Source organism: Ornithodoros turicata, chromosome 1 (assembly GCF_037126465.1).
Source record: "Ornithodoros turicata isolate Travis chromosome 1, ASM3712646v1, whole genome shotgun sequence".
In the NCBI taxonomy this organism is placed as follows: domain Eukaryota; kingdom Metazoa; phylum Arthropoda; class Arachnida; order Ixodida; family Argasidae; genus Ornithodoros; species Ornithodoros turicata.
The window spans coordinates 29,386,471-29,457,938 of NC_088201.1; the positions used below are offsets into that span (position 1 = coordinate 29,386,471).

Genomic DNA, 71,468 nt, shown 5'->3' on the forward strand with positions numbered 1-71,468 from the left:
GATCATGAAGCGATGTGTGCGTGCTCTGTGGGACTTGTGAATGTACCGTGATAGTGCCCGTTAAATACCCTTGTGAAACGTCGTCACACACTGAATGTGACCACGGCATACTACGACGAGGCGAGGGTCAGCGGATCGCCTGGCGAGTCGTCGGTGGAACGCCGCATCTTACCTTTAGTGATACTCTCGGAGTATGATGAAATTTGGAAGGGCTATGGTAAAAGACCGAATGTCCTAATTTGCCGAATATCCGCACTATGTCTGACGATTCGAAAACTGAGACTCGAAGCATGGGTATCGTGGTCTGAGTGAGCACGCGAGTTTGTTGAACGGGGACCTCTCGAAAAAGTACGGGTTGTCTCGCTTCTGTAGAAGGGTCTATTCGAAGAATACGAGTTCTGCTTGCGTGAGTTTACAATTTTGGTTGCTACAATCCGCCAGAAACTGTACTGGTGGAATGGGCCAATATTCACGGCGAAGTGTATTGTACTATTTTTGACCTCAAGGAGAAACTAAATTCACATCTTTCAGCACCTAAAAAACAAAGTTTGTGAGTTTCCGTTTTGAAATGGCGATATCCATGTTTTGTCGTGACAAAACTCAAAATCCGCATTTTCCGGGTTTTTTCGCGACAAACAGAATCCTAGGTCTCCTGTTCATCAGTATTAAATGATAAAGGGGCAGATGTTCCCGGAAGCACGATAAGGAAAAAAAAGAAAAGAAACATCGATCTGTCTACAGCTTCTGCTTTATTGTTTACATTATTTAGTAACATCTCGTGCTACACCATTAGCTATTAATCAAATTCCTGTATTTGGTTTGGTTGGTTTCGTTTCAAAAGAACATTGTGGCGATGTTGGACCAACTCTAATTGGGCCGGCTACTCCAGCACGCTTCGGGTGGGGGGGTCTTGCTACCAGGATTCTAAAACGATGTTTGTTCCACAAAAGTGGAACAGAGTGGAACACATGTCGATATGCAGTTGGCCTATCACCGAGTACTTTCTTGAGGTCAAAAGAAGGCCGTTGTCGTGTGTCTGCAATGCATTCCGGAGCACTTGCCGCGAATCGCTCGCAGCTGAGCACTATGTGATTTGCCGTTTGTATAGAGCACCTATAGCACGTACATGTGGCTTACGGTGTCGTATACCCGTTTTATGGCCAAGAATACGGCAATTGTGATGTTCCCACAGGCATGCTCCTCTTCAATATGCGACACCAGATCAATGATATAGTCCATATCCATGGTGTTGCGTGCCCGTCTGAAGCATGCTATTGAATGAGGTAGGGGTCGTCTGCTTTCTAGGAAGCACTGCAATCGGTTTAGCACCATCCGTTCCGTGATTTTGCTTATGCAGCTCGTTAAACTTATAGGACAGAAAGATTCAATGCCGTTGTAGATATCCCAGGCTTGAGGACAGGGACAACAACAGTTGACTTCCATGTCGCTGGGACATCCCCGCTGATCTATGATCTGTTGGCGCAGAATGACGCCTGTAACTATGAATGGCTATCTCCAGTTCGGTCGTTGTGAACTCAGCATTCAAGGATTCATTAGCTGGTGCCGATCATAAATCAATCATGTTTGTGGCCGCAGCAACTGCTGGTCTGTATGAATCAGTGGCAGACGCAGCAGAAGGTGTAGACAGAACAAAGCTTCAAAAGGTGTAGACAGAACCCGTCCCCCACACTAGATTCGAGGGTCCCAAGGTATATTGCCAAAGCACGAAATGGACTCTGCATGGCCACAGGTGAGCTAAGGCACTTCACTACTTGCCATATGCGTCCTGTAGGGGTATATGGGGTCAATGACGCACAAAAGGGCGGGCCAGGCGTAGCTGACGGCGGCGAACTCTTCTATCTTCTTCATAGTCAGAAAGGCTACCTGTTCTTCTGAAACGGCGTTCTATTCGTCTTCGAATGGCCCTCAGCTTTTCCTGTTCGATATCTACCGTGTGCATTCCCTATGGGGGTGTAACCACACTCGTTGTAGCGTTGACCTGTTCTGCTATCAGGCCGCCAATGCCATCTTTACATCTGCCACTCTACATGCCTTTTCCTCGACTGCTGTTGTAAACTGTCGCCAGTTCGTCAATACCACTTTTCGCTTTGCGTGTGAATGGCGAAAGAACGCATGACTAATGAGTATGGGGACGTGGTCGCTACCCATAGATTCCAAATCGGTCATTCAAGTTAAGTGTCTTACAATATACGCCAATGAAAATTTAACGTCTATGCAACTGGAATGTTCTTGGCCTCGGAAATATGTAGGAGAACAGTGGTTCAGCGTCAAGGTGCTGAATTCTTCTGCAAGATTGCTAAGAGGCTGACCTCTCATATCAGTGTGCTGACTGCCCCAGCTGACATGGCACCCATTAAAGTCCCAGCGGATTATGAAAGGGCAAGGAACGCAGGCAAACAGCTCTCGCCCCGAACCATTCTTATCAAAGAGGACGCAAGCACTCACGATTGTGAGATCTTGATCCTGGAGGCGGATGCGGCATGCAACAAATTCAAATGATTAGACTATAGAGGAACAGAGCTATACATTGGGCAGGTCTTTTCTCACACACAAGACTTCCAGTCTTGGCTGACGCGGGTTCGAATCCAGGCGCCGGCTGTGCTGTCTGGGTGTTTTCTCTGTCCCCCGAATTTCCTGTTGAGATGACCCAACACTTGCTAGTAGCAAGAATGATAAGGTATTTAATGAAATATAGCAGCAGACAGAGATGAACGGAAGCAGCCGCTTCCGAGGAAGACCAAAAGCAAAAACAGAACTACGTGCACGCACGCACCTCTTCTTCGCGGCTACTACATCCCTCCCTCTTCAGCTGTAGCCATAGCGTTGCGGACTCTTCCGTGTGCGGGTGGGATAACGCCGGACAGCATTGTCTCCGGATCCAGTTACGTACGGTGGTGATCGATGGCCGATGGATGGCACCACCATCCCTCGGGTGGTTCTCGTTCACAGGCTCCCTGGATGCGTGTGCCTCCAGAAAATGTAATGGCGGAGGTAACCGTTCACGCAGTCGATAAACGCCAATGAGAATTGCCTGGCCCTATTAATCGCCGGAAGAGCGATTAATAAGACAATGCTCTTTTCTTAGCTGGGTCTTGTACCTCGTTGGCTTCGAATAAAAATTCCAACCTCTCCCGCCATTAGGTCCAGTTGGAGCCAGGTACAAACTCTCCAAGCGTTGCTGAATTCATGCTTGAATCGGCTGCGTAGGTTTCTCGTCGCCAGTATCACAACTTGGAGTTTATTACAGAAAATGTACCTGACTAGAACATAGCGTGTTCACCCGAACAGCGCTCAACCAACATTACTCACGCGCACAGATGGTTCTCTTCACTGCCCATGACCATGGGTTTGGAGCCTAACATATACTCTGGAGCCAGACGGGACGCGACACGCTAGAGCTCCAGCTTGTGGGGTTGTTGCTGCACTGGCCGTCGTAGAATGCCTCGGTCGGGTAGTTTATGTTGCGAGTTCGTACTAGCCCGTCTCCGCCAGGAGAAAGTGCCACCACAAGCAAGGGCCCAGGTGCCCCTTGATTTACCAGATGATACCAAGAGCACCAGACTGTCGGATGCAGTGCACAGTAGACGATGAGCTGAAGGTACTTCCACAATGTATTCTAGTTGCCACTTCATTTCTGGGATCCTCGTCCGGCTATAGCGTCGTTTCTTGCGAACAGTCTCTTTGGTCTCGACGACCTTTCCTCCCGATGATTGGTTTCTACTGAGAGCATGGTCATTCCTGCCAACGACGGCCCATCCACCTCCCTTCTGCCTCGACAAAACCGACCGAGGTCTTGGACGCGGTCTATATGACGGCCTCCTCAAGGATCCCGTCGTCATATCCTGTAGATGTGGCTCGTTATCCCTATAGCTCTCTATGTCGTCATCTTCGCTCCTTGATCGTCTGGGATGACGCCCCAAGTACTTTCCATAGTACATCCTTGGTGGTCCTCGTTCTATACTTGTTGGTCTCTGATGTCGTCATACTTTTCGTACTCATACGTCCTGCGAAGGTCATCTTGAAGGGTGTTCCGTGGTAGACCTCTAAGACAACGGTAGAACCCATGGTTAGAAGATCTCGGTAAGGATCCTCGACGCTGCGGTAGGAAACGCCTGGTGTCGGGAAGGCATTCCGTCTCCTGTGGGGGTGGCCCTCTGCGGGACATCAAGCGATGTGGTCTGGGGAACCAGCGTCCACCAAAACGACGCCGGCCTGTAGCACACGGATTTCCTGGAACGGCTTCTCTATCAGGCACAGTCACGTTGGCCGCTTCGCGAACTTTCTCTCCAAGAACGACGTTAAGCTTGACCACCCCTCTCTCACCTACGCTGCGCATTACTCTTTGTGGGTTGTTGTGAGTGATGTCCGTCTGATGAACGAAGACGTCATCGTGGGGTGTCATTCCGGTTGATGAATCCATAGCCGTTCTTCACTTGAACCATTTGACAGTTCCGAGCACACGGTCGGCGAGCACAGGCTTCTTGATCGTGTCGCTCATGTCATGTCGTTTCGGGGCTCCACGCTTAAGGCGGTGTCCCATAGTCTCGATTTGAGCAGCAGCAGCAGAGCAACAGCAGCGGAGCAGCAGAGCTGCAGTGACACGAGCGGTCCCATAGCACTGGGCGAGAGCAGCAGCGCTGCCGAGCTGCAGAAATTCCCTGCTGCTCCCGTATCCGAATTTTTGATTACTGTGTTGCCCTGTTGCTCTGCAGCCTGAGCAGCCGGTCTCGCAAGCTAGGTTGGTTGGTATTGTTTTCGTTCGACAGTGTTTAGGGTTAGCAGGGTGGTGAGTGACGGCAGAAGGTTTGTGTCTGGTTGTTCTGTGATTTGTTTCTGAAGACCTGTGCACGCTTGTGATTGCCAGTAGTTTGGAGCGAGTGTTCAATCACTGGACTGCGTGAAGTGCGCTTTCAGGACATAACTCGATCAGTTCATAAAGTTCAATAAAGTGTTCGACCTAACCTACGTTGTGCGTATGTTGTGTACCAGAGTTGTAGCTAACATGTTCGCTTGTTTTCTGGAAAGTACCTGACAACCTGATACCTTGACCTGATAACGTACAAGCAAATTACTTTCACGTCCATGATGTGTGAAAACCATACAGACCACATTTCTTGTGAGGGTCGACGACTTGCGAGCTAGGTTGTTGTAAATTAAACTGACCATTGAAAAGGGTTAGATAGAGAAAGACAATGTTCAGACAACAAAAAAAGTTCGATAGAGATAGATAAGAACCCATTCCTTGTGAAAACAGGCAGAAAGCAGTGAATAGCAGAAGGGGCCTTTGTTTTCGTTAGACAATTTTATTTCACTAAGAGCAACGTACGCATTTGGCAGTCACAGTAAATCAAAATACCAAATATTAGTAACGAGGCGATATTTATACGACAAAATCCCGTAGAAGAATCTCCACACAACACAGCAAGGACTGTTCTGCGCAGCAGCGGGACGAACCTACGTTGAATGTCGCGAAACTGACTACACATCAACGAAGAGTCAATCAGGTAATACGAGGCTCAGACCACCACCACACTCATCTCAAAGTCCACTTATGAGCTACAAATCCACAATATATCTCTCACACAAACGCCTTCCACCTAGCGTTCCTAGGTGTGTGTACTAAAAGGCTTAGCTGCTGCGTACGCCTTCGGAATGTGCGAAATGTAAACAATGCCGCAGTTGCCAACACGTTTTGTGTTTCCTAATCCGCTGCTGCCGCTAATTCAAAACGAAGCTATGGGACGCCTCCAGCAGCAGAGCAGCAGCAGCAGCAGAAAGCTGATCTGCTGCCATGTTGCCGTGTTGCTGTGTGTAGCTATGGGACCCGGCCCTTAGCCCTTTGCTGCTGTCCCTTCTGTACAGCAGCAGGTACTGGGAGGGTCTCAGAAGGAAGCTGATCGAACTTGAGCTTAGCCCTTTGTGCTTCCGACATAACGAGGGACGTGCTATTGACACGTTGAGAGAGGAAGATGTAGAAGGTCGTGAAGAGTCGGTACTCGGAGTCTATGTCAGCTCGGAAGGCGTAGCTTTCAGACTAAGTTTCAGCAGCTTCTCGGCAGGTGACAGCACAGCGGAGCACAGGCCCACAGAGTGCTCCTTCGAGCCACACACAATGCAGCTTATCTCGGACCATCAGTTCCTGCAGAGAGCCACGGCAGAAGGTGTGCGTACAGAAGATTCCTGAAGATGCGCCGAGTGAGCTTGTGCAGATTCTTTGACAGACCGTCCTAGGAGGCGTTCCCTGTAGTCAATTTCCTTCTCAAAAGCTGCAGCTCGCGAGAGTCAGATCCGGTTGGTTGTATGGTATGACCTTTTGCACGATGGACTGCGATGGATGGTCTGCGATGCACTATGGCGGTAAAATTCAAGCTCGAGATCGTGTGGCAGCTTTCTTGAGTAGCGCTGTTTTAAGGACAATGGCGTAAGAGCTTTTAAAGACCGAGAGGCTCTTTGCGACCGACCGAGACCGCGAAAGACCGAGTTGCGCATCCGTACGATAAGGGTATCGTAGAGCTGCCTTAGCTTCCCCACGTTGTCACAAACCGGGTGGTCGGCAATGGTCGGCAAGTGGCTAGATGTTCGGAGACTAATTTATCCCTGTTTCCAAACTGATTCTTGAGAATCTTAAGCGCTGCGGGATAGTTGTCGTTAGTCAGATCCAAGCCCTTGATGGCCAACTCCGCCTTGCCCTTGACCAGCGAGCGGGGATACTGGAACCTCAGTACGTTCGATAGATTCGGGTTATTGTGGACCGCTGCGTTGAACTGGTCCCAAAAGGACTGCCACGAGAACAGGTCTCCGATGGTGGGCTCAATACGTAATTTCGGTAGGCTCGCGGCATATGGCAAGCTGTGTCCCGAGGGTCCTCCACTCCGAGCAGGGGTGGTGGTCGAGCTTTCTCGTGGTCCGTTAAGATACCGCTGAGCGGCCAGTCGAGCCGTTGCAATTTCCTCCAAGTAGCGATCGCATTCAGCAGCCTCTGCTTCTATTTCGGCTTTGAGAACTGAAGCTTTCGTGTTAAGAACGTCAAATTTGACTCCTAGCTCTTCTCTTGATGGAGGGGAGCGCTGAAGAATCGAGCGTATCTCGTCCAGACGCATGGTAATTCTGGCATGAACTGGTGCCCGTTGCATACGAAGTCGGTCCATCGTGCATGCGTCTGATCAGTCTGAATCAGGAACTGAGCAGATTCTTCTTCCCGGGTTTCGGCACCAAGAAAAACTAAGAAATGCTAGCAACACTCTGACTCGCAGACTGGTGATGAAGATGTTTACTGGGCAAGCGATGAACATGGAATGAAAAGAAGCTCATGCGCAGGTGAATGCTTCTTCTTCTTCTTCTTCTTCTTCTTCTTCTTCTTCTTCTTCGTCTTCCTCCGCAGTGGCGCATAGCACGGGGCAATTGGCCACGGATCGTGACATGATGACCCAATTAATGACGGTTATGCGAAGCGATGAGAGGATGAGATGAATGAAATGACTGAATAAAAGATGGGCGGGGGAGCGGAATGTGACCTGACAATCCACCAAAAGACAAAATGGAAGATGCCGACATTGGAATATCCTGGGCACGGAATGGGACGGCTAGGAACATGGCGCGTTGGGATGAGTAGCGTGAACAGTGGAGGAAAAAGTGTTCAATGGTTTCGTCTTGCTGGCAATAAGGGCAAAGAGGAGAGACAGAGCGGCGAATTTTATGGAGGTAATAGTTCAGCTGAATTACGCGACAGCGAAAACGCGTGAGCAGAACCTCCATTCGCCGCGAACCACAAAGGAGAGGGTTCCAGCCAAACTCCAGGTGCGCTAGTTCAGGCCGCGCGCGGAGCTGCTGTTGGAGGGCAGCAGCTCTACGGGGGCTGTCAAACCTTTTGTACATTGCGTATAGAACCGTAGGGGTCAGGGGTAGAACAGTGAGGTGAGTACATGCGACGGCGGCACGCGCAAGAGAATCCGCGACTTCGTTAGCGGAAAGCCCACAGTGGCCGGGAACCCACGTCAGAAGAATTTCATGGATGAAGGAGGGAGAGAATGCGAGAAGCAGGTCACGTTCATGCGAGCTCCGGCCACTGTCTAATTTGGAGACGAGGGACAAAGAGTCGGTGAAGAAGCAGACTAGACTGTGCGAGGACGGCACAGCTTGGAGCGCCATCAGAAGAGCCAATAGCTCTGCAAAGTAGATCGTGATGTAGTCAGGGAGGCGGATGCTCCTGCGCACGCCCATGGATGGTATGAAGAAGCCAATGCCCGCTTTCTCGTTTACGACAGAGCCATCGGTGAAGATCGCAAGGTGAGAGGGGAGTGAACTAACGTGAGTGTCTAGGAGCGCGGAGAGCACTGCGGGGGGAGGTAGGCTGGATAGGCCAGATCGCGTGTTGCTGAAAGAGGCCAAGAAGTATAGGGCTCGCGTGGCCCGGCCCGCGGGGTAGGCAACATGAGCCGATAAGCTGTACGACGCGTCATACCAGATCCCTAAATATTTTAATTTGGGAACTTGAGGAAGAGCAGAGTTGCCGAGCAGCAATTCATACGAGACGGAAACCGGAGTTCGCCAAAGGAAAGAAAGGACTGCCGACTTTCCAGCGTTTATCGAGAGGCCGAGGGATAGAAGCCAAGAATTTAGCGTATCAAGGTACTGCTGGAGCAAGGCTTGCAGCGCGCGCGGAGACGATGACGACGCCAGAAAGGCAATATCATCTGCGTACACGAGGGTCACAATGTCAGGGTGAAGCGGCACGGAGCGTAAGAAGAGATTAAACAAGAGAGGCGAGAGGATACATCCCTGCGGGACGCCCCTGCACTGGCGATGCTGAGACGAGGAGTACGAGCCATCCGAGCAAACGAACATGCGGTTTGACAGAAAGCACTTAATCCAACGGCCGATGTAAGGAGGAAGAGCGAGGGAGTCCAGCGAGGAAAAAAGCAAAGACAGCTCGACAGAGTCGAACGCCTTCGCGACGTCCAGTGTGACTAAAGCAGTATACTCAGAGAGGAGCGTCGCCTTCGAGAGGTGGTTGTTGATGGTCACGTGGGCTATCCAGATAGAGCTCCGCGGACGAAAGCCGATCTGAACCGGCGAAAGCACATCGTGCACAGTCACAAACCGCATGAGGCGATCAAAAACGACGCGCTCAGCCATTTTCGCGAAGAGAGATGTTAGCGCAATAGGTCGCAGGTTGTCCAAGGTGCAGTCTTTCTTGGGATCCTTACGAATGAGCGTAATCCTTGATAGTTTCCATATGGGTGGGATCCAGCACTGACGGAGCGACGTCTCCACCAGAGAGATCAGCAGGGATGGATAGGTGTTCCACAACAGTTTCAACATGCGGACAGAAACCCGGTCTGGACCCGGCGCCGAGGATGCAGGCAGATTGCGAACGTGCGAGTCAAGCTCATCGAAGCTGACTGGGGCAAACTGAGCGTCATCAAAACTGCCACTGGGAGCATCAGGTAGAGGCAAAGCGTTCGTGAAGCGCACTGCGCTGCAGCAGATTAAGAATGTCAGAGGGGATAGACAGACGATGAAACGACTCTGCGGAGGATCTGGTTCTCCGGAGAAGGCGGTATAGGGAGCGCCGGCGAGCGGGCTGCGAAACAGTCGAGTGAAAGGAGGAAAGAAAAGTTTCTTTCGCCATACCAATGACTTGCTTAAAAGACGAACGGCGGGACCGGTACAGAGACCAGTTGCCGGGGCGATCGATTACAGCTGTACTGTTTCCAGGCAGCCTTTCTGAGGCGGAGAGCGCGCGTGCAATCGTCATTCCACCAGCGCGGGAAAGTAGAACGCGGTCTTTTTGGAACAGAGAAAGAGGACATCGCAATGGACTCGTCGATGACCGAGAGAAGTTCTATACCGGAAGGCGGTGAGTCCACGGCGAGATCCTCCAGGTGGGCAGCCAAGAACGTGGCGGCCCTCAGGTGGTTGATAAAGATAGAGGAGGAGAAGCTCGGGCCTGAAAGAGCCAGAGGGGTATGGCAGATGAAGTAGAGCGGAATGTGATCACTGCAGTAGCCGTAGTCGAGAGGGGACCAGGAGGAGACTGAGCATCTCCCCCGACGACAAGGTTAGGTCTATGGCGGACTGATGGCTTCCTCTGAAAAATGTGGGCGAGCCAGAATTTGCTACTGAGAAGCTCCTACGTACGAGCCAGGAGAAGAGACGATTGCCGCGAGAATCGGTACATGCGCCCCAGGACTGGTGATGGGAATTAAGGTCACCAGCAACTAGACAGTCACTGGAGCACCGGAGCAGACAATGATCCAGTACGATCGTTGCTGAAGGCACACATCCTCTGGGCAAGTACACGTTCAACAGGTATGCAGGCGGACCCTGAGAGGCCGCAATGGAAATAACGAGCACCTCTGCTATATGACTGTTATAGGTATAAGCTACCCCACAGCGAATCGGCAGAGAGCTTCGAACGAGCGTTAGCAAACCACCACCTCGAGAGGAGCCGGAACAACGATCCAGACGAAATACACGAAAGCCAGGAATAATAAAATTGTCGTTAGGCCGAAGCCAGGATTCCTGTAGCAGGACAATATCAGGAGAATTGGAGGCAATAAGAAGGTGCAAGTCAACTAGAGACGATAACACGCTACGGCAGTTCCACTGAATAACGCTAAGGCTGAGAGTCATTGACAATTGTTGTTTGGACTAGCTGGGTCAGAATATACTCAGGCTTCCCTGCCTTATCCCTGCGTTTCCGCCTCTTTCGTCTTCTACACGATGGAGAAAGCTGACCTGCAAGACCTTCAGCCGAAGGCGAGGGGCCTGCAAGGTCCATTTCGGAGTCGGTAGAAAGAAGAGATGAAGCATCAGGAAACGGCCTATCCGGCAACTGCACGCTGGTGCAGGCTACACCGGATGCGCCTTCCTGCGGACGAGGTTCGTCAGCAGCCGGCGCCACCGAAGTCGACTGCAAGGCAGTAGCGATGGCAGTGGCGGGTATGAGAGAGCTGAAGAACTTTTCCAGCGCCTGCGTGACACAAGTCTTGATTAGATCAATGAGCAAGGACTGATTAAGGGCTACTGGGACAGTGCCAGCGGTGCTGGCTGCGGACGCGTAGGATGCGCCGCCCCCAGATACCACGCGTATGGCATCCTGCCTTGAGCAATGCCGCTGGTCCATAACAGACAAGAGGCATTGCTCGGACTCTCTAGCCGGGCATGAAGGAGAATCCGCAAAATGTGATTGGTGGCACTGACAGCAGGTGACCGTTGGGGACGTACAGTCGGGTTCACCGTGCTCACCTCCACACTTTCGACACGGAGCCTTGGAGCGACAACTACGAACGCCGTGACCGAAGCGATAGCAATTGGTACACTGACGCGGGCGCGAAGTAAAAGAGAACACGGGAAAGATAAGAGGCCATACTTTGATCTCCGCAGGAAGCGTAAAGCTAGCAAATGAGACGATGACTGTGGGCAAGGAAATGCGCTGCCCCCCGTCTACTTGAGAACAACGCTGCACGGAGATGGCATGCACAGAGGAGAAGGAGTCCAAAAGGTCTCCAACCGCAAGTGAGGTGTCCACGCCGCGAATGACGCCCTTAACCGAGACAAGATGAGAGGGGATGAACGACTTCACCGCAGAGGACCCTAAGTGGGAGCACGACAGGAAGTAGACGGCAACATGAAGGCTTTCTGTACGGATCAAGACGCCGCCCGATGAGTAAGGCTTGACCTCAGTCACATCGCGGTATGATGATGAGATTGCTTCCATTTGCGAGTGCAGAAGCCTAGGGTTTCCCAGTCGGACCCTCGAACCATCGGTGGGGACCAAGGCCACTGGGATAGAGTGGACGCCAGCTGTCTTCAAGATGGCCACATCTTGTTCGGACGCAAAGGTCCGCGATGCTGTCCACGAACCGTCAAGACCGCCCACAAGGGGCGTTGCCATACCTGCAGCCTTCGCTGCTTTCACAGACAACTCCCCGCAAGTCCAAGGGGAGAAGTAGGCACACACAAGAAGAAACGTAGCCCCTGCACACTCCTGCTCCTGCTCCTGCACACGGAGATGAACGTGCAACCTACACTTCGCCCTTTACTTTTCGCAACACCAGTATTCACTTGGAGGAGTACGTTGCTGCCTGCTATTTGACAAGTTACACTCTGACCTTCACATACGCCGGTCATGAAGACATTGGAAATGTGTTCGACGCTGTAGCTTTTCCTCCCACTTGCCGAACGACCTCCACGGCACATTTTGGCGATATGCCCACCCTTACCACAAGCATGGCAGTTTTCATATTTGAACCTACATTTTTGCGGGTCATGATTTAAATTTCCGCAGCGAAAACATTCAGTTCTACTCTCCAGCTTGTGCACCGCTTCGGCAAAGTTTAGGTCTCTTGATTGAGCTTCCGCCGTCAGCTCCTTTTCTAGTACCAATCTGGCACGAACGCGTTGGTCTCGCAGCATCTGTAAGCAAGCACGAACATCCGTTTTAGTTTCATATGCACAGTGAGCGTTGATGGCCGAAAGGCGTTGCACGAAATCCTTTACTGGCTTCGTATCACCTTGATTTGTCGAGAAAAGCTTGAGGCGTACAAACTCCTTAAACCTTTTGGGAATATAGTGAACAGAAAGTCTGCTGGTCAGCTCTGAATATGCAACGGTCAAAACGTCGTGAGGTTGAAGAACGTTGTACAAAGCAGGGTCTCGAACCAAACCGAACCCGAACCCGAACCGAAAACCGTACCCGAACCGTTATTTTTGCTGGAACCGAACCCGAACCCAAACCGAAATTTTCATGACACTGTTGAACCCGAACCGGAACAGAACCGTAAAAAATAATAGCGGTAACCGGTTCGCAACAAAACGGTTCGGACCATGACCTACTACTATACTAGAGACCTGGACAGCCGCAATGCTCCCAGCACCGGGGTAGTAGTTCTGGCAATCGCCGCTTGGCTATGGGATTTGGCGCTAGCTCGCACTATTCGTTACCACGTGACTTGTCGAAACCGCGGCGATGTATGGTAGGCTGTGTTGACAACGACGAAGCAGTATAAGAGAGATAATAGCGCGTGCTTAGCAACAGCCTGTGTATCCATGCGTAGCAGACTAAAGGCGGTGGCAAGGGTGATTCTCTCTCCCCAATAATGCTATGTGGCGCTTGCAGCGGTCACTAACATAACTAACCCGTGACCCGTCTCTCCCATAGGGGATCGCCAGCTGTCCAGGTCTCTAGTATAGAGTAGGTCGTGGTTCGGACATAAAAGAAGTCAGCATAAGAGTTCCTCTCTATCCCCGAACGAAGACACATTGGTATCATCATCACGCGCCTATATCATAAATTTCAGAAATGTTCACCTAGCAGTCAGACGACGACGTATAGTAAGTATACTTTCAGCGTCTTTTTAACATGTTGAAGCGCAGTTGTCCTTGTGAGTGCCGCGGCTAGCGCCCCACGCGCGGTGCGGCGTCTGCTCTTCTGCCACGCGGACGAATGAAACACGAATGGAGTAGGCCAGTTATATAGCTCTACAGGACGAATATGTGATCAAATAAGCGCCCAAGATTTCCCTTTACACGTGAGCAGTACAAATTAAACAAGTCAGAAACATGAGAAGTGGAGAAGGAGCGTACGCAGAACGGTGCCTGTTTGATTGGTCGTGGTCTGAAAAGTAAATGTGGTTCTGCTTATTGGTAGCGCAGTTGTGTCGTGACACATTGGCGTTGTGTTGTGGACTAACTAGTACACTGCTGTGAGCTCGGACAGAGTAAGGCTGGCAGGCTTATTTTCGACATGCTTCAGTACGGTTTCAGATCGATTCACGAAGGCGATTGCGAAGGCAGTGTGCCGGCATGTACTGTCGTCTATGTTACGCTGTCCATCTTATTAGGCTTCTTTCAAGTGTATCTTGCTGGCACTGTGCGTGTGAAAAAAGAGATTTTGGGAACAGAAAGTAGCAGGACTACACCGCTTCAACAGCGTGAACTCTAGTTGCAATAAGTGTTCATCCATTTCTCATTTCTCTCGCTAAAGGGCTACCGCACCGCTAGAGACGTCAATGCAGACAACAGCAGTAAGCTATTAGCCACGCATTTCCTGATAAAAGCAGTTTTAGGGAAAATATAAAACGGAAGCGTTGAACCGGTTCGCGAACCGGTTCGGGGCCTGCGAACCGGTTTGCGAACCGGTTCGATTTCTGGTGTGGCCGAACCGGAACTGAACCGGAACGAAATCAAAACAACGCGAACCCGAACCCGAACCGAACCCGCATTTTTTGCGGTTCGACACCCTGGTACAAAGGTTTGAAAACCTCGGGAGTCAGAGACGTTATTAACAGGCTGCATTTGTCCGCGTCTTCGGTGACCCTAGCCACCCGAAGAGCTGCTTCAAAGCTTACTTGGTACATTCTTCTTTCGAAGGATCGAACACTCCCGGGCTGCGAAACCTCCGAGTGCTGTCTCCAACAGCCACTGTTTGCTGGGTTAGTGCCGGTGGAGTCGTCATCCTCGTCGCCAGTTGAGATGACCCAAGACTTGCTAGTAGCAAGAATGAGAAGGCATTTAATGAAACATAGCATCAGACAGAGGTAAACGGAATCAGCCTCTTCCGAGGAAAACCAAAAGCAAGAACAGAACTACATGCACGCATGCACCTCTTCTTCTTCGCGGCTACTACACCTGTGAAGCCGGCCCAGGACGCACGGTCAAACTTGCGATAGTCGTGACGTCGCCCGTCTGAGCGTGGCCGACTACGGAAAGCAGTTCCATCACCACCACCCGGCTTGGGCCGTGGTCTTTGCGAGTTATATATCACGTAGTTGTACGTTGTACAGTCTAAAAGACATTGCTAGACGAGGCTCACTGAGTGCGAGGACAGGAAATCTATTGGCGCATTCCATTGGCAGAGCTGGGTCAAAGTTTTACCCCGGGATGGGGCAAAAACTGTTCCATTGACAGAACGAGACATGCGTTGAATGTTCCATTGGTAGAGCAGGTGCAAAAAAAATTTGCTCCAACCCAAGCAGCAAAATGTACTGAAAGCCGAGTGCAATAGGGGTGGACGGGTAGGTGGAAGGCCTTGAAGAGACTCGTGAAACTAAAGAACATTGATAAGACACATACCGTCCACCCCTATTGCACTCGACTTTCAGTACATTGTGCTGCTTGGGAAGGAGCAATACTTTTTGACCTAGCGATTGCTTGAGCGCAACACGACAGAGAAGAGGAGGCATGCGCGCGGTAAGATCAAGAAAAGATCTTCCCGGAACAGCACCGCAAGCGCTACTGCCCCGACGACCTTGTTATCGGCCGCGCGTTCAAAGACGCGGCCCACCCAGGGGCGGACCGCGTTATCAAGGGGCCCTTCTCCAAATATGAAGGACCGGCTCCCTTTCGCCTCGTATTGTGAACTGTAGGATGGGACAAGCGCCCTTTCGCCTCCCTCCACCGCGAAAGATCCTGGCCCAAAGGCGAAAGATCAATACGCGGATTTGAAGGGAGACCAGAGTAGAAGTGAAGAGTGAAGAGACCAAGGCCGTGATGTTTGAGCTTTCTTTTCTTTTTCTTTTTACTCGTGTGTCGCGCAGTCTCTTGAACAGTGGAAATAACGGTGCGTCCCGCTGTGTGTCATTATATTGTGCGATTCCAAAGCCGTTTACTGAACTCCACGTGACCAAAGCAAACCCGAGAAAGCACGCGGGTCACGCGCCATGCACGAGCGCGCATCGTACCTTGAGCGCTAGCATTCCATTGACAAAGCAAACCCGTGCGACCCCGCCGGGAGCTTGCACGAAACCCAACCCAGCGCGGGGCAAAAATTGCTCTCCCAATGGAATTCGCCATGTGTCTGTAGGTAGAATTTCTAAAATCACCGAGCTTAGCGTTGAGTCTGTTATATGTTGGCATTTGGGAAGACGACGACGACAATGTAGCAGAGCCGCACGGCTCGTGCATGTTTTCCAGGCGAAGATAGAAATGTTTGGTTGATGCGAGCACGATGCCTTGGCGCTACTAGCGCTACCCCTAAACTTTTACTTCCACCGTGCTTGCTGGGCGGTCTTGTCCCCTGTATGTTCCCATTGTGGCCAGAATGACATACACATTTTGTTCGTGAATGACGCTCCCGCAGAGCGCAGGCGCAACGGCTCGGCCATGCACAGTTTAAGCATATGCTGTCGCCGAGACAAGTGTATGCATGAAGAAAAGAAAAAGAAAAATTGCCTTGCCTTCGCTTCTCCTAAATAGAGGTATATAACGACGCTAGACAAAATATACGATTTTACAGCCATTAAGGTAGCCATCAAATTTCATACTGGTGGCAACCAAGCTTCCCCGTGGTGCTGCGTGGAAAAATTAAGAAAAAATGTGAAACATAAAGGTAAGCATACATTGTATACATACAAAAAACATGACGGTCACAGATAAGGTAAAGATGAAAATGAAATCATCGGCGGGCAGATCACAATGCAATAACGGTACACTACAGCCATAAGAATTTTCGTACATCTTTTTAACGCCATAAGTACAATGTCAGAAAGATTTTAAGAAAGTGATACTAAGAAGGAGAGCGTTCGATTTCCCAAAACGCGAACCTCAGGGGAACGCAGTATCTGCAGCCTTGTCTGTTCTTCAGCCTCTTTGGTCGTGAAAGCACACCTTTATTTTGTATGACCTATACTGGTACCACCGCCGGCTCGAAGCAACGCTGCTTGCTAGCATGCACTTGGACGGGAACCCCTCCCCCCGGGCCAACCACATGTGGCGGCGAGTGGACGAGGCCTAGACGGCAAGGCTCCCGCTCAACGCACTCCAGTGCTCTCACATCGCGATTCCGTTGCTCCATGTCCCGGTTTCATTGGCTATCGTAGAGCAGAGCTTCAGCAAATTCAGAATTTTGTTCCTGTCCCAACGCCAGCTCATCAAAGAGGAGCATGAGCTCGGGTTGCTACAGATCTGCTTTATTAACATTTTTTAGGCTAGTTTTGTTGAACACTACGAGAGCATGACAGCGTAACATTTTTGTGCTTCGTGTGAGATATGTGGCAAATTCAAGTATTGGGTAAAGGTGACCTAGTCAGAATAAAGAAAAGTGCATATTATTGAAGTAAACACCTGTGTAACGCTCTACTGTTAGAGTTTGCGCAGAGGTTTGCGACAGGGTTTCTGTATATGCGCACCTGCGACCATTATTACGTCGAATATTGCACGCGGAAAAACGCGGAATTTATAATATTCTACCACGGAATTTAGATATTTTTACCTTTGTTTGTACCGTCTTTCCGTGCTGGTTATCAGAGGAGAATGCGCGCTGAACTCTGATAATTCCCCTCCCTTTCGAGTTTCATTCCCCCTCCTATTTACACGTGCTCAAATGTACAGTCGGCTTTCCCACATGCGGAAGTGTCGGTAGGCTAAGCCCTCTTTAAATGTGATGTCTCACATTTTAGTCGCACTTTGATGCCCTCGGGAACAAAATTGGCTCGCTACAAAACCAAGACATTCACTTTAGGTTCCAAACATGGTCCCCCTAATTGTGAAACTGCAGTGGAAAATTACCTAAAGCGGGTATATTTTTATCTATAAGACTGTGAAATCACGATGGAGCGCGAATTCTATTTCTGTCCCATTGAGTACAATGTGTAAGATTTCAAACGCCGGGGGAACAAAAGCCTTTATAGATATACGGATAATTCCTTTTCGGCATTATTCCTTGTATATAGATCTCACAGGATCCAGTGGCGAACCAGTGAAAAGTGTCGGCGTTCTCCGTCAAAATGAAATTATACGTTTCTTATGCATTGCGTCTATGGGTGTAATGCAGGCGAAGCACGCTTTAAGTTTTTGTCCGTGAATCTTGGGCATGAAATGTTGTGAATAAAATCCAATTGGCCCCAGGACGAAAGGGCCGTGGAGAACGTGGTTCATCCGCGCTCGCCCCGTAGAAAATACATCGTAAGTGTCTTAGCACACCGCCGAAATATTACGAGCTACGACTTCAATTACTTCGGAAAACACCAGAATGCGAGGCGTATTTTTTCGTATCTATAATTAATTAAGAGATATTTAATGATTTTTGGCAGGCATTAATGCCATTTACCATGGGCAACTGACTCTGAACATGCACCTTTTCATCTTAAGACATGAACCAAGCAGCCAAAATCTGCACGTCTGGTATGGTCGTGTCTGATTCTGCGAACAATGCCCTTGCACTCGTGGATTTTATAAGAAGGAGACATTAATCAAACATCGACGGTTGTGTAGGAACCGTAAAGGAGGAAGGAAGGGCTCGAAAAAACAAAAATATGTCAGGAGGAGTAGAAGTAAGGCCTACAATCCGTGAGATACATATCCGCATAAAAAGTACGAGTGGAGTGCGCAATCCTGGTGCGCAAGAGAGCTTTCAATCCCGCGGGTCAGAAAAGCTGCTTCACCGGCTGCCAGTAGCTCCTGTTCCCACGCTGTTGATGTGAAGCTACTTCCACATTAGGATAGGCATAGGCTACGACCTCGTTACTACTATTGCCCCGAACAACCCCTACGACAGCCTCAAATCCACTCTTCTGAAAAAAACTACATCTTCTGAGCGCTCACGTCTACAGCAACTTCTCTCCGCTCAAGAGCTCGGCGACAGTCGTCCTACCATACTGCTTTTACGGCGTCAGATGAAGCAGCTTCTCGGAGACAGCGCACCAACTGCCGAGACAGTTTCCTCCGAGAGCTGTTTTCTTCAGTGACCTCCACGTAATAGCGTCGAATCTTGCCATCGACGAGCTAGCTGCCCTTGCTGACGCTGGCATGGAAGTTGCCACACCTTCATCCGTGAACGTCAACGCTGTTCATAGGCCTCACGCAGCTGCCATCGATCACCTTGCTGCACCTGAACTGTCGCCTCGACTCGTCTGTGTGGATGACATTGCCCAGTAGGTCAGCAGCCTCACTCACCTTGTGGCGGCCCTTGCCACCCGCAGCCACTCGCCCAGTCCATCTCGTCCTCGTCTAAGATCAAGTTTCCGTTCTGCTCGTCGTCCTCGATCCAGGAGCGCGCCGCGCAGTCTAAGGGGAATGACCTATACTGGTACCACCGCCGGCTCGAAGCAACGCTGCTTGCTAGCATGCACTTGGACGGGAACCCCTCCCCCCGGGCCAACCACATGTGGCGGCGAGTGGACGAGGCCTAGACGGCAAGGCCCCCGCTCAACGCACTCCAGTGCTCTCACATCGCGATTCCGTTGCTCCATGTCCCGGTTTCATTGGCTATCGTAGAGCAGAGCTTCAGCAAATTCAGAATTTTGTTCCTGTCCCAACGCCAGCTCATCAAAGAGGAGCATGAGCTCGGGTTGCTACAGATCTGCTTTATTAACATTCTTTAGGCTAGTTTTGTTGAACACTATGAGAGCATGACAGCGTAACATTTTTGTGCTTCGTGTGAGATATGTGGCAAATTCAAGTATTGGGTAAAGGTGACCTAGTCAGAATAAAGAAAAGTGCATATTATTGAAGTAAACACCTGTGTAACGCTCTACTGTTAGAGTTTGCGCAGAGGTTTGCGACAGGGTTTCTGTATATGCGCACCTGCGACCATTATTACGTCGAATATTGCACGCGGAAAAACGCGGAATTTATAATATTCTACCACGGAATTTAGATATTTTTACAGTGGAAAACTAGAATTCTTGGAATTCCTAGACACTCCATGACGACATTATAGAGGTCTAGTATATTGGTGACACGTGGCACGGAAGCCTCAAAGAAGCCATGAATAGTCCTCCATATACGGAGACCTAGTCGAAGCTTGGTAGGGAAAGCGGACTCTGGATTTTGATAGTTGCCATGCTTTAGCCGTTTGTCATCCAATGCATGCTGGAGGCACCGTAGAGCAGAATGAAACCTCAGGAAGTTCAAATAAGAGTGGCCAGGGAAATAACTGGGGCGAGGTGTTCTGAAGCGATATGGCATCAAATACCTCAGCGCTGATGCTATAGTACACGCTTCACGTGCACTATGTGGAACATGCCTGACGTTATGGTTGTTTCAAAGCGCAGGGCCTCCAAAGCTTTTCTGTTTGTCGCCTTCTGGAAATGTAATGATGCCTGTTTGACTGTTATTGAAAACAGGCCCCTGCCTCTCCAGTTCCGCTACGCTACAACCCGGACCCCGTTACGCAACAGGGTTCCTAAATGGAAATATACTTCACGCCCAGGGCCGGCGAGAGGGGGTGCAGCCGAGGATTGCGCCCTGAGGCCCGCACGTCCCAAGGCACGTCGTAATCATATAAAGAAGAAATACTTAAACTATGTTATCGAGACGTGAGGAGAGGGCCCGGGCATGACCCGTCCGGGGCCCGTAATTTTTCTCGCCGGCCCTGTTCATGCCTCCAAGTCACGAAAGCGAGAGGTCCTAGAAGATCAATGGGCTGTGGCTAAGGGACGGAAATGGTTTTAGGGAACATACATTGCATTAAGAGACTAGCACCTGAAGGAAGACGCCCGAGCTACAAGCAGGTAATTCAGCGTTTTGGAGGCGACATATAGTCCGTGGCATGCATACCAGGGACGCAGGATGCTCCTGCATAAGGGAAGCATTCTGCTGGCTCGCAATATGTCATGTGTGGAGAACGATACATGGTTCAGTATATAATAACCGCATGGCAGGTCTTTGGAATGAGAAGAAGACAAAATAGAGGTTGTTATAGTGTCACGAGGGGCATATTCAGAGTATGAAAACACAACGCAGCAGCAGTCGCGCTCTCTTGGCGTCTTCGGTTTGTTCATGCGACAGCCATTCAGTAACTGGATACTGCCTGGTGCTGTGGTGGAGGCTATCGTAAGGCCCTGGTTTTCGCGTTGTGACTCTGCAGGGAAATTACTGAATCTACAGATATATGCAGTGAATAAGAGCATAATAAATTAAAAAACGAAAAAACTGAGAAATTTGCTCGCTGGGAGGTTCTCGATTGGCCCCTGTTAGCACGGTGCCAAAGGTGCGAACGCTGAAGTAAGCATCTCACAGACAAACTTTTATGCGTGTGAGTAAGCATTAATGCCAGTTCCTTTTATGGATTTCAGTGGAGTCTTCGCAGACTTCGCAGCAATGTGACACCAGGCAGTACGAGCAATTCGGGAAGCACTGCTACTTGGTTGCCAACTATCCCGAAGTGTCCTGGGCCACAGCCCAAAGAGTCTGCAGTGAATCTCAAGCCATGCTTGCAGCTGTACGCACTGCCGATCAGGTGAGTGGCTCCGTCATTACTGTACTCGGTTTCAATGCCGTTTTTACAGCGAGTGTCCTAAGCTGCAGAATGCACTGAAAGTACCAAATGCAAACCAAAGCCCTGCTCTAATCAAACTTCCCAAACCACCACCAGGCAACTTCAGTACATTACGTTGCTTGAGGAACTTTCCTGAAATAGATATATTTTTTGTCAAGCTACAACATAGTAATTGCTCGAAGGTGTTTTAATAAGGCCATTGCCCCAAAGGAATCCTTTCTGCGATCTCTTGTGGTGACGTCGGTAGCTCGCAACGGCTTCACGTCCACGAGTTCGTGGTACTGGGTGGGTGGTTGGAAGAGTGCCACGCATTATTCGGACGCTGGATCTTGGCTGGACGCAGGTGATTCGGAGGAAGCGGACTTGGATTCCAATAGCAGTAAGGCTTCGAGTCATTCCGTGTCTCTCAGAATTTATAATCATTAATCGATTAAAGCACGCGTCAGACGGTGCACCGTTTGAAATAGCGTTAATTCCCCACTCATATGGCTTCTATCCATCAGGAGACCTTCTGGTACAGCGTTACTCGGGCGCGGAAAATTTTAACAAAGCTGCCAAGAGTCTCCTGTGTTTGGCGTTACAGTGGCGGCCTCACAATAACGCTACTGAACTACAGTGGACCTGGAAGCCGTGCGAACATTCAGGCCGTTACATCTGCCAGAAAAGCGCTTTCAGTAAGTCAGCGTCGTTTTTTTTTTTTCTTCTTCTTCTTCTTGTTTTTTTAATAACAAATGTGCAATACAACTATGTTTTTAAAATAAGTGTATTTCATTAGCACAAAGACGTAGAAGGGCAGTCAAGACCTAGTTGAAGAACACAAAGACAAAAAAACACTGAAGACGATCGTAGATTTATTATCATACAAGCTTTCGGAAGGAGTCCGTCCGGAAGCTTGTACCATAATTAATCTACGATCGTCTTCAGTGTTTTTTATCTTTGTAGTTCATTAGATAAGAACCACTCTTTTCTCCTTTGTAAATATTGTGAGAAAGCGATATGTAAAACAAACGTGTCCTTTCAGCACGGTGGCTGCATGCTATATTGGACGAATCCTAACAAGAGAGAAACTGATGATCTGAGGCTGGAACAACATAGAAGGGACAGATACAAACAAAGCCTCAAATTGCCTAAGAAGGCTATTTGGCAATTTCTTAGGCAATTTGAGGCTTTGTTTGTATCTGTCCCTTCCATGTTGTTCCAGCCTCAGTCCATCAGTTTCTCTCTTGTTCAACAGGTGCCGCTTGCGCCGATTTCCGTCGTATGAATGTGTGTATGAGTGAGCAAAAAATGTAGGAGTGAAAGGAGGGTGAGTGAGAGTGAGTGACTGGTTTGTCGTCCCTTCAGATGACGCACCCCGAAAGTCGCTGGAGAGGCGTGTTAGCTTAGCTCAATTGTTAGAGCCCTGGATCGGTAATCCAGAAGATGTGGGTTCGATCTCTACAGCTAGCTAACCTTTTCAGTGACTTTCATCTTTCATCGATGAATCCTAACCCACTTGATTGGATAAATTGGAGACTGCTATAAAATTATTGATGCAGGCTGATGGTAGTGGTGGTTCAGGGAAACATCACCAACTCCATGTCCTTCCCGAGTCAGCGAAGCTTCTTTTTTTTTTTTTTTTAGAGTTGCTGTACTCTTTTGATTGTCAGATTTTTTGCAGTGCTTCCATTTGTTCCTAAAGTTCATTCAGCCATTGTGCATAATACGAGGGGTGTTCAAGTGAAACCGGGTCTTTTCATTTTTCGCAAAAGTAAAATGAACTTACAGGCGAGAAATTAGTTTTATTTTTCAACGTAATCTCCAGCTGCACTAATGCACTTGTCCCAGCGTTTCACGAGGGCTTGGATGCCGGCAGCGTAGAAATCCTTACCGGCGCGTAGCAGCCATGATCGGACCGCATTCTTGACCTCGTCGTCGCAGCTGAAGTGGCGGCCCCAAGGAACGCCTTCAGTGGCCCGAAGAGATGGAAATCGCTGGTGGCGATGTCTGGACTGTAAGGGAGATGTGGCAGCAACTCCCAGCCAAGTTCCTGTAAGATGCGTGTCGTGAGATGGGCGGTATGCGGCCGTGCATTGTCCTGTAGAAGGAGGACTCCTTTGGTGATAAGGCCCGGCCGCTTTTGGTTCAGCGCCTTATGCATGTCCCTGCGAACCTGGAAGTAATATGCACTATTGATGGTGGTACCACTGGGCAGAAAATCAACATGAACAACGCCAGCCTTGTCCCAGAAAACCGTGGCCATGACCTTATCCGCAGACGGGGTGCTTCGGAACTTGTTGGGAGCTGACGAGCCTGGATGTTTCCACTGTTTTGATGCGCGTTTAGACTCAGGAGTGAAATGGTGCGCCCACGTTTCATCGCACGTGATGATCCGATCAAGGAACGGCTGTCCTTCAGTGTCGAAACGGTACCTTAGCTCTTGGGAGATTTCCAGTCTTCTCTGCCGGTCAGACACGGAGAGCTGCCTCGAGACCCAACGGGCACTAACTTTCCGAAACTGGATGTTCATGAATGATAGTATTCAATGTTCCCACAGAAAGGTCTGTCTTTCGAGCCAGTTTGAGACATGTTATCCTTCGGTCCTTGAGGATCAGGCGCTCCACAAGTTGGATGTTCTCAGGAACTCCGACACTGGGCTCTGAGCCGCCCCGGCCGGGATCGTCCTGCACTGATGTACGGCCGTCTCGGAACCGTTTGCACCACCCAAACGCTTTGCTGTGGCTAAGTGTATCGTGGCCATACTGAGCCTGAACTCTTCTGTGAATTTCAGATGACTTTACGCCTCCATTCACGAGAAACTTCATGACAATTCTCTGTTCGATGTGCGCGCTCACCTCGTTGTCGGCCATCTTGTCCAGCACGTGTCTTCTGTTTTGCACAAACTTTGGACCACCACGTGGTGAACGCGGATGCCTGTCGCGTGTGAAAATGACGAAAAAGAAGTAGCGCGAGCGATTTGTACACTCAGGAGACAGAAAGTCCCGGTTTGACTTGAGCACCCCTCGTAGTTTTTGAGGATCAATAACGTAACTGAACAATTGAGATAGCTATACGGTCAGTAAGTGCACTATAACATGTTTCTCGGAAGTAGAAGTCGCATTTTGTTACATATTGATGACATTCTACTCTGGCACCAGTTAGTTGGGGTTCACTCAGAATCGCTCGTTGCTCCGTAATTCACGATTGCACAATTGCACATAATTCACGAAAGGGCCAGTGTTTACCAAGATTTGAAACTGGACCTTCCGTATTTTCGATCAGGGATGGAGTACAGGACATCGGCGCAGCTTTCTCGTGAATCTGGGGACGGCCTCCGCGAGAGGGATAGAGCAGATGTAATTGTGTGAAAAATATCAAAGAGAAAATAGGTAGACCGTAGGATGTGTTGATATTTTTGCAAGTTATTGTAACTACCGGACAACGCTGTCGCAATTACAATTTTTGTAAAATCACCATTATAACTACTGACTGCTTTCCAATACCAGAAGGCAGCGCTTTCTCTCTCTCTCTTTCTCCACCTATAGTTTACTCCCTGCGTTCGGCAACGTGTCGTCTCCTGTGAGAGGTATAGACAGCGGGGAACACTTGTCGTAATTACTTTAATTAATTAACTTTAAAGTCTGATTCACATTACTGCGTCTACGTCTGCTTACAGCGTCTTACGCGTACCTTCGTTCCATCCCGAAGGATGTTCCGTTCCAATGATTCGCTGTCAGCGAACGTAACACGCAAGCGCAACCGTAACCGCAGTGTGAATCAGCCGTAACGGGTTGTTCTTCTACGTTTCTGTTTGTTGTGGCACTGCATGCGATACGGCTGTCACCCGCAGCCTCGCCTTCTCATTTGGTAAGGCGACCCTGCAGAGCGCGCGTTGTCTGATTTATCGTTGGGCTTGGTGTTGTTCTGCACCGGCGTTAGCATTAGGAGTGCCAAAATGGAAAAAGCTGTATGTATGTATGTGTGTGTCCGTGTATGAGATGGTGAAGCCTCACCGAGACAGCGGTATAAATGGACATGTAAAGGGGATATAAGAGGGTAAATGTAAATGGAGGTAAATGATTTCAAATTGAAGTAGTCGAGTAAGAGGTAAGAGTAATTAAAGGCAATTAAAGCAAGACAGTTCAGTTTAAAGGTAATGAGTGTAAGATATATGTAATTAAGAGAAATATGAAAATAAAGATTACCGAAGGTAACCGCAGGGTACCGGAGGTAATTAAATGTAACTAAAGGTAATTAACGTGAATTAAAGGGAACTGAGAGTAATTAAATCAAGTAAACGTAATTAAAGGGAATTTAATGAAGTTCTAGATTACCTTATGTAACCTGGGGCTACCTTCGGTAATTAAAGGGTAATTACAGGGTAATTGAATGAAATTAAGACTAATGAAAGGTTAATTAAATGACCTTACATATAGTAATTGCAAATTCCGAACCGGAAGTAATGTATAGACTGAAGGTGGACAACCGGAAGTGGAGAACCGGAAGTCCAGTTGGACCGGAAGTGTATACCAGAAGTCAAGTATAGACGGGAAGTGGACAACCGGAAGTCGGGTTTAGACCAGAAGTGGATACCCGGAAGTCAAGTATGGACCGGAAAAGCATTTCTAACGCATTTCTCTCGCATTTACTGCTAAATCGCCACTGAATTTTTTTAATTCGGTGTTAGCGCCGCGAAGCAACTGTGGCTATGAGCGGCGTATACAGATGGAGAAGAGACAGCAGGAAAGAGTGGGGGAGGGGGGTTAATGTGCGCCCTCGGCCGGCTTCACGGGGAACTGTTCGTCTGGTAAGTCTGCCGGAAAACCTCAGATAGCAGAGCCGCATTTGAACCCACGAGCTCCCAGTCTTTTGCACGACCTTGGCTAACCAACGAGCGGATGCTTTCACTTACTCGGCCACGCGCCGCTGGTACCGGTGGGTTAAAATGTAATGTAATTGGAGTAGATTTACACCTAAGGTTTGTCAGTCTATTTGTGTGGCTGAAATGCTACACTTGCTTCAGGGTATACAGGACTGCGGCTAATTTGGACCACCTAGACTTCTTTTGACGGGCGCCCGAAATCTCCGACACACGATGCCACTTATCTCCCCCACGTTGCTACCGTACTCGGCTGGGATTGAACGCGCGATCTTGAGCTCAGCAAACCAACACGTTACCGACCGAGCAACCGAGGCCGGTTGGCCGGTTACCGGCGAGTTAATATTGTACAGGCCCGTGTGGCATTCGTGCAATATGCAGGCACGAAGTTCTACGAAGATTATGTCCGAAAGCTTGTTACTCACAGAGTCCAACTGCGTTACTCTGTTATATAGGATTGCACAAAGAACCCATGAAGCGACGGAGCTAGAAATGAGCAATGGTGCGCCAAATATTCGCGCGGAAAAGTTATTCTAGCTGACACGTAGAACACTCCTTCATTAGGCGCTAAAGTATTCTCTGGAAATGCAACCCTCAGTCAAATGCAGTAACTGCGATTATAATAGTTCGATAATAGTTTGAAAGAGGAAATCATAGACAGCGTACTGACACATTTTTAGTGTCTTTCCATAAAGCGTAGCCATAAAGTGTAGGTGAACTTCCGTTTTCACGGGTTCGGACTGCGTTTCTTTCTTTCTTTCTTTCTTTTTTGCATGTGTTTGAGATCATCACGAGATAATTTGTTTTCAAATATTTCGAAACTGCGGTAACAGTACGCAATCGTCAAAATCGTGCTGCAATATCTCACTATGTTGGGAAGATCACAAAATAACGCATTTTGACTTGATACAGCCCAAAACACAATATGATGAATACATAATATAATTTGTGTCTTTACGTCACAAGACAACTTCGATTAATAGAGTAACAAAATAGTTGAACGTGTAGACTCAATGTTCGGCTTCCTATTCAACACGTGGTAGCGTTGGAAAGGACCTTTTTCGTTTGCGAGGAGGTACACGTCCTAAAATGAACATCATACCCGGACTGCTGCAAATGACTGTGGCGCTAAAGCTTGCGTAAACGACTGTGGCGAATGACACGAATGACACTGACCCTCTGCTTTATAGATTGCTATGCTCCCACCAGATCATGGATTATCTGTATACAGTGACTCTTGCAAGTTCTGCAAAGTGAAATCACGTCCGACACCCTTTCTATGCAGTTGTACATGACGTGTTCGTCATATACAACTACTGTGTTCACGATAGGGTCACGATGTGCTATTTGAGTGGGTGCCCTGACACTCTGACATTACAGGAAATACTGCCGAGGGCGTTGCAGCGCTTCGTGCGCGAGCGAGCGCCTATATGGATAGGGTGTATTTCGCGCGTTCCGACGCAAAAAGTATATATGTGGCTTTTCTCCGTACGACAGCGGATCAGCAAGGGTCTTCTGGAAAAGAGCGATTATCTTTGCTTTTTTACCATTGGCCCTGAATTGACCTTGAATTGACCTGAATTGACAATTGAGCTGTCTCGCGACGTAAAGCCACGAGTTGTCTATCTATTATCTGTCTGTCTATGTATTTCATCGGGAAGATTGAAAAAACGGTGTCTCCTACTATTCAGAGTGTGGCACAGTCGAGGGCATAGAACATATTCTTAAGGGCATGGAACATATCACACACACGACATAAAGGTGCATCCTCACTATGCCGATCGTCATAGTGAGCCATAGGCAAAGCACACCGCGAAAGCCGATCGGCATAGTGAGGACGCACCTTTATGTCATGTGTGTGATACTGTTGTCACTCGCCTTTAGTCTTCACTCGCTCCAGTAGATAGTTGTCAATTTAATACCTTGACGGTTTTGGCCGCTTGGCCCCACTCCTCAGGCGGTGTGCACTGGACACTCTCATATCATTTCTTAGAGATATCGGAGCGGACAAGGTGTTCTCACGCTTTGGGTCTGGGATCCTTTTCCTTAAGTACTTTGTCGTTTTTGTTTTCGGTACGTGCAACTGATCAGAGCCCCTGTCTCATACTTGTTTCTTGTTCTCCCTTTTTTACTTGGGTTCTCCCTTGTTCCTCTCCTCCCCTTGTTGTTACCTCTTTTTCTCCCTTAAATACATTGTGATACGTTGCCGACGGTGAACGTTTTCAAAAAATGTTGTCGCAAAAAAGTAAATAATCGCTCCAAACCGACTGAATATTCACTGCACTCTTTCGTCCTCATGCCCCGCCCTGCGATGTCCTGGCGACAATAGCGACACGTCATTTTGACGTCGCCCATCATCAGCCATTTAGAATGCGGGACGCTTATACATTAATTTCTTTGTAATATCGAGAAGTGAGGTCGACTCTAAACATATTCCCACTTGTCCAATCCAAGGTAGCCAGTTCAAACCGTACCGAAAACCCTCAATATCCTATTTCACGTGCGCACTATGTTTTCTGTGCTGTATTGCACCGCGAGGTCATCGCGATATTCCCGCAACCGGTGCCCTCGCGAGCTGCAGCTTGTCTCAGTGGGGTCCGTCATTGGCTAGGAGAGCGAAATCTCCCCCACCTCCAGTGCCTAGAATTCGGTGTTGTTATACGCTGGAATATAGTGACATAACCCGGTTCAAGGATAAGGAGAGACTCGCACGGATTATGCTCTTTGAATGGCATCGTTTCGTGTTAAAGACGCTCGCTAGAAGCAAAAGAATTTCATATTTGGATATCGTGAGCTACGTTCTTTCATTGGGCATAATAATTGGAGAATGTTCGTCGACCTGTTTTGTGCCCCTTTTAGTGCTGTGGAGCAGTCGGTATCCACGTTTCCACGTTTTGCTTTCATTTTTCCCCCCATTTCTATTTTTCTTCGTCGCATCTAATATTTATCGCTCGCTAACTTCGGCATATAAGTAGCACACGTGATCGCACCAAATCATGCTAGTCTGCAGTGAGAAATACCTGAGAGAGAAACGGAGAGAGTGAACTGTGCTATGGCGATATAATCGATAGCATACCGGACCGGAAACCTAAGAGGTGTAGGTACCTACATATTCTGGCACATGTTGGCTTTTTCATGAACTGCTTTAATGTTATTGCCCTGTTTTTTCTCTATATATTATTTTTTTTCCTTTCGTCAGAGCTGTGTGAAATGAAATCATGATAATTTTTATTATTCATAATCCCCACTTCGGTGTCGAGAAGTAACGCTTGGACAAAAATAACTTGGCTCACGATACCCGCGGTGATTTTACCCATTAATTGGTTCATGTGACGAGAGCTGAAAACTTGTTTCAGCCCTGCCTACCGATATGAATTCTACATTCACTGCTCAGAAAGGGACCGTGACGTCTGTCAACTTTCCTGCTCATTACCCAAATGAGTTGCACTACTCCGTGTCTATCGTCGGTCCACCCGGATCCCGAGTCTTCCTCAGTTTTTCCCGCATAGACTTGGAGTGGCAAGCAGGTTGTCTCTACGATTATCTGGAACTTGGAAGCCCCGAGAGCTCTTCTCCACCCGTACGCATCTGTGGACAGCATGAGCTTGATCTCGACAGGTAAGCTTTAAAAAGAAAACAATACAGGTGTTGTGAACCGATGTAGAACAAGCTAAGTTAATTTAATTGATCCACCACGAAAAACTTGAGACTGGGGACAATGCTAAAGGTTTCAGTTTCAGTTTATTTATGACATTTCATGCAATACATGTAACACTGGGACTGCAGGGCAAGCCCTTAGCAAGGTGGCAAACCCTTGGCAAGCCCCAGGGCAAAGGTGCCTTGGCTGTGCTCCCAACTGAATACAGGGTATGCGAAAGATACAATACCATATTTGTATCTGAAAGGAAATAAATGAAAGTCTGCTTAGAAGTCAAGTCATATGCTTGAAGACGCATTAGCTCTCTGTTAAATAAATAGCAACATTGCATTTTGGTGTATATCTAATCCCATAAATCGCGAATTAAAAAAAAAAGAATGCTGATCTCCAATATTCCCAGCGACCAATGCACTTCAGGAACAGGCGGACAGCCAGGAAAGTACATGGAACACTTTTTCCTTATAATACGCAGGTACGACTACTTCTCAGGGTCCAACGAGATGCATCTGACCTTCCACTCAGACTACTCTATTGCTGGTGCGGGCTTCTCTGCTACCTGGGAGGTTCTGGACGCCGCCAGTGCCTGTGGCGAGGAACCGCTGACTCTGACAGCCAGCGCTGTTAACCTTATGTGGCTCTCATCTCCGAGGTTTCCTTCAACTTATCCAACCAATCTGCATTGCCAGTAAGTTTTATATCTGTATTGTTCACTGATTAGGTGAGCAAAAAGAAAAAAAGAAAAAGTCAGCCCATCTTCCTTAACATTCACTTAATCTGTAGACGCAGAAACTTACGTTTCCGAGGCATGTTTCGCAGACAGCCGTTTCACACTGATTGGAGCTGTTCAGCGCAATACGTTCCTGATGGTGCCATGGTTAATGAGAAGTCACTTACACTACAGTCAGCCTTTTCTCTCTCTCTCTCTGTTAAATAAGTTTAAGATGTGGACTGGTTGGTAAGACATTCTTGCTAAAACCATTAAAACTGTTTTAAACTTTAAAACTCTTACATTAGAACCATCTCTCGACTCAGCTTGAAAAACTAATGTGTCAGCAGGGACACAACTGCGCAATGAATTCATGTCACGTCCATGCCTTGTGCTGAAGAGCTCGGATCAGCCATCCGCAACTTTGCATACATTCAGTACAGTTATTCGAGAGTTTTATTTGCAGCGTACGCATTCGCCATCGCCTCTGACAATGAAACACCCCAATCGTCACATACATCAATCGATTTACCGATCAATCGCGGGATATCGTTTGAGGAAACCAATGGGAGGCCGCTCCGCATTGTCGCCCTTCTTGAGAAGGAGAGAAGAGGGAAAGTGTAAATTGGCGGTTTCTTTCGCGCATGATTCACTAACGGCGCAACGGATGAACCCCGTTCCTTTTGTATTGCTGTCAAGGTAACAGCATCTTTCAGTCCGGGAGAAGAAATTTTTGCGCTTTAGTGTCCAAAAGACGTTATTCTTCCATTTTCAACAAATCGGAAGAGAAAACGATGACGTTCTGAATGATGGTTGTTAGGAATGCGTTATGTGCATGGTCAAATTTGGAACCGTGTTTGTTACTTACCTTAGTACGGATCTCCGCAGTTCACCTATTTTTAATTTGTATCAGTTCGTGAGCGTCCGACCTTCACTTTCTATAGCACTATTTTCTATTTATGAATACAAACAAAGTGTCCCACGGTATAAAGGTTTCCAGACGTTGCACATCCACAGGTGGGTTGTCTGGGTGGGACGTGCACGTAGAGGGATTTGAAATTCTAAGTAATTGCTTCAGTGAATTTTTACGGTAACTGTTTTGGGAAAAAAATGCTGTCGTGGCCCCAGTTCCTGAGTCGCCAACGGAATAATTTTGTAATGTAAGTTTGCCGCAAATATCCTGTGCTGCTCTTTTTCTTTTCTTTTCTTTTCTTTTTTGTTAATATGAGCAAGGTGAAGGAGCTGTTTGCTTGTGTGACACACACCCAAAAGAACGCAAATCAGCCTAAAAGAACCGACGTCGTCAAGGAGCGTAATGCACATTGGATTCAGAATGCGCAAAACTCTACACTGTTCAGCTTTTACGTGTTCCTGCAGGTATATTCTGAAATCAGAATCCCCCGAGCTTCGAGTTCTAGTGACAGTCGTCGAGTTCGACGTTGGTGGTCCAACTGGAATTGATGCAGCTGGAAACCGTGGCTGCGCTAACGACTTTCTCAATGCCTCTCTGGGAGCCTCGTCTGGAGAAGGCCGTGTTGTATCGCTGTGCGGCGGGAACCAGACATTGCAACCGGGGTTTCAGTTACTCTCTTATGGAGACATGCTCACACTGGATTTCTCCTCTGCACCTCATCGAACCAGAAGGAATCGGGGCTTCAACATCACGTATCAAGCTTGTAAGTACACATAATGTCTGTTGAACTTTTTCTGGATAACGAAAGCCCTCATAAGTGCGTAAGAGACCTTCGTGGAACCCGTGTCATGACACTTAAGGGGCAGAGGTCGCACAAAGTCCATTATGTGCATTGTACATCGCCATCCGTTTATGCGACCTGAACTAACGTCAGCCTGGCTATGCTGCGCTCTGTTTTATCCGTTTCTGCTACGTTCCGCTGACATGACGCCGATATAGAGAAGGGAATTCTACTACAGAGGACATCGCTGAATGCCTTCGTGAGAAAATTAGAGAATTAAATGCGACGGAAATAGTAAACCAAATACCTTCCTTCTCCCGTGGATTCACAGACGGAACTGTGCATACAAGCCAGGCTTACTCTCGTACAATCCCAACCCTCACTTCCCTACCCGAATAACCCTACTTTAAACCCGACAAAGTCAAGGCTTTTCCTGCTAAGACGGTATAGTATCCACGCCATTCAATTTCATGTGCACTCTTAAGAGCTGCCATTTTTCAGGGAACGAAGCGTCTTTGGAAACGGTGCTGCGCCTTACGGAACGTTCCCGAGGTTTCCTTCGCAGCCTGAACCATCCTCATAGGCCCCCCAAAGGCATCAACTACGCCATTCGCCTTGTGGCCCCTTTGAGGTATCGTATCGAACTTGGTATTCTCAACGGAACAGCTGTCAAGAAAATGGCACCAGAAGCTTTCATCACGGTTAGAGATCCCTATCGTAGACCTGAACGGCCGTTTGAGATCCTTAGCTCGCCTCTCATGCTGGAAGCGGTTAACGTCACAGCGACATCCACACTCCACGTCTTCTGGTTCTCGTACGCCGCAACCGTGGGTCCTTTCGAAGCATCGTACATCGTGCGAAAAGGCAAGCTGCATATAGTTCTCTTTCGGCAGGGTGGTCTTATCACGTCTAATTGTTCTTCCGTAGATTCATCATTTTCGAAGACGACGTCCATTCTCTTGGATGCGTCACTGGACTCCTGCTTTCCCAACTTCTGCTACGATAGCGCTGCTTGCATCAAACACATGGGAAAGATTGTGTGCGACTGTAAGCCCCCAACCGCAGGTGAGATCTTCGTGTTTCAGTTTCTACAAATGCAGAATAAACATTTCACCTGTTTTCTGCAAGCGTGGAGTTAAAAGTCTTGTTGCGACCATACCTGCTAGCGTTCACCACAGTTACGTCGCGCGAAAACTAAAGAGGACTATATGCAACAACGAACCAAACACTAAAAATATTCTGAATGGAAAGCGTCTTCTTGTGATCATACGCGTTCGAGCAACTTTGCAACCCGCTGCTGTTCTGTGGAACGACTAGGTTTCTACAGGGCGGCTTTATTCGGTGCGGTTCACACTTCGCCCTATGCTTCTTAAAGGGCTTTGTATCAGGCTATACGCTCACAATGTATATGTATCTGTCTTCTGAAAAACAACTCCGGTTAGCCTTAGATGGAGCTGAATCCTTCCTGAATGTGCGGATGTCTCCCATGGCCCTCGACTTGGCTCACATGCTTGGCACAAAACAAAACCGAAAGCTGGTGACGTCACTGCAGCGAAACCGCTGTCTATAAGATTCAAGTACGAATAATTGACCGCGAGTTTGCACAGTGACACTGAGCATTACAAGGAAGTATGCGGCAGCGTTTTCTTGGCTTCGGTTTGGTTCCGTCGTTTGGTTTGCTGCGGTATACCATATGCTGCTCACGATGTGAAGTTCTGGGCGTCGATAGTGGGCGTCCACAATGCCTGTATCCGTCAGTCGCATATTACGTAGTGGTAACGCTGGGGCTCTGTTAAGTCTGCGGTCGGTTGCGAATATGGCTCCTTGACGTGAACGAGATCAGTCCCCCTGCCGCATAGGCGGAGAGTTTTCAATTCGCCGGAGAGGGCTACGGCACAATGCCCCCCCCCCTTCCCAGCGCAAACGCTTCAGGCTACCGGGTACTTTGCCCCCGCGTCATGCACTGCGTGAGGCATATTTTTACAAGATTGTCATGTTCATTCGCATGAAACGTTCGATTTTTCGGATATCCCCATAACGTTCATCTTGAGTGTCAGTTGGGTAGACTTCTCGGAGGGGGCCTTGCCCCCTGGGAAAGTTCCGCGAAGTGGGGAGGCACATGCCCCCACGCAGTCGGCGCCTATGCCCGGCCATCACCTCACCGTACTCTCATAGAAAACTCGGCAAATATTTGTCAAAAAACGATGTGGCCCTTCGACGAAACTTTTCTTCTTTACTCCGACGGCGGGGTCCTCAGCAGCATAAGCTGGCCCTTGTCGAACACGACGCCGCGGCGATGCTTGTCGAAGAGGCGCTTCGGTTTTTCTTGGGCCATCTTTATACTGGAAGCCAACTTCCTAGCTTGCGCCAGGTTGGAACGGACGACAGCGGCATAATCGGACGTTTTCTCGGTCGTCTCCGACGAACCCTGTCCTAATAGGCGGTATTGTAGCAGAATACGAAATATGGTAGGACATCAGGCCACTTCTCCGCTGTCTCCGCCTCCGGGCGTGTGGAGAGGGCGACGCGGCGCGGGCAACCGGCAGTGCTGCTGTGGTGGTCGACAGGTCCAGACGTGTCTGCGTGGGCGCGCCATAGGTTATGAAAGCTGTGCGGAGGGGCAGCGGCGAAAGAAGGCTGACTGCGAGACGGTGCCGCCAAGCTGAATCGGAGGAAACCCGAAAGGCTGAGGATGCTGTCTTGCGTCAGCGTTGTGTAGGGTCGTGTGAAGGGTCGTTGAAGGGTTGTGTAGCGTTGTGAAGGGGAGTTCCCAAAGGGTTTTCAAGTTTTAATGTGAACGCATTTCCGTCGGATCCACCAATGGATCGACCATGATTTTTGCATCCCTCGATCCGTTATATGCACCGCTGGGCAGCCGTGCTTCAAGATAATGCGACGCTCGATGAAATTCTAGATAGTCTTCGCTTCAATGTTGATGACTGCATTTGCTTCAATAAACTTTGTGATTCAATCGATGGCGACAATGATGTGTCTGCATTTGACGAGCCAATTGCAGTGGACCTACGATATCAAGCCCAACAGTGTGGAAGGCGATGTTTACTTCCACAGGCTCGAGCAGTTCGAAGAGAGCAGACGCCGTAACCTTCATCCGCTGGCATGGGTCACAGCTCTGAACGGCGTGCTTGATGTCGTTGTACATCTTCGGCCACAAATACTTTTCACAGACACGTTATACCGTGCGGCAGATGCCCATGTGACCACGGAATTTCCTGCTGTGGAAATTGTGTCGGACCTTAGACCGGTTGCTGCTTAGAAGACACAAGAGCTACCGTTGGTGAGGACGGCGTCGGGTTTTACAGAACGCCGTCGGACAGGATTTATCTCTTGCTCACTTGCTTCATCTTCCTTGCTTCATCTCCTTTTCGGTACCAAGCTTCTCTGCAAGTATGTCCTGCAAAAAGGAGTTCAATGTCCGTGGATGTATTCTGCAGTATCTCGCAGGACACAGCAAGGATAACATATTTTGTTTCGGACGCTGGAGGTGGAGTACGTGATAAGCAATCTGGACCTTTGTGAGAGACTGCGGACTTGTAAATGGCTTTGAAGTCCTATTCTTGGAGGTACGTAACTACGTGAAATTTTCTGCCAATGATGAATAGGCGCAACTGGTCGATAGCCCGTTTAAAGACGAAGGCTTCTAGTTCTGTAGATGCTTAGTTTTCCTGAAGTGAAGCTGAGGTAGATGACTGGTTAAAATTATCCACTTTCCGTCTTCTTGCATTCGAATCGCGCCGAGCCATGGGCACGTTCCTCGCCACTTTGTAGCTTCCCAAGTTCGCTTTTGCTCCGCCTTCGCAAGATGGTCAGGGGCGTGTTCACAGCCACGTCGCACAGATTCGCAAGTTTGCGTTGACTCCACCCATCACCATAGCAAGAGTCTTGCCACGTGGTACGCCTCGCGGGGTGAGCGTTAAGGAGCCGTTCCCTGCCAGCCCGTGCGCTTATGGTCGTCGGCGTTGGGAGAGGATATTGAACAACGAAAATATGTTCGATGTGCGACGGATAAGCATAAATAAAAAAACGCATCGCTGATGGCAACCCAGTGTTCAAATACCGCACTCATAGGGATGCCTTCGCTACCATGTGGGGGAAAAAGAACAAAGAGAGCATGGTGACGAAAGTATGTCAAATTAATACTCCTAGCTTTGTGTGTTAGCTGTGTTAATACTAAACTCGTACACAACCCAAGTAAGCTATGTATCGTGCCATATCCTGACAAATGGCGACTTGAATATCAATCTGAACCTGTGTTTGATCTTCCATGCAATATTTTCGTGAAGCTTCAGAGTTCGTGAGTAAAACGCAACTGATTATTTGAGGTCTGCTTTGATAAAGCGGTCGAATACCTCCTGAGGGTATTCGATGTGCTGCCGAAACCTCATACTATGTACCGTACAGTCGTCCATGTATATTAGGGCACTGCGGTACTTAATTCCAGCAATGACGTTGTCCACGGTCCGTTGACAGGCGGACCTTTCAACCCAAAAGGCATGCAAAGATTCTCATACAGGCCCCATTAGGTTACGAAGGCAGTTTTCGGAATATTGTCAGGATTCATCTGGATCTAATGAAATCCTGAGAGCAAATCCAATGTTGAGAAGAATTTGCTTCCGCTCAAAGCAGCCAAGGCGTCGTCAATCTTAAAGTGCCACTACAGGCTAAATCTCGTCTCTTCAGAATCCTACCAAAGTTATGCTACTGAAATATTCTTGTCACACTTTACATTCCTGCAAAATATTTTGGCTCTACGTCACGCGAAAACTAGAGAGATTTAATTTTTACTTTTGAGAACTGACGTCGTGTTGGGCTCCGACGGAGCGCCCGGCTCTCATCTGGCAACATTGTTGCCCTTCGCGTCTTCCGGGGGGCTCACTGTTTGCACACCGTTAGTGGATCCCCACTTGACATATCCTCCGACCGGTCCGACCTTCGAGAAAACACAGAGGGAGAAGACATCTCTCCCGTTTCCCTCTCTTTTTACCAGCGTCACGTGACTTCTCCACCACGTGACCCTTCCCGAACGCCAGCGTCGTTGCTAAGAGACGAGTACCCTCTCCAGAACATGACATCATTGCAATTTGTGGGTTTATGATTACGTCACCCGCTCATGGCGCCATCGAAACTTGTGGAGGCTCAGCAGATCGTCAAGAATTGACAGAAATGCACAGCGTTCGTAAACACGATTGAAATTTCGCGTATAGAATCCTTGAGGCACCTTCTTTTCATGGACTAAATAAAATTAACGCTGTTTTCCGAGTCCGGAGTGGCACTATAAGAAGCGGGTACACGTCGTTCTCTGTCACGGCGTTGAGCTTCTGGTAATCAACGCCCATCCTGCTGGCGCCATCTTTCGTTCTTACCAGGACCACAGGTGATGCCCATTGACCTCTGGAAGGCTCGATAATGTTGGCATCTAGCAAGTCTCTTATCATGGCTTTAACCACGTCTCGCTGCACCGGGGATAACCTCCTGGGACGTTGGAAAACTGAATGGGTAGTCGTAACCGAGCTCACAGAGACCTATGGAATGAACTGCAAAGGCAGGTGCTTTATCGAGTAACAAAGACTTGACTGCCTTTAGTGCCTTGTCTGAGAACGATATGTTCCTACATTGCGGACAGTGTCTTTGATATTGACCTCCTGGTAGGATGAAGAAACAATCGGCTGTCGGCCGCATACGTCTTCAGGAGACTCCAAGTTGCGTGCTCTGTTGATATGCTATATATCCTTGTCGCGCAGCTCAATCGCTTCAGCACATAAAACTGTATCAGCAAGACCCAAGGAGGCTCCCTCGTCCATCCTTGCCCTTTAAATGCAGTGCCTTTAAAGGGACTATCGCATCCGGAAACGCTTGTATGAGACCGATTGGTAATATTCAGCACCGCTTCACAGCAGTAGTAGGGAATAGTGGCTAACAACCAAGAGTTTTCTCTAATCCAACCGAAACCTATTCTAATCCAACACAAGCTAATTCCAAGCCATCTGATTGGTCGCCATTAGCTCCGCCCACTTCACGTTGATTAGCCCATGCTAAGCCTACTGATCGCTCATTGGTGAGCATAGCTCTGTCCATTTATGCTAATTAGCCGGCTCCGCCCCCGCTTCATGCTGATTGGTCCATTCTAAGCCTACCGATCCTGATTGCTCCTCTTCTCCACATTTTCCAGAGTTCTAAGCCCTCTGATTGGTTGAACCCAGCTTCGTCCCCATTCTAAGCCTACCGATTGGCCCTTCGCGTTGAGTGGCCCGTTCTAAGCCCACTGATTGGCTGGCATAGCTCTGCTCCTGATTCCAAGCCCAATGATTGGCCGACTTCATTCTAAGCCTACTGCACATAGCCGTCACTAGCGCTCCGGCCCGCCAGATGGTGTGCGGGTCGCTCGGCAGTGGCTTCAGATATTTCTAACCCAATTGGGCGGCTCTATCTCAGATGTCCAAACTTACCTCGTTAGAGTGCCACCAGATGGCGCAACTTAGGTGCATCAACTCCACGTGGTTCCACTTCGACGTGCCACACGAACGAGAGAACTTCGTCGAGATGTGTTGCCACATATCGCACTCCTGTCACACCACAAACAAGTTGCGGGACATCATAAGCGAAGTCTTGGACGAGTACCTATCGGCTTACAGGGAGCAATCACTGCGCGAGCTTCAGGAAATATGTTGGGAAGAAATAAGAGTCCTGGAGACGATCATCAATCGCGCTACGAGCTATGATGCCGTTGGATGAAAATATAGTTGCATCACAGCTCGCTACACAGTCTCCTCAAGTTAATCCACAATGCGCATGTACTCGTACGAGGGGTGTTCAAGTCAAACCGGGACTTTTCATTTTTCGCAAAAGTAAAATGAACTTACAGGTGAGAAATTAGTTTCATTTTTGAATGTAATCTCCAGCTGCACTGATGCAATCGTCCCAGCGTTTCACGAGGGCTTGGATGCCAGCAGCGTAGAAGTCCTTACCGGCGCGTAGCAGCCATGATCGGACCGCATTCTTGGCCTCGTCGTCGCAGCTGAAGTGGCGGCCCCCAAGGAACGCCTTCAGTGGCCCAAAGAGATGGAAATCGCTGGGGGCGAGGTCTGGACTGTAATGGGGATGGTGCAGCAGCTCCCAGCCAAGTTCCTGTAAGGTGTGTGTCATGAGATGCGAGGTATGCAGGCGTGCATTGTCCTGTAGGAGGAGGACTCCTTTGGTGATGAGGCCCAGCCGCTTTTGCTTCAACGCCTTGTGCACATCCCTGAGAACCTGGCAGTAATATGCACTATTGATGGTGGTACCACTGGGCAGAAAATCAACATGAAAAACACCAGCCTTGTCCCAGAAAACCCTGGCCATGACCTTACCCGCAGACGGGGTGCTTCAGAACTTCGTCGGAGCTGGCGAGCCCGGATGCTTCCACCGTTTTGATGCGCGTTTAGACTCAGGAGTGAAATAATGCACCCACGTTTCACCGCGTGTGATGATCCGATCAAGGAACGGCTGTCCTTCAGTGTCGAAACGGTACCTTAGCTCTTGGGAGATTTCCAGTCTTCTCTGCCGGGCACTAACTTTCCGAAACTGGAGGTGTTCATGAATGATTGTGTTCAACGTTCCCACAGAAAGGTTCGTCTTTCGAGCCAGTTCGAGACATGTTATCCGCCGGTCCTTGAGGATCAGGCGCTCCACAAGTTGGATGTTCTCAGGAACTCTGACACTGGGCTCTGAGCCGCCCTGGCCGGGATCGTCCTGCACTGATGTACGGCCGTCTCGGAGCCATTTGCACCACTCAAACTCTTTGCTGCGGCTAAGTGTACTGTGGCCATAATGAGCCTGAAGTCTTCTGTGAATTTCAGATGACTTTACACCTCCATTCACGAGAAACTTCATGACAATTCGCTGTTCGATGTGCGCGCTCACGTCGTTGTCGGCCATCTTGTCCAGCACTTGTCTTCTGTTTTGCACAAACTTTGGACCAGCACGTGGTGAACGCAGAGGCGTGTCGCATGTGAAAATGACTGAAAAGAAGTAGCGCGAGCCATTTGTACACTCAGGAGACAGAAAGTCCCGGTTTGACTTGAACACCCCTCGTAATTCCAGCACCCCGCTCGAATTCCCATCTCCGGCGCGTCGTTGTGTGGCAAGACAGTGCTCACGCAGAATATAACGACACACCTCGAGTTATTTAGCATTCCACCGCAGAAGATACTCTACGTACGAAAGTATGCAGTTGGATGGGAAAAGGATTTCGACGGCGTGGAGTTTATGGACAGGATACCCACAGATTGGGATGAACAATATCCCACCCTCATAGTTATTCACGATCAAATTACAGAAAAGGGGGTTCTATCGGAGGTAGAGTCACTGTTTGTGCGCGGTAGCCACCATAAGAATGCGTCCACGATCCTGATCACACAAGCCTTGTTCTATCACAATGCCGCTTTTCGAACGATATCCCTGAACTCCAATTATATCATATTGTTTCGGAACGCTCGGTCCGTACAACAGATCGAAACCTTTGGTCGAAATAGCGACGCTTTTTCTGACTGGATATAGAAGCGAGAATGACGTCGCGTTTCTCCTGTTCGCTTCCTGCATACCCGCATTCATCCATAAGTTCGAGCTTCTGTATGGCATAGTCCACGCAGGACTCGCCCTGACGCCGACTTCTGGAGAATATCTTCTGCGCTGTTACCGCGGGCTTGTCACGGTGATGACGCCACCAAACAACCAATTTCAAATCGGTCCATGTAGACAGCTTCTTTAATCCCAGTTTATACCGCACCCATGCGAAATCACTGGATCTCATCTTCGAGATGATTAGCGGCACAGCTACGTCACTGAGAACGTAACATATCTTGATTCAGTATTCCGTTTGATGGATACAAGTAAGAACGTTCTTCGAGAATAGTGATACAGCGCTTACCGCAGCTGTGAAAAGATGTGCGGTAGACGATATCGTCTCCGTATCGCCTTTGGTGTTTGCCCTGGGCGAAAGAGTCAGCGACATCGATGTAGGTACGACATCTTTGAATGAATGTCCTAGTACTGCTCTCTTTCTGGAGGAATGTCCGGAGATTGCTTTGGGCTTTCGCGACCGGACAGCGCCGATTCGAGCCCATCCATGTAGAGCCCTGCGCGGATGAGGTTTTTGGCATCCGCATCCGACCCGCATCCGCGCACACGTTATCCGCATCCGATCCGCATCCGCACCATACACAACAGTTTACATCCGCATCCGATACGCTGAGCAAAACTCACCATCCGCATCCGATCCGCAAAAATCCGCACGTTTCGAAAGACACGTAAAGACCGCCGGAAGCATGTTGGTATAATTTCGGATGCCTCCATGCTGTCACGGAAGCACTCAGTCATGACGACAAGCAAAGGTAAACCTTTAAACAAACGCGATATGGAGAGACTTATGGAACGCGTGGAACGCTACCTCGTCGGCGCTCGCGCGGTTCGAGACGCCTGAATGCTTCCTCTCCCGTCTTGGCGCCGTGCATGGTCAAAGGTGAACCAGAGCATGCGCTCGCTGTCGTCTGTCGGCGCGCAATACAAACAAATTGCGGGTGGAAAAATGACAGCATGCGGTATATCCGCATCCGATCCGCTACCGATCCGCTGCCTTCGTATCCGCATCCGATCCGCATCCGACCTCGAGCCATCCGCATCCGATCCGCACACTGCAGAAAGTGCTAAATTTTCATCCGAATCCGCAAGTATATTGCGGATATCCGCGGATATCCGCTTCCATCCGCGGATGGTGCAGGGCTCTACATCCATGCACTCTACAATGGGTGTCAGGAGTCCACAGATGAGGTCATCTGTAGCGTGTTGCTCCCTGCGCGCATATCAGGGCTGTCGTCATGTACGCTGACGGAGTGCACCGAGGGCTGTCAGGTCTTTCAGCCAGTCGCTGTTCCAGAGTGTTGATTCTCTCTCTCTCTCATTCAACTGAGGTCGCCAGAGCTAACTGATAGGCCTCTGTGTTCGCCTCGTCCTCCAGGTCGTTGAAGTTCAAAATGGAATCCTTGACCACGTTCCATGGTAGGTGGAGAAGAACAAACACGACAGAGAGATGCTAGCGGATGACGCAATGACTGACGACCCCACATTTGAGGTTGCGACCAAGAGGGCTTGAGGTGGTCCTCATTCTGTGCCAAGATGTAACGTAGTCGAAGTTATAAGTGGTTTATTAATCACTTAACATTCCTAAGCCTTCTTAAACGGGGTTGTGACACTTTGATACATGTGGTTCATTGCACCTTGCATTGTACTGCACGGCAGCGTATTGACCAAGCAATAATTATTTTTCTACGTGCTTATAGTTGACGAGATGTAAGTCCTTGAACAAACCCCGGCGTCGAGCTCCAATGTCCGAGAAGTTTTTTAGGAAAAATATTTCGAGGAGCAATATCGCTCCACGACCGTTAGACCGTATTCAAAGAGGCGGTCCAAGCAGTGATTTATCCAGACCCCCATACACACCCTAACACCCCTAACACCCCCCCCCCAAAAAAAAAAACCTGCAGGAGGCCCCCTAAAATTTTGTGAGATTGCGCAATATTTCGTCAAAAGCATGTAAAGACACCCCCTTGCGGAACCCAACACCCCCCAAGAACGAAATTCTGGGTAAACCACTAGGTCCAAGGCCCTAAAACAAGAGGAGTTAGAGAGGCTCCGCCAATCCTACTGGTGTGTATTGTCATCAAGTAGGTGAACTACCTATGGAGGTAGTCCCCTTTACACTGACGGAAACTCATCTTACATACCAGATAACAACACTCCCAAGGGGAGATTGCCGTTCCTACTGGTTCTCGTTTGCAGAGATATACTCTCCCGCGGCCGCCTGACAGGCGGAGATGCCTGCCGTGATATCACGGCTGGATAAGTTCCAGGCCCTCCTCGGTAGCTCAGTCGGTAACGTGTTGGACTGCTGAGCTCGAGATCGCGTGTTCGAACCCGGCCGAGGATGGTAGCAATGTGGTGGAGGTAAACATTGCTTCCAGCACCGTGTGTCGGAGATTTCCGCCGCACGTCAAAAGAACCCCAGGGTGCTACGTGTCGCCAAGGCTGACAAACCTTACGTGTAACATCAAAGCACCGTTATTATTATTATATGAGTTCCGGTATTCGCGGCGTCGTTTTCACACACGTGTACTGTGTGCATGTGCAAAACTTGGCATGCAGATTCATATCGCGTCTTTCACATTTATCCGTCATAACTTGGGCGATTTGTCACAGCCCCTTTAGTGAACGCCGACGTTAGAACCGACTGCTCCCGACGTGGGCGTAGCCAGTGGGGTTCAAACCCCCCTTCCGAAATCGTACCTTTGATGGACCAGCGGCATGGCCGAGTGGGCTAAGGCGTCCGCTCGTTGGTGGTAACCAAGGTCGTGCTGAAGACTGGGAGGTGGTGGGTTCGAATCCTACCGCCGGCTGTGCTGTCTGAGGTTTTCCCTGGGTTTTCCGAAGACTTTCCAGACGAATGTCGGCACAGTTCCCCCTGAAGTCGGCCCAGGACGCATACTAACCCCCCTGTCCCCCACTCCTTCCTGCTATCCTCTCTCCGTCTGTCCACATCTGTACGTCGCTCATAGCCACAGTTGCTTCGCGGCGCTAACACCCAATCAAAAAAAAAAGTACCTTTGATGGTGCGTTTGGGAGAGGGAAACAACTCCTCCCCCATGTAAAGTCCCCATAGAACCCCCCGCCCACCAATATTTTTTCCTGGCTACCATGCTGGCTCCCGGTAAAATGTATGAGCACATGTCAGCTGATATTCTTATTGAGGGGGAGCTGCTGTCGTATGCCGTATGCCATCCAACTCATAACCAACTCGCTCGCATGAGCACTCTCTTGCATCGAACTCCAATGGATCCCCTGAGACAGGCTACGGTGTAAGTGACGTAACAGTGCGCCGTGCTCACGAGAAATTACTTCCATGTCATTAGCATTTCAGATACATTTGTATCGCACTCACCCATAAATTGGCGCAAAAAACAAACCTTCCGCATATTTGTGCAAGTGTAATTCGTGTACAAATGCCATATGCATTAGGTCTTGGCATTTTCATGCTGCTTGGACGGGCATGGAAAGGTCGTGCGACTGTCTGTACATAAGCAGTGTGTGTGGCGTGAATATCGCCGAATATCCTCGACGAAATAATGCAATATACGTTGTAATCTGTTTGAATTTGCGCCTATGTGGAAAGCGACAACGCTGTATTTGATGTACGTGGGCTGACTCGTGGGGTCAGGTGACATCAAATATAATAATCTGTGCAGCTTTTTCTCTGTGTGTGTGTGCGCGCGTAAGAGTATACAAAGTCAGGTATATTACTATACGGTGTTTCGTGATAACTCACAAAACAGGGGATACGTTCACGTGGGCACCCGCAGAGGTGAGAAGGAATCAGGCCCATAAACTAACTAGCGTTAACAAACACAATTTAATATTTACACAATGCAATATGGTAGCAATGATAACACATACTTAAACAACAGTGACGAACACGCCAAAAATAACCGAAGGCGTCCAGTGTCCAGAACTTTGACCCTCGCCCCGAGAAGAACAGACTGACCATGACGTTACGAGGACCTGACGACACCGACGTGCTTCCTGAGGCCGTAGACACGGAAGATGTCTTCAGCGGAGGCTTACAGTCCGGCTCTCCAGGTTCAGGATTCGGTTGCCGCTTCCATCGATCTTCCTCAGCCACAGTTCCTGCTCGTTGTCCACGGCCCGAGTCTAGCGGCAGCGGCGACGGTTGACTAGAGCGAGTGGCTTACAGTCCTGCATATGGAGTCTGGGTCCCTGGAGTTCAGCAGCCGCCTTCGTCTGCCCGTCCCGCTTCTCCTCGTTGTCGGGTGCCCCTCGTCGGGTGGTCACAGACTCACGGTACCCGGGTGCTCCCAGCCTCAGCTTGGGTAACCCGTGTCAGCTCAGATGGAAGATGACGTCAGCTGCGATTTCGGTCGGGGCTGGATCCATGGGCCGCCGTAGTCGATCTCCCTCCAGGCCTCCACCCGGGCTCCAACTCTCGTTCTCGGAGTCGTCCGCTGGCTAGGCTGTACTTGCTGGCTTCGTCTCTGCTCCCGGCTCTGACCCACTTCCTTCTCTTGACGTCACACGGCGGCTTATAAGCTACTGTTTGTCCTTCGTTGCCCGAGCCTCGTGTGACACGTCCTGACCAATTATACGTCACGACCTCCTAAACCAGACAACACTAACGCATACACAAAACGTGACGGACAAACAATTCACAGAAACCACACCACACAAGTAAAAGAATTTACAGTGAAAAATCCGTTGATGCACACCAGTCCCAAGGCAACTCATTTTCCCCGCAAAGATGACCACTATACAAAAGATCAATTCATACAAAGACGACTGACTCATTGGGTGTGCTAGAGATTAACAGAACAAAGAAAGGGTTATGAATCGACCAGAGTCCCTGAGTGCAATAGTAATACTTTCACAAAAATATCAAAAATACCACGCAATTTTTATGGAATCGATGCACTAAAATTAATTTGAACGTCATAGTATCCTTTAGAACGCATCTGATGTCATGCACACACCCGCTCTGCTCCTTGTACCAACTCTTGGCACTCGATGATACGAGGTCAACAACATCATCTGATTTTGAGTTTGCACAAACCGTGGGTCCTGTGATTTATCCAGACCCCCCCCCCTGCACCCCCCTAACACCACCAAATCTAAAGGAGGCCCCCTAAATTTTGAGAGATTGCACAATATTTTGTCAAAAGCATATAGATACACCCCCGCAGAGCCAACCCCCCCCCCCCCCCCCCAACGACGAAATTATGGGTAAACCACTGCGTGGGTCGCTGCTTGTTAGCTCCTAAGACACTGATGAACTTTCAGTATTAGAAACTATGTGACGTTGTTTCGTTTAGGCTTATTTTGCCACGTGACTGTATGCGACGTGGGAGAACCATGCAGCCGGCAAGGGAACTGTTCGGTGTCTCCAGCGGGTACTGTGGAGTGTTCCTGCAGACCAGGATTCTTTGGTTCCGATTGTTCGTTGAGAACGTCTCCGTGCGAAGGCAGTCCGTGTGGCAGCCACGGCCGCTGCGTCGCCGTCAACGGCACTTACGTTTGCCATTGCAACATTTTCTTTGAAGGTATGCCATTTTGCATGACATTGCTATTGCTGTCAAGCAGTTTCATGATCTATAATTCTTTTTTTTAAATTCTGAGTTGGTTCGTTCTGTGTATGCTCACGGCGTCTCATAGCCGACTGTAAATCCTTGCTACAAAAACACTCTGTGCCAACACGAAAGACATAAAAATGCAATGAGTCATTCCCACGACAAGTAATTTCACCTTTACGATTGGTTCCCTTTTTCTTTCATTCCTTGTTTCTTTCTTTTTTCTTTTTTTTCTGAATCATAGAAAACAAAACATATATTGTGTTTTCTCCCCAGAACCCGCTGTTCTAAAAGCATGACCACCCTCGACAAATGCTGCCACGATGATCTGCCTTCCTGCAAATCGCCTTGTATAGATACAATCAAATTCCAAATATTTTTCTGTATTTTTTACAGCGGTAGCTGTTAGCGGGAAGGTATCGGGAAATCGCTGTGGTTGTATCACAAAACCCTCCGCTTTTCCTCCCTTTCTTTTTTTTTTTTTTCAATAAACATATCCCGCCCCCTCCGCTTCTTCTCTCTTCTTCTTCTCTGTCTCCTTCTGTCTTCTTCTTCTGTCTGTTGACTGTCGGTTTCGGTTATGCAAAACAAGTTAAAATAATCTAAAGCTGATAAAAGCAGTTTTGACAAACTCAGAGACGGGCTTACACATCACCACTCACTTGACAGATCACAAGGCAGTACTCGTCACTCTAAAGTAGCTGTGCATATATCAGTGTCATATATAAAAGTGTAAACATCCACACACAAGAGCTACCGTTGAAATTCGCGTTATACAATCGTAACCGCCCTGCAATTTTTTACTACTTTTAACGTCTGTAACCATTCTTCTTCTACTCCCTGTCGTTCTCTCCCGTACTGTAGGTCTCCTCGCACCGCACTGTGCACTTGCACTCGCTAAAGTGGTGAGGGGTAGAGGTGCAACTTCGTGGTCTATTTATTCGTGAGACATTGTAAATCAAGTTTCGGCGTAATTCTTATTATTTATCGCTAAGAAAAGAAAACTATTCTAAAGCACGATGTGAAAAAAGTATGCATTTCGCAATTTTGGTAAAGTCCTTACAAAAAAAGTCATTCCAACAATCCTAAATTTATTTATTTTATTTTTTATTATTTTGTTTTATTTTATTTTTTATTTTTTTTTAATCTTAGCCTTGGCGCCCTCTGGCCAACCAAACCGTTTGCATTGAAATCCATCAGTCGTCTTCCTCGGGAAGGCCCAACCAGGGGCGGATCCAGACCCTCGGTTTGGGGGGGGGGGGGGGGCGGTTTCTTTGTCGGAGCGAGTAGTGGGGGAGGGGGAGAGGGAAATCCAATGTGTAAACTGACGTTTTGGGGAGCGATCGCCCCCCTTGCATCCGCCACTGGGCCCAACACATGCGCCATGGAAAATAAATGAAGCGGATTTTGCTTGGCCGAGAGAGCTCATCTCCGTACACGCATTTTAGGGGGCAACATCCTAATCACATGTTCTTTATTCGAGCGTCAGCGTTAACGTAAACTCTATGTATACTTTACAGCCCTATTCTGTCCTAGGATGATACGCCCCTCGTTTGTAATCTTACTGTGACATTCCCACGCTTTCATGTCATATTTTAACTCGCACGTTCTTCATTCAGCTTTTCTCTTTTAGGTCGATCATCCCGATTTTTAAACGCGTTTTTTTCAATCCTCACTACAATTACGGCAACAGTTGCTGTGATATGAAGAAACGGCAAATGATCCCACATGCACTAAATTACATCGTGTGCAGGATCACGTTGCGAGAAGCAAGTGTTCCGCATACCCTACCGTCCACTCAGCCAGCGGATGCTGGAGGAACCATTTTGGTTGGGTCTCATCACCGTTTCAGCAGTCCTCCTGCTCATCCTGCTGGTTTACTGCATCAAACGGAAGTTCGCCGACAAGATTGAGAAATTCCTCGCCGAAGAAATCGAGCGAAGCAAAAACAGTTGAGTACCGTTAAACAATGAGATGACAGTTATATAGGGCCGGTTGGGGGCGTTAAGCAATGAGATATAGTAAGTACGAGAGAATCAACTTATGGGTAGCCGTATATGCAGTTGTACTATAGAACCAAAATGCCCCTGGAAAGTTCACAAAATTTACTTTGTTGTCGAAATAGATATGTTGTATAGTAAGATATTGTTCTGACGTAAGCGTGAGTCAACGCGGACTAATGTAAGACAACTTAGAGTAATAGCTAAGGCTAACGAAATATAGAAAGGACGCCCAGTTACATCCATTAAGAACGATGGTTGATGAAAATAGCAGTGCGCCTTTTCAACAACTGTATTGCATGAAAGACGCTTTATTAAACTGGGTAACAATTATGAGCTCTGTTGCAGATCCGTCGCCTCCCGCGACACGTTACAGCCTAAGTTCCACCCGGCCGAGCCTGACGCCCGCAAGTCTGAGTCCCCAGCCCTGCCAGCGATCTTTGCTCAGCCGCATTCGGCGTCACAGTGTTCGTAGCGGTCAAGGCGGCTCCAGCCCATCAGACAAGGACCAAGCCGCTTTCAGTTTTGACGATCTCCTCAAGCGCTCTTCTCAGTCTTCAGGGTCCAAGAAGCATTCTACTAACTCTAGTGACAGCGAAAACCCTCCACCCAGTATCGCAACTGCCTCCCTTCCTAAGGAAAAGGATCCAGAAACATCGCGAATCTTAGCCTCATTGGTCACCTCCACCAAGTCTCCTGGCAAGAGGAGGATGAGCCTCGATGAGTTCATCAAGCTGAGCGAGCGCAAGATCCATAGTATCAAGCGCGAGGAAACTCCTGGAGACATCTCTGACGTCTCAGTGGCCAGCGAGGGAAGCGTGGAGACGAGCTTCATGCAGAGACTCACGGCCAACGAGTTTCACTCAATCAAGGAGCAATCCTTCGAGCAGAATTCATCTTCTGATAGCTTGAGCGCAGGGCCGAAGACAAGCGAGGTTCAGGTGGAGGTGACTCCCGCGCCTGAGTCCCCTTCCAAAACAACAAGCTGTGCTGACGCCGAGAATGCTATTAGGGAGGAGAAAGGTTGTGCCGAGTCGGTTGCGGGAGACACGTGTGCAAAAAGACCTGTTTCACCGCACCCTCTGTTGGAACAGCAGTCCAGTGAAGATAGCAGCCGATCCAAAGAAGTGACACCAAGAACTCCGTCTCCATTGCCGCATGCAAGTACGACATCAGAGCCCTCTGTATCAGTGCCAAAAGTAGAAGGGAGTATATCACCAAAGCACAACACAGGGGACGCTAAGGAGGCTTTTCTTGATCTCTTGCAAAAAACTATGCTTGCTGCCTCACCCACTGGATTTCTCAAGCCCCACGAAAAACAAGAACCAACTCAGATAACCATGATGAGTCTTCCTAAAACTGGAAGCGTATCGAAACCAAAAGCCGCAGACCTAAGTATGCCACGTAAATACTCCGTCGAGCTGCCGATGCCCAAGATCCTTATCACGGCCAACATGAGCTCGTGCGAGTCTGAAGAAGCACCCAGCCCTCCCCGAACACCCAACCCCAGCACAAAGACAATGAACTACCTGAGTCCTCTGACCATTATGTGCTCCTCGGCCGACAGGACTATCTCAGAATCCAATCTTAGCACTTCAGGCTACTCCTCATTGTCCAGTCCCGGGCTTTCGAGGTGCAACTCAACTAGTCCTATCGCCGATGAGCTGGAGAATACGGGCCAGCACGCACGACGTAAGGAATACTTCGCTTCCCCTCAGAAATGCCACTCGCTATCTCCAAATCACCAAGCATGCAAAACCTTCCAGTTCCCTGCAACACAGGCATACCCATGTCTTGACGCCCACAGACCAACGTCACCGTTATTACAAAAGCGGCGATCATCTGTCGGGGGCCCCTTATGCCCATCGTCTCTCAAGGATCGCGTGGGCCTAAAGGGCAAGTATCGCTCCGCAGCATCTAGACACAACTATCAGACCACGAGCACAGAGGACTCCGTCGATGATGAGGGAATAGGCATCGACATCGCGGAAATTAAGTTTGGCAAATCCTGTATTCGGGGCGGCGGTTCTGTAGACATAATTCTGGACACGGGAAAGTTCGACATACCAGAGCGAGACATATCTCGGGACACCTCACCGTTCAGCAAGAGCATGAGTCTGGAAAGCCCGCGTTGTTCGAATAGGAAAGGGGACAAATATCGTAAAACTGAGAAGCATCGGCGGCTCACCCCGGGCAACTCTCCGGGTCTCTCACCTAGTGCGGAATCACTCCCTGCCGAGCTGGGCACGGGATCAACCGAATTGAAGCTGTCCCGTAACCCGTCCAAATCCAGCATGGCCAGCGCGACACAAGCCCCGTCCAGCTCGGACACGGATGACGCGGAGGTACGTCCTCAACGGAGACCCTGCAAGAAGCCTGACTCGCGAAGTTCCGGAAAGGGCTCTGCGGGCGGGGATAGTCGCGCTGTGTCGCCTTCGTTCGTGTGCCGGTCGTCGTCGTCATCGGATTCTCTCCCCTCAACCAATGACGACGTCGTGGGCACAGACTGCTCATCGACGGACAATGGCCCAGATAGCCGGCCCCCCTACTCAGAGCTTGCCATTGTCATTGATCCAGGGCCACGCCAGAGAGCCCGCTATGGGGCACAGACTATCGAACTTTACCCGTGCCTACCCAATCCTCGACTTCGTGTGCACCCGCCTTCACCTGTGCCACCCCCTGAGAGGCGCGAAGAAAGCACCAACACTCCCCGATTTTTCCACTGCAAGAGAAATGTGCCAGCCCTCAAGCTCATTTCCCCTGAGGGAAGTACATTTAAAAGTCTCAGCAGCAGTGGGGAAAGCTCCGCAAAAGAACTCTCTCCCAAACCCATCAGAAGGTAAGTTGGCCTGCACGCTGCGGCTTCACATAAGCCTTGCTCCGCATGTATTCACGAAGACATATGAAAGTTACACACAAACCCGTAGGTGTAATCGTCGTGCTCCCCACTAGGGTTGGAACAGCTGCTTCCAAAACGTGATTAACTAACTGATTCAGTTCCTTAGCCTGAAAAGTTGCAGCTAATCAGTATTCCGATGGGGTAACCGTCCTCTATGAAGTCACGGGCACCACCAGTGCTCGGCTACCTGAAGGAATGAGCGATTTTGGTGCGCGTCCAGATCAAAAACCTTGCCTCCTTATTTTTTTATCTTTCTCTTTCTTTTCTCCTATTAAGATAGCAAAAACAGCTCGCGTGTCGTAGTGGTTAGGATTAGTTAGGATGATCGCCTTCCACGCCAAAATTTGGGTGACGCGGGTTCGAATCCCGGCTCCCGCTCTGCTGTCTGAGGCTTTCCCTGTGTTTTCCGGCAGGCTCTCCACATTTCCCCCTGAAGTTGGCCTAAGACGCATACTAACCCCACTCCTCCCTGTATCCTGTTGTCCTCTCTCCATCTGTCCACGGTTGCTTCGCGGCGTGACAGCGTTGCCGTGAACTGCCTTGGATCCACGTGAAGGACAAAGACAAAGCTCACCTTCGTTTTCCACGTCTGCAGTGCAAGATATGATTGGAATGTACCGTCTGATGCAGAACTCCTTTATTTGAATTTCTAGTAACGACAGTAACAACCGGCGGTATTTATCTATCTATTTTCGCTAACGTGAAAGACTGGAAAATGGCATGAGACGGCGGGAGGATAGTGTCTGCAATTGTCTAATTAGCTAACTAGTTGCGTGGTTTTCGCAACTTGTGCTTCTATGGTACTATCCTACCTACGCCTCCGACTATTGGGTACAGATTGGTAGCAAGGCGTCGTTGCATGTTCCTGATTGACCCAACGTCACGACTGATTTCGCGTGGGTCGGGGGCTATGCCGCCTGTTCAGCGGTTTATCCAGAACCCCCCCCCCCCCAACACCCCCAAATGTTTTCCTGTATACTATTGTTGCAATGTAACTGCACCCCCAATTTTTTTGCAACGTCCCCCCCCCCCCTCGAGCTTGCGGTTCTGGATAAACTACTGCGCTTGTTTCATTAACTAGCCTGCTACTTATATGTCCGTTTCCCGTGACGAACAATGAGTTGCTCTGTAATAGGACTAAACGTCATATCGTTTCAACAGAGGCAGTGCTATTAGTGTTTAGTGCTCTCTTCTCTGTTTCTGAGTGTCATAACTCAATGATTCCTGGCTATTGCTGCGTCTACCCGATGCGCAGGTATTCATTCAGTCCCCCGTCCGGAACCTCACAGCCTACAGGTGAAAGTGATGTCAGAAGTGCAGCTTCACAAGCACAGTCACATCATCAGATGCTGCGACGACAAGAAGCACTCATAGAGGACGATGGCAGGTTAGTTTAAACAGTAGGCACATAATTACTCATCACACATTTTGTGTATAGTCCGTGTGTCTTCTCACGTTCACGCTTTCTACAAAAAGCCTATGGCTTTTTCGAATCTTCAACTGATGCGACATTGATGCACATAATATGTCGTGATTTCAGGGCTGGCGCGAGGGTGGGGCAGCCGGGGATGACGCCCCGGGGCCCGGGGCACTTCAGGGGTCCGCGGGACCCAAGGCTTGTCGTATTCATATAAAGAAGAAATTCTTGGACTGTGTTATCGATACGTGAGGAGGGGGCCCGGGCATGACCCATCTCCGGGGGCCCGTAACTTCTCTCGCCGGCCCTGCGTCATTTCCCCGCATATTTTTGTACATTGCAGTTAACGTCCATTCCACCATTCGTAATAGCATGTGTCGTCGATGCTGCGATTTTTTTTTTTTTTTAAGCAGTCTGATACCCCTGACACACGGGCAGCGGCCTTTCCAGAGAAGGACACCCTTCGTAATAATGGTGCCGTGATGTTACACGTAAGGTTTGTCTGCCTATAGTATGGCGACATGTTGCACGTGCCGCCGAGTAGGATTGCGGATAATTTCGATCACTTGGGGTTCTTTTGACGTGCGCCCCAAATCTCCGACACACGGTGCTGCAAGCAATGTTTACCTCCCCCACATTGTTACCGTCCTCGGCCGAGTTCGAATCCGCGATCTTGAGCTCAGCAAGCCAATACGTTGCCGACTGAGCTACCGAGGCATACCGACGCATACTAACCCCCCTGTCCCCCACTCCATCCCGCTGTCCTCTCTCCACCTGTCCACGTCTGCATGCCGCTCATAGCCACAGTTGCTTCGCGGCGTTAACACGGAAGTAAAAAAAAAAAGCTAACCCATGTGTCAGGGGTATAAGACAATGAAATGAAAGGCCGCGTTAAATACTTAGCTGAAACTCTAAAAACGATTCCGATATAATCTCAGTTTATTTGTTTGTCTTACTACGCATACTCGCTTTACATGATAGCACGAATATTGGCTAGACCTATCTTCACGTAGACATGGCTGACACTACGCATTTCTTTCTCTCCTACTCCCAAACCTTGTTTGCCCATTATGATTGTCTGTTGTGGTGCACGCACATAGCCTGACAAAGCACATGTCATCTTGCACACACCCATGGATCGTCACTAGCCACGGCAGGCGAGCCTCGTTGTCGTGTCTAGGTCACCTCTCTTCTAACCATCCCTCGCAAACATTTTCTCTCTCCTCCCTTCCTGACGACCTTCCTCCTGTCCTCTCCATACCATCCCGACCATTCGATATCCTGAATAGCGATGAATCCATCAGCGAGACGACCGTGTTGCTGCCGCGTGTTCAGCAGGACTCTGCCAGAGATACCCTGATCGCTGATGAATCCTTGTGTGACGCGCTGGATGAACTCTACGATACCTCTTCAGGCGTCATCTGAAGAATAAACCTCATGGGCTGCGCCGAGAGGGGACATACGCTCAAGTGTGCTGGGACAAATGCGACAATCTCATCTGGAAAAGAGTGTGCTAGTGACTCCTTTTTCTTGTAGGATACAGCTCGTCACTGGTAAGGTATGCCAGTAAGTGGTACTGACCAGAAGGTATCTGATTCTGCGGGTGCAGGGCAAAGTCCTAGGGTCCATATACAGGGTGCTTTTTGTATTCGATACATATTTTTTATTAAAAAGCTATCAGAGCTGCACAGATGCCGTTTCTGCAGGCGGGTTATACGACCAGGCGGACATTCTGTCCAAGAGAGTATGACGAATTATCTGACATTCATTAATTAACTTTTTAACGAGAGTTTTCGGGGAAATGTGTGATAACAGAAGTGGAGCCAGGGATTGTTTAAAGCCACCCTATTTAAAAAAAAAAAAAAGTGAATCGGCACGTGCTTTCATTTATCATCGCCAAATTTTGCTATGCGAATGAACCGAAACCAAGCGCATCAGGAGTTCAAGAAGGACAGGACCTATCACATTCGGCGGCTTATTTGAGCCGCGAAGCGGTTTATCTGGTCAGCAGATCAGTGCCTACTCCTATCAGCTCCATCATTCCAAAGCACGTGATCCTCCGACGTCAAATGGGCGTTGTTCTCCTCAGGCTCGAGAGGCGCTTGTTTCGGTTTCGGCTCATTTGCATAACAAGTTTGGTGATGAACACTTGAACCTGCTTTCTCGTTTCAGGATTTTTAAAAAATAAGGTGGCTTTGAGTAATGACTGGCTCCAATTCACTCTCTCACATGTCCCCCAAAACCTCTAATTAAAAAGTTGATTAACAGATTTTAGGTAATTTGTGATCTAGTCGCTACTTCGACAGAATGTCCGCCTGAACGTTTAACCTATCTGCAAAAACGGCATATATGCTGCTGTCATAGCTTTTTTTTATAGAAAATCTGTGTCGAATAACAATAAACACCCTGCATTTCGAACAGTAGACTGTCCTCTGTTCTCTCGGAAAAAGAGTAGTCTGCTGCTCGAAACGTCGGAGGCTTCCAACGGAGGCTATTCTTTCTACACACTGTCACGGAGTCGCTGGATTCAATCGACTGATACTATTTCTGTTCGCGGACGTCAAATTGATTTTACGTCGTTCTTACAGTACATAGCGAATGGATGAAAGCATGACTCACAAATGGAAATGTGCTAGATTAGAAGCAATGGTTTGTCTACGCTCGTAATACATGGTTCAGTATTCGTCTGGCTCCATCGGTCATAAAAGCGATGATTGCTGGGCTTGTTGGTAGAGACGTGTATGAAGGAGATGGCAGGCAACAACAGACCAGGGACACAGAGAATGGTAAAACCACGACATACTATAGATTATAACGACCATGTCATAATCGGCAACCCCTATGAGGAGCCCGTCCGCACGATCCGCTATGAGCGCTACATATCGGCCTGCGAGATTTACGTCGTGATTGGACAATGCAAATTTGAATTTTGAACGCGCAGAAGCGGACGTACGTCTACCGTAGCACCGTAGCAGACGACAGCAACCGCTCCTATGAAAACATGTAGAATGATGATGATAAACAACTTTAGAAAGACGCATCTTCCGTGGGACATCCACCGCTTTTACAAAAATACTAAAGTAAGCTGAAGTACAAAGTATTGTAGAAATTGAGGAAGCAATAACGGGACGCGGCGCTGGGAAGCGGTGCTGGTGCATATGACATGGTCGTTAGTACGTAGGTCGTGGGTAAAACACAGGACGAGCGCTGTCCTATGTTTACCTTTCTCTGTGTCCCCGTCTCTGCCCCGTCCTGTTGTTGCGCGCCATCCCCTTGATACATGTCTCCATAGGTATTTTTGCCTACCGATGACACAGACCGTGGACCCAGAGCTCCTTACTTTGTTTTTGTTCCGATTTTTAGTTCACGATCGTCCAATACAGCTGAGGTACAGCTGTATTTCGGTGGTCCTTGTTTCTTAGCCGTGTGGTGTCCGCATAAAAGAAGTGTACTTTGAATGTTCCCTTGAAGTATCACGTACATATGTTGCAAGAAAAAGAGTCCTTTGGTTTAAACGTCGGTTTTTACACTTTTTCATCGAGCTGTGATCGGCGTGTATGTTCCACATTTTTGACGTCATTTGCATGTTCAGATAACGTCATCCCCATAGCAGGAAGGTAGGACTCATTAGGAGGGGTTCATTTCCAGCACTTTGAGTTCTGCTGAACGGATCTACTATGTAAGGCAAGAGCAGCTTATGCAGAATTTCTCGATAAATTGACACATCACGATAGCACACTTTGAACGAACGTGGTGTAGTCACGTAGCATCGCATATCTTCGGGATCTTGCACTAAATGTAAGTTAACGTCATTCACATGCGATCTCTCGATTACAAAAAGAGGAAATGGTGCAACCAGGAAAACAAATTGACACACGATAGCCGCTCATCACATCGTTGAGACAGAATTCAAGTGCTATGGATGACCTCTCCAACGCAATCACAGCGCCTCGTTGTACATAAATATTAAGCCGATCGTGGAAAGTCTCCTGCTTGACACGACATGTAGAGAGTGTGATAGTTCTATGCAGCAAGTCAGTGGCATGTTGTGCAACCCCCCTAAGTCGCAATCACTTCTTGATGATACAGCTTCACCCTTCGTGGTCACTGTGATGTCCATACATTTTTTGCCACAGGTAGACAGACAAGTGTCGGGGGCAACCGCGTGCCTACCAAAACCGGGACGCAGAAGAAACGTGGTGCAATGCCAGTGGTACAAATCTTTGACGAGGATTTCCTCTGCTGACTATTGTCGGCTATAGTCAGCTTCATTTGATTAGCTGTGCTCGTAGGTGTTTTCCCAACTTCTATGGACTCGCTCACCTAAGACTCGCTGTATATTTCCGAGGCAGGTTATGTGAAGCACTTACCTCCTGTCGTATAATCTTTATTTGGTCGCTTCTTGCACGTCACCCGTTGAATATAAAGGAACGTAACCGTCGTTTCGAGCCACGTTCTATTATGCACCTAATGAACCGTAGACGTGTATCTCACATCTCTATCTCTAGCAGAATTTCCTGCATGGCTCGAGCAAAAATTATATCTGGGGTGTCTTCGTAGTAGGGCCGTTTCCTGAGATGGTTCTTGATATGTAACTCTAGGCAGACACCTTCCAATCTGGAAATGGTCGTTTGTCATTATAATCCGCCATGGAGTCCTTATCCTTGTGCATAATCGACCAATCAAGGTACTTATCCCGTGGACTGCCGCTGCTGCTATGCAATTTCCTTGGAGGTGTAATGAGAACTTGAATTCCATGAGCGGAATGAGAGATATGCAAAGTGTTTGTCATGCTGTCGTTGCCATAAAGACTGCTGAACCCGTTCTCTCTAAAAACTCTTTATGATGGGTTTAGGTTCTATTGAAGCTCATCCCACGAAGCGAGGACGACCGAGAAATGTCAAGCTAACGGAAGCTTTCACTCTGTCTTTCTCTTTTTTTTTTTTTTAATACAGAAAGTGTTGTGTACACATACGGTGTGCTGCCCTCAACAGACTATGGCAACCCCAACAGGGCACTCTTGAAAGAGAACTTCATCGCATAAAACGCTCCTAGTCAACCATCACCTCGAATGACATCAGTCTCTTCCTTGATTTGTTGAAGCCGTTTTGTGACACTTGTGCAGTTATGTTACAGGTACCGCAAAGCGGTTGAGGCACAATCTCATTAAAATAAGTTCGGTTAATAGCGTAACCCCTCACGACTCTAACGTCAGAATTTTCGTCCCAGTCACGCTCATATATAGTTGTATAGAAAATCGAAATTGAAAATTGCGGGCAACGCTGTGCCGAAGTAGACACCAACTTCGCGTTGCCCGTCAAGTGTGGCGACGAAACTATATAGCACGCGCATAACACTGAGTCTAACGAGACGTCTACGGCGCGCCACATGGAAGCCGCCAGCGTTGCCCGCTAAAGTGAGGGTTATTTTACACCAGGCGTCACCTCGACCGATTCCATCGCAGTTTTGCGCAGTTAGAGTGATATATCGCGTGTTCTTCAGGTGCTCGTTCTTCGTCAGTGTGCAATGTTGCGAGCCATTTACATACTAAACATGTAAGCTGCTTGCTCGTTGCTCCACGGTATTTTTAATAGTCACAAAAAGGCGTACGTCCTCCGCTTTGCATAAAACAAGAGAGATCATTTTGTGAGGTGGTTGACCTTCAGCGTCTTATGTCCAATGGAGGAGGGAAACATACACGTTTTCCGTGGTGGGTATTTCTGTGGGACAACCCAAATCCCAGAGCAAGAGGAATCACACATCCTTTCCTGTACCGTCTGTGCCTTTCACGCCTATCCTCTGCCATCCCTTTGCTGCACTTTTCCACAAACACGCTTTCCTCCCTACAGTACTAACCGGACCTCCTCCTCTCTCATTATGTGTTTACGATAAGCCTGGGACACGAACCCCGGTCACCTCCCACTCAGTCACTTCGCTTCCTGAAGCTCTCGTGAGGGAAGGCACGGATGTTACGTACAAAATAGTGCAAGGGGATATCGACATGCTGCTGTTTTTCTCTTTTTAGTCGGAAAAACCACTCGTAACTAGGGTGCGCATTTTAAAAAAACAAATCCGAGAAACACACGCCGGTAAATATGAAAGGAATTCGGATTTCTCCGAAAAACTGCACTTTTGAGGGTTCTAGTAATCGAGAGCTCAGCAAGAGAATCCATGCCTGGTTGACGGGGTTCGTTCCCCTTTTCTGTCGGAACTGCCTCGCATCGCGGACTCTACTCGAAATTAGGGCATTTTGAGAATGAAAATGTCCAGGATCTAAGGTTTCCGTGAATCATGATTCACTTCCTCCTCAAAGTTGACACAGATGACATAAAAATTGTCTTCTTGAAAGTGCGGTTTCAACGCGGACATTAAGGTGGGGCGCAAGCGAAAGCTGCCTAGTTGTGGCTGGTGTCCAGGAGCATCCAGCTGATTTCGAGATATTCACGTCGACGACGGTGGCATACCTTGAGCTTGAGGGAACGAGAGGACATACGAAGAACTAGACAGGACGAGGCTCGTGTGTCCTCTCGTTCCCTCAAGCTCAAGGTATGCCACCGTCGTCGAACCTTCACCAGCTCGCTTGCCTGCTCACCTTTATTTCATATTTACGTCGTCAGGTCGTTCTGACACAGATGTCGTTGTGTGCAAGTCCTTCCGCAAAAAAGTGCAAGGCAGCGTCTCATTCTTTTGGTGACTATGCGCTTTCACAGGCATCGCTTTTTCTCAAAATTTCGTATATTAACTAATTGTAAAAATAAACGACGAAAATATCTGAATTCTCGGAAAATAATAAACTCCGATAACACCCTCCGAATATGCCCAAAAATAAACTCCGAAAACCCGGCACCCTACTTGTAACTTAGCGATGAACATAGCTTACTTCGAACGTAGCGTTCAAAGTCAGACAGACAAAGTATGAGTAGACAGCGACTCCAGAGGGCATTTTGCGTATCTCCTATTCGAATATGACGAATGAGCTAATTCCGATGCAATTAACGTCCACGTATATTAAGAGCGCGAAGCACTTTCAAAAAAGGGCAAAAGAAAGCGTTATACAATTTGTTTGATCACGTATTGTCTTTTAGTGCCGTATAGGCTGAGCGAATATACCATGGTACTTCATAACCCGAACGCAGCTGAAATACATGCAATAGCCACACTACATGGTTGTTAGGCAAGCGGGTAAAAGTGTCCGAATAATCCGGTACTTTTCCTCTATGTACAAACGACGTTTATTTTCTCGTCATTTAGGTCTGTTTCATTGATTATTAATTCTCCACGCGAATTTGTACGAGTAACTTAGAAATGAATAATGAATAACTTAGAGTGAATATGTACTTACATCCAGTATCTTTGCCGTCAGGTATGTGGTACTTCGGTACCCTGTGCTGAAATACCGTCTTCATGTAACAACCATGAAGAAGAGTGGCTTCATTCTGTCGACATCAATTATACAACAACGCAACTCAGCCCTTAGAGTTCGATTGAGCCGACCACGTAGGAAAACCTCATTCATCTTCGTGTGTCATTCCTGTTTCCTGGCTCTGTTTCTAATACAGTAGGTCGCACTTCCATGCGGGGGAGACAGAAAAATATTACCTTATCCCAAATTTGCCACTATAGTAGTCTGTAATAAATTAATTAGGTGATTCGACTCACAAAATCTGAGGCACCGCTCAAATCCGTGGTTGGTTATACCAAAACTGTAATATCCCTTCAAATCACGAATGACTTACGAATTTGGGAAAGGTCTTCGCTATATGCCTATATATAACCTATATCCTCTATACAGCCTATATCCCAGCGGTAAAAACTACCCTAGTCGGCATGCCGTACTAATTCCTCTGTTAGATGCTGGGAACGCGTGCCATAACATGACACTGTGCGGCGTGCTGGTCTCTCCCACTGTATTCGGGCATGTCGGGAAATGTACAATTACGGTAAGTCATTCCAAATAACTCATTTTGACAATTTGCGACTCATCGAAGTGCCAAATTCACATTAGTTTCCAAAGCTTGCGCTGACAGTACACGCAGATGAAATTTTTTAAATTTCCAAAATAGAAGTTTGATTTGTCAAAGTAAAAAATTCTAAATCAGATAAGTAAATACTGAAAATACTACCATTGTCACATTGTAGTTCTAGGTACAAGAGTGTCTTCCCAAAAGTAAAAATATTGAATAAATACACGCGACTAATCAGTCTGAACGAAATACTTTCGCCGAACCGCGTATCAGACAGAACAAGGAGGGGGGGGATATGTTTATTTTTAAAAAGGGGGGAATGGGAAACATAATTTTTACAAATGCTTCGACAGAGTGGTCATTTGTTTTTATCCTTAAGTCATTCAGTAGTTCCCGGATGAATTCGTGAGTGAGACCTAATACAAGGATGCGTATGTTAGACTGTGAATGCTGCTGCGTTTGTTTCTACAGTGGGGCAAATGCTGCTGCAATGGGACAAATATATCGACTCTCGGCTACCGTCTTGTTTGACTTCCCGTACTTACGTTCACGATAAGGAGGTTAAGTAGTAAATCCATCCCTGTATCCGACATTTTCCACAGTGCCATAACCACTCCATGTCACTATGTCACACCTTGGAGGCGATTATAAACTTGGAAGAGAATTCCTATGCAACGTCCCTCTTTACTGGTAGTTGAAATAGTTATTTTTGTTGACTACATCGTTGTTTTCAACGGAACTCCTTTCAGCCAGTTACACGGTCTCCATGTACGAGAACCATTATGTTGTTTCTATGTCATCCGTCACTCGCACTCTCTTCAAACAGCGGTGCATGTCTCGAATACGGATCTGTAATCATCATCATTTTACACCCCCCACACTGCTAATGCTCCTCTCTACTCACAAGGAAATGAATATTTACCGTTATCTGAAAGTATTCTATACATTATTCTACAGCTTTCGTTTTACTCCGAACGCCGCGCTCTTAATGCGTGTGCCACGTGAAATGAAGCAGATGCCAAAATTCTAGTTTATGTGTCGCCCAAATTAATCCAAATGCCGAAGACATTTAAGGTAGACTGATCAATCGGTACTGTAGTATCTTTAACGATGATGACGATTGAAATAACTTTGTTTTCTGGAAAGCTAATTATTGGATTAATTTGCAACTCTCGAGTAACTTGTATGACACCTGGAGTAAAACATTTTCATTTCGATGAATTTGAGCAGCACCTGGGCCAAAATTTTGTCGTCTTGGTTATTTCATGTGGCACGCAGGTTAAAAATTGTCGATTGGATCAAAGAGAGCGGGAAGCCCTGTAGGCGTAGTATAATTATGATCAATGAGGCGAATAGTAGGTTTTGGTTCTGCTAGAGCTTGAAATCTACAGGCTACTGTTTAGTATTGCATCCTGCTCCACTGTACACAAGCTATCCTAAGGCCGTCTTCACACGGACCAACCAACTTCGGACGACGACTCAGGGCACGACGGTGAAATTTTTTTCTTTCTTTTTTTTTTTTTTTTTTTGCAGGCACGTGGAATATCGATTCGAATATTGCTGACTGTTGAATTATTTCGTCGTATTTTTGCTACAAAACTTTTACGTGCTTGCTTGAGTTTGTGGAGACAGGAACAAAAACGCATCGCAACAGGACACGGTAAAGACGTGTCACGTGCTCTGCTGCTCGCGAAACAGCTGCACTAAAACTCGGGAGATTTTTCCGTGACTGGGAGGCCATCGAGTTGGTCGTGGTTGCGGGTGTCGACCGCCAGCTCTCGAGTTGGCACCAGTTGGTGTGAAAGGTTGGTGCGTATGAAGATAACCCCACTACTTCATCCCAATAGACGAAAGCCATACGAATCGTAATTTTAGCTTACGTTCGATGCGTGTCAGCGCTTTACTTTGTGCCGATATGCTGCATACAGCGCGAACCAATTACTATTAGACCTCCGTTATAATCACCTCTTGGTTAGTACTGGGGGTCTCGGGACAGAAATTACCATTATTGCTAGACCGGGAAAAAACACAGCGCGAAAACGACAACCACGGGAGGAACATAAGACACACACGGGCGCTTTCTGTGTTTTTTCCCGGTCTAGCAATGAATTACCAACTAGCCCAAAAAAGCATTTTGTTGAAGTACCATTATTGATTCCACATCCTCGTATTCCTGGAGCACCGTGGGAAATTTCATCTTTAACCACCACATTTGTTTTGGAGATCCTTCATAATCGTGTGCCTTGCAATTTATAGCACAGCTGGTATACCATCTGAGGTTTATTATTACGGTCACAAGAACGTGAATTGGACGTTCCCTCTCTTCGGTTCCTTTCGTTTACGCTTTTCCTGAGAGCGCACTCCACGCTCACATTGAGTGTGAACAACCTACGTTATGAGTGTCATTAGCGTATATGTACAGTTACTCAACTTCATAACGGTGCTCTTTTGATATAAATTGTCACTCATTTCCAACTGTGTTAGACGGGTCGTGCCCCTCGTTCATGAGCAGCAACAATAGTAGCACGTGTTAGGCATTCTAATGTGAGTAGGTATGTTTACGAACGCCTTTGGAGAAGTGTTTTACAGAGCTCTGAAGTGGGCCCCATTGTCCAATGAGCCGAATACATATGCTGACGTTGTAATAATCCAAATGACACCGTGTACATGGGTGATAATAATTGACAACGTTACCATATAGTATGCCCACGTTACGCACCAGCATTGGAGATTTAAACTCCAAGGTACGTGATTGACTTAAATTTGAAAAATGACCGCGACAAGCACAGCTTATAGAGATGAAGTAAAGTACCGCGAAATTATTCGCGTCCAAAAATTGGAATGTTCGCAGGCCTTTATTTTTCTATGATGAACAGGGTGCTCAGTGAGACTTTTGAGGTACTGCCTAACTGATGCTGCTTGAATAGCGAGGCGGTCATCGTTCAAAGGCAACGTTGTAAGTGAGCGTCCTTTTTACCATAACCAGTGTGATACAAAATAGACAAATGAATAGGCACTGTGTTGTTGCTCTTTTTTTTTTCTTTTTTTTTTTTCATCATTGATGCATTTAGGATTCAGGAGTCAATACGTGTATGACGGTTGGTTTGTCAGAATGCAGGTCATTTAAGCTACAGATCACATGTATTCACGCTCATACGCTATTTGTTACGAACATACGTCGGTTTCTGTAAAAAAGAACGTTCTGAAAATAAATTTCGAGATACCTACGTGTTGCTTCCAGCTTCATGTGCCCAGTGCAATTACGGATCTCTGCATCGTAATGATCCTCACCTTATCCACGCCACACACTGAGGGGGGAAAAGGACTAACGGGGGGCCGGCCTCGCTGGTTGAGTCGATAGCGTGTCCGCCTGCTGATGCTCGCGAGTTCAAACCCGGCCGAGGACGGTAGCAACTTGGTTGAAGGGTACAAGCTGCTAGGACACGCCGTCTTCCGCGAGGGACGTTGAATGTGGTGTGCCCTGTGTCGAGATTTCAGTGCACGTTAAAGAGCCCTCAGGTGGACAAAATTAATCCACAGAACCGACCACTGTGGCGTCGCTCATGATCATAGTTGCCTCGCGACGTAAAGCCCCGAATTATTATTAATAGCGAGGGAATAATCTCTCCTTGCATTTGCCAACTAGAAGGGGTGCAACTCTTACGTTACTTCTCCTTTTCTGTTACGCTTTAGTTTACAAGTGAAAACAGAGATCTTTCTTCACTAATATGGCAAGAGAGCTGCTTGGCGGCCGAGTTGGGTGTTATCCAACAAGTTCGTGGTGTAACTACAAGAAGTCGGTGTTCACTGTGTCTTCGTCCTTAATATTGCCACGAATCATCATCGCGAAACTTCCAGGGCAGGCACGAGGCGGTACATCTCATCCCAGCGCATGCTGAAGAAGAAGCAGGAGGCTTCCAGACACATCGCCTGCTCTCCTGGCAAACGCACGTGCTGTTTCTAGACTTTTCGGCGCGACGCTTAAATGCTTGTGCGCTCCAAGCTGGAGCATTCATTCTTTGGACCAGAAATGTCACGAAGCGAAATGGGTCGGCGAGTCGTCGAATAAACAGCGAACGGTTTATTAGACTACTTGGTAGCAAAACACAAGAGCGATAGCTCTCTGAACACAAGTGAGTCCAAAGAATGAATGCTCCAGCTTGGAGCGCACAAGCATTTAAGCGTCGCGCCGAAAAGTCTAGAAACAGCACGTGCGTTTGCCAGAGAGCAGGCGATGTGTCTGGAAGCCTCCTGCTTCTTCTTCAGCATGCGCCGGGATGAGATGTACCGCCTGGTGCCTGCCCTGGAAGTTTCGCGATGATGATTCGTGGCATTGCCCCCTCCGTTTCCCTTAAACCAGCCAGCCAGCACAGAGAATGGTGGTCTGTTACCACCTTGAACGGCCGTCCGTACAGGTAGGGGCGCAACTTTGTGATGGCCCATATGAGTGCAAGGCACTCTTTTTCGGTCGTCGAATAGTTCTTCTCTGCCTTGGTTAGCATTCTGCTTGCGTAAGCGATGACACGTTCGACGCCGTCGTGAAGTTGAACGAGCACGGCTCCTAGACCATCGTTGCTTGCGTCGGTGTGTTTCGGCGTTTGGATCGAAGTGGGCAAGCACGGGTGCGGTCTGTAGACGCGTCTTCAATTCATCAAACGCTTGTTGCTGGGCTTCACTCCAGATAAACTTGGATCCGTCCTTCGTGAGGGCATTCAGGGGTGACGCAATTCTTGAAAAGTTTGGAATGAACCGTCGGTAGTAGGCGCAAAGGCCAAGAAAGCTTCGAACGTCTTTCACGTTAGAAGGAACACGGTTATTTGCGATGGCCGCCGTCTTCTCGGGGTCGGGGCGTACGCCGTCGCTGCTCACGAGATGGCCGAGAAATTTGAGTTCCTCGTAGCCGAATCGACACTTCTGAGGCTTCAACGTCAGCCCTGCAGTTCTGATAGCCTCGAGGACTTGCTTTAGCCGTTCAACATGTTCTTCGAATGTTCTAGCGAAGACGACAACATCGTCGAGGTACACCAGGCAGGTTTGCCACTTCAACCCGGCGAGAACTGTATCCATAACGCACTGGAACGTCGCTGGTGCTGTGCAAAGGCCGAAAGGCATAACCTTGAATTCGTAAAGTCCATCCGGAGTGATGAAGGCAGTCTTCTCACGGTCCCGTTCGTCGACTTCAATTTGCCAGTACCCCGTCTTGAGGTCCATGGAAGAGAAAAATTTTGCGTTTTGAAGGCAATCGAGCGTGTCGTCGATGCGCGGTAACGGGTAGACGTCCTTCTTCGTTATCTCATTGAGTTTCCGGTAGTCGACACAGAACCTGAGTGTTCCGTCCTTCTTCTTCACTAGTACCACCGGCGATGCCCACGGACTGGTCGACGGCTGGATAATGTCATCTCTTAGCATCTCTTCTAATTGCGTTCGGATCGTTTCTCGCTCTTTGCAGGAGACCCGGTACGGCATGCGGTGAATTGTGCGGGCCTTTTCGTCGACGATGATGCGGTGCTTCGCAATGGGCGTTTGTGTTACTTTCGACGATGCAGCGAAGCAGTCACTGAAATCGTTGAGCATCTGGAGAAGGGTTTGCTTTTGAGTTGTATTGAGTTGAGGGTTTGCGTCGAAATGTTCGGCCTCGTGTTCCGTGGTGACCGCGATACGAGCAGTGTCCATCAGGCAAACATCCGTGGTGGAGTATTGATCTACGATGACGGCTATCTTCGTGCCGTTCGCCAGGTGTTGTGGCTCCGGGCGAAAATTTGTGACCAGGAGTTCGAATATTCCGTTTCTTATGGGCACAATTACTCTTGCTATCCCAATTCCTCGTTCGAGGAGAAGTTGCGTGTTGCCTTCAGCCAACAAACAGCCAGTCGGTGCTCTCTCGCACGTAGCACTCACAAGGACTGACGACAATGAAGGCAGGTTCACGTGCTCAGTCGTCACGGCGGTTACGTCCGTGTTTGCGCGTTTCTCCGGGGTTATTCGTATCCATCACTTGTCGTCTGCTGTTTCCGGCGTTTTAAAAGAGATAACTCCATTTGTGAAGTCGATGGTGGCTTCGTTTTCGACTAGAAAGTCCATTCCGAGTATTACATCCCGTGGGCAGTTCGGCAAGACGGCTAAGCTGACGACGTACTGGATGTCACGCACTTGTATGACTGCCGTGCATCGGCCAGTCGGTGTTACGACGTGCCCACCAGCAGTGCCGATGTCAGGCTCTTCCCACTTCATTTGCACCTTGCGAAGCTTCTTAGCCAACCTACCACTTATTACAGAGTCGTCGGCTCCGGTATCGATTAACGCAATCATCTCATGGCCCTCGATGAGTATTTTCAGGTTATTGGTAATTTTTCGAGCGTCGTGTTGGTGCTGCGTTGCTGTTCGCCGAGTTGGAGGAATTGTAACTTGTCGTCGGTCCGCAGCTTCACCTCCCGGAGCTGCAGTCTTCAGTTTTCCCGGTTAGGGCTGCGCCACACAGGTCGTCTTGTCGGTGACGGTGAACGTGCTCTTCCTGGCGACCTGCTGTGGTGGGGGACGCTCGGGGACAGGTCGCGTCGCGAGCCAGCAGAAGCATTCTGCTGCCGTAGATAGTCTTCGATTGCGGCGGGGCGACTACCGCGCTGGGGGCGGGGGGCGTCGGGTGAAAAACCGCGAAGGCCAACGCGTCGGTAGGGACATCGGCGATAGACGTGGTTGGCCTCTCCGCGGTGGTAGCAGAGCGGTCTGAAGTCGGGAGTCCGCCAAACGTCCTTTTTGCGAAACGGCTGAGAGTGTGGCGGGACGCTCGGAGTAGGTTGGACAGGCCGAGGAGGCGTCCAACGGTTTCCGTAATACGACGGACAAGTAGGTGGCACCTGTCTCAGAGCGGCGGCGTAGGTTGGTCTCGGTACTTCGGCGTCGGGGTTGGCGGTTGACGATGTCTGGATTGCCTGCTGAACCTCGTCCTTGATGATCGCACCGATCGAAGACAAAGGGTCTTGAGCCTTCTCAGGACAGAGGAGGGCTCGTACTTCTTCGCGTACCACCTCTCGAATCAGCTATCTGAGCGATCCGACGTCGAGGCCAGCGGTCGTGGAGAAAGCCTCGTAGCCCTGGTGTCGTTGGTCGACGGTAGCGCGAGAGAGCAGGGTCCTCTCAATGCGGACGGCTTCGTCCAGAAAAGCGTCGGTCGTGGCGGGTGGATCCCGGGACAGGGCGCGAAACATTTCTTCTTTTACGCCCCTCATGAGTCGCTGAACCTTCTTCTCCTCGGATGCTTTGGGGTCAGCTCGCCGGAAGAGCCGCAACACATCTTCGACGAAGCCTGTAACGCTTTCGTTTGGCAGCTGGATCCGTCTCTGGAGCTGATGTTCAGCGCGTTCAGCTCGTTATTGAAAAGCGAACGCCTCGCGGAGTTTGCTTTTGAAGACGTCCCAGGACGTGAAGAAGTCTCCCCGTTCTCGAACCATGTCTTCGCGGTGCCTTCCAGGGAGAAATAGACGTTGACGAGCTTCTGGTCGTCACTCGTTGTTGAGCTTGGCGACCCAATCGTCCACGTCGTCGTAATACTCCCCGCTGAATGTCTTCGGCGACCGCGCAGGGGCTATGGGCGTGGCAACAGGTTGAGCCACTTGGGTACTGGTCTCCGCAGTCATCTTCTTCTTGCGTTTAGGGGGTTCTAATGGACCGAATTCTGCAGGCAGACCAAGCTGTCTTCTGCTTTGTCGCAGTTGGTCTTCCAGGCCGTTGGACAAGGGATGCCCTGCACCTCCACCAGAAATGTCACGAAGCGAAATGGGCCGGCGAGTCGTCGAATAAACAGCAAACGGTTTATTAAACTACTTGGTAGCAAAAGCACAAGAGTGATAGCTCTCGGAACACAACTGAGTCCAAAGGAATGAATGCTCCAGCTTGGAGCGCACAAGCATTTAAGCGTCGCGCCGAAAAGTCTAGAAACAGCACTTGCGTTTGCCAGAGAGCAGGCGATGTGTCTGGAAGCTTCTTGCTTCTTCTTCAGCATGCGCCGGGATGAGATGTACCGTTTCGTGCCTGCCCTGGAAGCTTCTCGGTGATGATTCCTGGCAATATGGCACGTGGAGCTCCGCTAACGGAGTTCAAAAAGTGAGCCCCCGGGAAGACGCGAAGGTCAACAACGTAGCCAGATGAGAGCCGGGCGCTCCGTCGGTGCCTAACATGGCGTTACAGTTCTCAAAAATAAAAATTAATTTACTCTAGCTTTCGCGTCACGTAGAGCCAAAATACTTTGCAGGAATCTAAAGTGGGACAAGAAGATTTCAGTAACATAACTTTGGTAATATTCTGAAGACACGAGATTTAGTCCGTAGTGGCACTTTAATGAGCTTTACAGCGCAGACAGGATTATTTCCAGGGGGGAGGGGGGAGATGGCAGAATGTTTGGGGTGGTTGTGCGTCAACTGCGACCGAAACTACATTGTCTTGGCTCAGAAACCCACCGTTCGTTAAGGATTCATCTGTGTCTACTGCCACGGAAGTAGAGAACTTCTCCTCTACTAGACTATAGAAAAGGTTGTGAAGGACGTCATAGTGGAACTTCGCCTCTTTTGGCCCGGTGAGTGACCGAAATAGGATGCACGGGGAGAGGTCATGGGCCTCCGGTGGTGTTTCATGCTTTGTCACGGAACCAGTCAGACTTTGGCGTGTCATCTGCGCACTCGGTAAAACTAAAAGTGGCTCTCCGAGCGGTATCGAATTGTCCTAAGGAACCGATGACAGAGGTTGCGTGCACGCAAGCCAACATAGTAGAAAGTTTTAGCACACCGTTGATAACGTGGCTTGCTTCGAACCGTATCAACCGGATCCAACCAGTGGATAAGATTCTGAGTCACACACGACTGCGATTGGTTCCAATAGGCACGATAACCTTACCAACAGGTTGCTAAAACTGCCTTGTGTTGAGCTGTCCCCCCTTTCCCGTAACACCTCAATCGGACGTTCACCGGATTCCGCCAGAATCTACCGTGTCCCAGCCGTTCTTGGCACCCCATGGTAACGACAAAAACAACGAGCAAAAAGGCTCCGAGGCGTATTTAGCGAAGACGATGTTATTCTACAGAGGGCTGGAATTACCATAGTCGCCTGACCAAGGGCTTTGTGAACTGCAAGATGAGGGCCTTGGTCACAGCCCCATTCAGGTCCAGAAAGGTGCTGAATAGCGGAAATTCATCGCTGCATCTTGGCTTCAAGGTGCTTAACGTGATGGGTTCAGCGAAGTTCACAGTTGATAGCCACGCCCACCAGAAACCTATGGAAAGCGTACTGGCTCAAGCTTCACAAAGGGAAATACGTCATGGCTGTGCGCGTGAACATGCTCTTACATAGCTAGGAGGACAGTGCGCAACGGCAAACGGGGAATTGGAGTAGGAGCAGTCGGTTACCATGTAAACAAATCATGCCTCGTATTTTCCATTGAAGAGGCACACGTTTTAAGTCAGGCAATGATACGTAGGTTTCCTCTGAGGACTTGGGTCGGAGGCTGTCTCGCAATGCCTTTGGGCACTGCCTTCCGTATTTGCATCCGAGTAGAGCTTCAACGGGTATGCTTAGAACACACGAACCTACATTTGTACCATGATTTCTCAGGAAGTGAGATGGGGTAACAAAGCTGAGGCTAGCACGCAGAGGGACAAGCACAACACTAAGGCATATATAGCACAAAAGGACAAAGAAATAAGGCAGCACTGCTTGTGCTCTTCGGCACATTAGTGCCGTGCACTTCGCGCTTTTCTTTCCTTTCGGCCTCCTTCAAGAACTGTAGGGTTTTTTTTTTTTTTTCCTTCCCTCTTCATCCTTTCATGTGAACCTTTTTGGAATGGGGTAGGGTCCTGCACTCAACGCAGGGAAACATCCCACATCATCATCATCATCCATTCATCTATGTTGTTGTTGTCTTCGTAAAGAAAGTCCTGTCTGCGTGGTTTAATAGTGAGGCACTTCACCAGTAACCAAGAGCTGTGAGCTAGACTGTGTGGTTTCACAGCGTGTGATCAGTACACGGCAGGGTCATGCCAACGAGATAGAGAGGCTCCAAGCTTTGATGCCAGTAGGCGACCCTCTCCTTTCTCTCTCACACTCCTTCTGTCAAGGCAAAAACGAACGAAGAGCAAACGGAAGGACCAATGAAACGGGAGTGCGAAACGCAAGTTTGGTTGAAGCGGCTGTGGGACATGCACGCTTGAGCCAGTGCAACTTTTTCTACACGAAAACAATCGGCTGAATTTAGTCATGAAGACGGGGTGCTGATACACGATCGACGTTCCAAATTCCGCTATCTTTCGGCCTCGATGACTGTTGGTCTGTTGGTCTTATACCATTGTCACACGGGCAGTCTTAACTGCGGTTACGTTCAACCGCCGTTACCCGACCAAACCGCGGTTATCGTGAACCACGGTTTGTTGTTGTCACACGGCAGTTTGAGACATGTTAGCAGCGACCACGTGATTGTGACACAAGCGCCACGTATATTCTGTTTACGCTGTATATCGTGAAAAGAAAAGGGCATAATTGGTAATTAAACGGCTTAGGAGTCATTAATCACGGTATGCACACGATTATTTGCGGAAAATGTCACACGGCAGCGCTAACCGCGATTAAGGCAACAGTCCATTTACTCGGTTACATCGCGAAACCGAGGTAGCCAAGCTCGGTTTCCCATAACCGCGGTTAGCGGCGTGACCTCCGTTTGGTCGACAGTGTGACCGTGTGGTACAGTACTGGACAAAAGTTTACGGAACACGCTCCGGCGCATTCCTTCCACAGAGTGACACGCCAGCAACGAATGGTACCGTACGAACTTACAAACAGGTGACTGGGTTACCTAAGCACATGTCT

General features: G+C 48.7%; 3 protein-coding genes across 3 annotated transcripts; 1 reads left to right on the plus strand and 2 right to left on the minus strand.

Moving 5' to 3' along the window:
• Positions 1-3,976: 3,976 nt before the first annotated feature.
• On the minus strand, positions 3,977-4,423 carry LOC135382279 (Y-box factor homolog). Its single transcript, XM_064612585.1, has one exon. The coding sequence runs from the start codon at positions 4,421-4,423 to the stop codon at positions 3,977-3,979; it is 447 nt and encodes a 148-aa protein (XP_064468655.1).
• A 2,116-nt stretch (positions 4,424-6,539) lies between these two features.
• On the minus strand, positions 6,540-7,169 carry LOC135382438 (uncharacterized). Its single transcript, XM_064612593.1, has one exon. It carries the CDS (start codon positions 7,167-7,169, stop codon positions 6,540-6,542), a length of 630 nt encoding a protein of 209 aa, XP_064468663.1.
• A 13,584-nt stretch (positions 7,170-20,753) lies between these two features.
• Positions 20,754-54,898, plus strand: LOC135377815 (uncharacterized). The gene is made up of 14 exons (XM_064610505.1): positions 20,754-20,970; positions 21,042-21,205; positions 21,455-21,623; positions 21,748-21,918; positions 29,459-29,720; positions 30,233-30,445; positions 31,844-32,142; positions 32,662-33,024; positions 33,088-33,225; positions 46,086-46,313; positions 48,094-48,291; positions 48,689-51,179; positions 52,495-52,626; positions 53,946-54,898. Coding segments are annotated over exons 1-14 (4,965 nt in total). The 5' UTR covers positions 20,754-20,969; the 3' UTR covers positions 54,082-54,898.
• The last annotated feature ends 16,570 nt before the right edge of the window (positions 54,899-71,468 follow it).

What these genes read in the sequence shown, in the direction of transcription:
- LOC135382438 (XM_064612593.1), bottom strand. Translation starts at nt 7,169, where the DNA reads ATGGACCGACTTCGTATGCAACGGGCACCAGTTCATGCCAGAATTACC.
- LOC135377815 (XM_064610505.1), top strand. An exon ending in GGACTTGGATTCCAATAGCA is followed by an intron (nt 21,624 to 21,747) that starts GTAAGGCTTCGA and finishes TCTATCCATCAG; the next exon opens with GAGACCTTCTGGTACAGCGT. An exon ending in AATCGAGCGAAGCAAAAACA is followed by an intron (nt 48,292 to 48,688) that starts GTTGAGTACCGT and finishes GCTCTGTTGCAG; the next exon opens with ATCCGTCGCCTCCCGCGACA.
- LOC135382279 (XM_064612585.1), bottom strand. Translation starts at nt 4,423, where the DNA reads ATGACACCCCACGATGACGTCTTCGTTCATCAGACGGACATCACTCAC.